Source organism: Lissotriton helveticus, chromosome 5_1 (assembly GCF_964261635.1).
Source record: "Lissotriton helveticus chromosome 5_1, aLisHel1.1, whole genome shotgun sequence".
Lineage (NCBI taxonomy): Eukaryota > Metazoa > Chordata > Amphibia > Caudata > Salamandridae > Lissotriton > Lissotriton helveticus.
The window spans coordinates 855,733,876-855,805,964 of record NC_136065.1 but is presented as its reverse complement, the minus strand read 5'-3'; positions in this window follow the sequence as shown (position 1 = coordinate 855,805,964).

Genomic DNA, 72,089 nt, shown 5'->3' with positions numbered 1-72,089 from the left:
AAAAACTACAGCAGAACCAGAGGCAGCTACAGGTCCCACTTCTTTACCAAGTGTGGGCGCAGCCACCATCTAATGCACCACAAGCCTGCCCTGAGTAGTCTCTGCTGCTGTACTCAAACACTTTCTAGCGGTTTGCTCTTGAAGCAAAGTTGCTGCCTGACGAAGTTTCCTCTAGAAGGAAAGTTGCTGCGTAACATATTTTTCACCAATAAACATCAAGCAATAAAAAGCGAGATGGCTCCCAGCCTTATTTGTAATTAGCGACCTCTGCACTTGACGAAAATCTGTTAATATACTTAGTAGTTTTATGGGAAATTGAATGTCCTGCTATTGCCAACTTGGTGTGAAGTTCAGAGGCACTTAGGCGTAGCGACATGCTGACACCTCTCACTAAGACAAACAGATATGGCTCTAAAGTGATTTTTAAATGTCATAAAATTATGACCAATGTTACTGCCCTCAAGTTCTTAAAAAAGTCAATCTGTAACTAGTTTTCTAGATACTACCGTGCAGAAGCCTCAAGCTCCTTTCACATGGTTATTCAACTTATGTCATTTGTGATCAGTCTAACTGGTACAGTGTGCTTAAGAATATACCATATGCAACTAAGGGCCTCGTCTACAAGAAAATGACAGCGCGGCACTGCAAGCCATTCAGCTGCGCCATGCTGCGTCATTTTCAAAGCACAGGGAACAACAATACGACGCATTCCTTTGCTTCCCCTGCGCTTGCACACAATTGGCTTCTAAGCAGCAGTGCAGGCAACCGTGCGTCATATTGCAAGGGTACCTGCATTGTGGGGATGATTATTCTTGTGAATGATTGAACACCTTCCTGCACAAAAACAATAATTATTGGCATTTTCCTCTTTCTATGCATGCTGCAAATTGCAGCACGCATAGAATGAGAAGAAAAAGAAGAGAAATAAAAGTATTTTTCCTCGTTGTGCCATTCCTATGTCTCCCCTGGAGAGGCATAGGATTCTGACGCATTTCCAGTTTTACAAAACCTTGTAAATCTAGGAAGGAGTTAAGTTCCATGGATGTTGCATGGGAACACCCACAGCAACACCCATGGAAGGCCCCTTTCATACCGAGCAATGCGTGTAAGCGGCCCATATTTACCCGGCCATGAAAACTCACGCAGGGAAACTTTACGTGGCCATGTAAATATGGGCACCCATTATGCTGCATCAAAAAAATGACGCCCCGGCAGGCAATGGGCTTGTAAATAAGCCCCCTAATTGTTTTAGTATTTCCTTTGAGAGACTCCACCCAAAGTAAAGTGCTATTTTAAAGCATGACAAGTTTCGAACAATATTAATTGGTTCCTGGGATTAGAATTGCACAGTTGCAAACAAACTTTCCCAAACAATCCTTGAGGGAGAGTCCCCAGTCTCATTTGCAAGGTGTTCTGAGAATCATTATTCTTTGTTGCCAATGGTACTGATTCCATGTTCTTAAAAAGGGCCATTGTTAACTGTACCTCAATCCCACTCTTGAAGATTGTTACATTCTATCAGGTTTTAACCAATGTTAAAGTAAGCATGCTCTTAAAAATGAATCATTTGCAACAGCACTTCCCCTATATTTTGAGGAAGAGAACCTCAGTCTAGTTCAAAACACTTTATTTCGGCCACCTGGGCCATAAGAGTACAATTCATCACACTGACAACATATGTCTAAAATAGTATAAATACATCCAATAGTACCTTAAAACATATAAAAATGTTAACTATATATAATTATACGAAGGTACTAATAAAAATGAAACATATAATTGAAAATGAAATGTTAAAAGGATTTCCCCAATACCTGCCAGATGGGGGACACCGAAATATAAGGCATCGAAGGAGAGAGCGACCTAGGACTTTTTTGCGTAACACCCACATTGCACCCAAAGATGTTGGAATAGAGATAACCATTGGAATGGAAGGGTCTGGTCTAAAGATACAGAGGGCATCCTGGTAGTTCCCTGTACCTAATGACCTACAAATTGGTGCCAACCAATTGTGCCGGGGGATAAGTAGCATGGGCAATCAAATATAACATATGCTACACTTTTCTTCTGGTAGTCGCATCTAGGACAAGTGGTACCTCATTCGCCCTTTAATCCTGATGTAAAGAAGGTGAGAATTCGCTTTAACTAGATTTCCATCTATTGGGAAGTACTGCAAATTACCATGTTTAGTTGTAATATTCATTTTATTAAAATTGCGTTGCAATATTTATGGTAGCCCTGCATGCTAGTAGGTACCATAGACTTTCAAATGTCGCTCAGCATTTCATTTGCTTTGCCAATGTTGCTCATCATCACCATGATTGGGCCCCCTTCATTACTTTGAAAAAATAGACATTGGTAACTATTTTTGATCTCTTCCAAGATAATTTTTGTACAGAAAAGTGGGAGGTTTACTCGACAAAGGCTGTAGCTGCTAATACATCAGTGAGCAAAGGCTAAAACATTATCACAGTAAATTATCACCAATGATTCAAAATGGACCATTATATGTAATTGCTGGGTGCAATTTGTCTATTTTCATATAAATGTTGAGAAAATATTTAACGTTTCAATGTTTTGTTTTCTTGTCAAGGAGGCAGGGAATTTTCTTTCTTGGAATGTGTTTCTCGTGTTTATCTACATGCAGAACATTTCAGGGGAATCCAAAACCAGTTAAAAGAATTCACAGGGAAGATTCTTGACATAGAATGGTGGTGTGAAAAATATAGCCCAGAAAAATGCAAGTTTTTCTATTTAAATAAATACTAATGAGTACGGTAGTATTTAAATTGCCAGCAGGTAGACAGTCTAAAAATTGATATTGGTCCTTTCTAGTGGTTTAGTATTATGAGCAGCCGCGGGCCGTGGAGGGAGTTATGGTGGGGCAGGGAGGCGGGGAGGGGGAGGGGCAGGGTGGAGAGGGCTAAAAACCGGCATATGGATAATTACAGGTAAGTAAACAATTTAATTAATAAAACGAATTTCGTAGCGTGCACTGCAATGCAGGTCGCGCTATGAAATTCGTTTTATTAATTAAATTGTTTACTTACCTGTAATTATCCATATGCCGGTTTTTAGCCCACTCCACCCTGCCCCTCCCCCTCCCCGCCTCCCTGCCCCACTGTAACTCCCTCCACGGCCCCAGCTGATTATGAGGAATTAGGTGCCATGTCCAGGCTTCCGTCCTGACCATGGCACCGAATCTGCCTTTGTCTCTGTTCTGGATGACGTTCATTTTGGGGCAGAGGGGGTCACTTCATGGCTCTTGTATTACTGGATCTGTCTGCGGCCTTCAGCATGGTCTCACACAAAATTCTCAATAGAGTGGCAGAGGTTGGTGTTAGAGGCACAGCACTTAGGTGGTACATGACCTACCTGGTGAACAAAAACCGAGCAATACATTGACCTCTTTTTTGCTCTGAGTTCAGATCGATGAATACATTAATATCTCAGGGCTTCTCGTTGCGCCCCATCTAAAACTGCTAGTTCAACTGCTTTGCTATCAAGGGGTCAATCTGATGAATTATGCTTGGCGGATCAATTTGTTCTAGGGCCGTTTGAGGTTTTTCATACTTGCATGAATGCTGTAACCAGCTGGTTCAGTCAGAACTCCCACAAATTTCATAAAAATAAGACTCAGGTACTTTGCTGCCCTACCAGCATCATTTCCTGGCCAGTTCTAGAGGACTTTTGTGCATCATTTAATGCCTTTCAGGACACCATCCCCTCATATGTAACTTAGGCCAGGAACTTAGGGTTACATTTTGATGAGGCTCTCACTCTCTCTGGTCAAGTTACAAAATTATCATTTACCTGCTTCTTTCTACTGAACTTCTACAGAAAATTCTTACACCCCGCCAAGACACTTGCGTCCCTTGACATCCAGGCCACCATTTTGAGCAGGCTGCACTACGTCAATGTCCTCTTCTGGGTGCATCAGACTATCTAGTCCAAAGGCTACAGGGAATTCAATCTGCGTGACTAGACGTGCTTTGTCCTGGCCAGGCAAACGTCTGTCTCTAAGGCTTTTGACTCTTTACACTGTTGTGAGAAGTTGGCCTGGTAGGGGATGTTTCCAATTCTGGAACCACCTACTACCTGACCAAACAATCCCTTATGGTGTCTGGTTGTAAGTCAACCTTATTAGACAAGCTATCCTAGGGGTAGCATGGACTAAGCAGCCTAAAGGCTTAACTTAAGAGGTCGTGTTAAGCTAGCTGTTTTACCACATACAATCCTGTAGTACCAAATGAAAGGACACCACACAAGTATATATTATAAAAATATATGTATTTATTACTAAAAACAATCCCCAGTATTCTTTATGAATAAAGGGGCACAAGCGTTAAATCAAAAGCACTGTTTAAACATACAAGTTGCACTATTATGGATGAGGGCGGGTGGCCATTCAAACCATATACTAAACAAGTGGTATAAGAGAGGCCACTCGAACAGTGGTTAGGCCTAGGGCCTAGGGAATCGCTGGGAGCAGTCAGGACAAGCAATGCTGAAGTCGGGAATGGCCCTCGGGATTCGGGAGATGTGCGGGAAGCGCACGCATGCACCAATGTTAACCAATGGTGCGTAAAAGTCATAGAGTTAAAGTTTAAGGACACTTCCGCTGGACCTAGAGGAACAAAACTTAACACACAGACCCTAGAGATGTGCACCAGTGTGGGAACACCGGCGGAGCAAAGTTACCTCACCCACAGGAAGTGGGTGCACAGGGTCGAAGTGGCGTCGGGTTTTGACACGCAGGCTCTTGGTGCTTGAAGCTGAAAGGGCTGCAGGCGGGTTAAAGATGAAGTGTCCGGTGGAGTCCAAGGGTGGACTCAAGTTGTAGAGTACCTGAAAGCAGAGGGGACAGAGTCTGGGTCACTCAGCAGTGACCAGGGTGGAACCAGGACGGAACCAGGCAATGTCGGGCGCAATCAGGTGGTCGTCGAGGAGCTTCTCTCCGCTGTCACGTGGGCTCTGGGGCATCTGCGACGTCCAGGAGCAGGTCACGATCTGTCCCACGCAGGCTCTCACCGTCGGTGCAGTCGGCTTCAAGTTTGGAGCAAACAAGCCTTGGCAAGAGCAATCCACGCGGGATCGGAAGATTGCTTCTCACTCGGACCAGGAAGGTCAGAGTCGGGGCTCCTTTTCAGGGGAGCTGGTGTGGATCTGGAGCAACCAGATTCACAAGTCTTCTTAGTTAGTTCGTCGGCACAGGGACCACTAGCCAGCTGGCAAGTGACCGGGCCAACGCGTTGAGCCAAATAGAGCCAAAGGGCCCCACGCAGCACTCGTCGAGTGTGGAGGGCTGAACTTCGGCTCAGGAGCAGCTCAGGGTGGGGGCTTCTCAAACCCTGGTGCACAGCTTCGAGGGTCACTCGTGGGCTGCACGGTCAGTGTCTCGTGGTCAATTCAAGATGGCGTGCCCCACGCTTCCGGTCGCCTCCACGGGTCTCAGCTCTGCAGGGACTGCGGATCGGGCTGTTGGAAGGCAGGCAAGCTTGATCTCGTCGATCTCAGTTGCTCGAGTTCCGGCGGGAACTGCAACTAAGTAGACGTCGAGGGCTGGATGGTGCCTGCTGCTGCAGGGTGGTCACTCCTTGACCACAAGGGAGATTCTTCGGGCTTCCACGTTTAGATGGAGGTCCAAGGGTCCAGAGTTTCGTTTCTAATGTTTCTTCCAGGAAATCTGATGTGCATTGGCACTGCTCCCACTCTTATTCCAATCTGGGGGGCGTGATTACCTGCTAGGTCCCCCCCTATGGGTGGGACCCAGGAAGGGGGTGGATACACCCCTTTCCTTTGATCCAGGCTGCCCTGGCACGAGGGCTGGAGTGCCCCAGAACCGGTTTGGCCGGATTATGCAAGGGGCAGCCTTGTGCGCCCCAGGCAGTGTCTGGTTTCTTTCAGACCTCCCTGCTACAATCCACTATCTCCTGTCTGGAGGGTGGTGACACCCTCCTGTGACAGGAAACCCTTTGTCCAGGACCCCTTTGGCTGAGTTTCGGTCAGCTGCAGGGGTCCAGACATTTGTCTGTGGCAGAGGCATCCATTTTGTGGATCTAAGGCCCTTTTTGAAATTAACCGCATTTAAGCAAAGTAACATATCTTACCCCTCTAGAGGGGTGGAATGCTATCCCCGTCGCCAGAACTGGCGAGGGGATAGTATTCCAAATCGTATGACACCTTACACGACATGTTTTGATAAAGCCAAACCAAAGTTGCTATATAACCGCGAGGATTATAAGGCACTTAAGAGTATATGGTATGGCATTATCCTGAAACAGCTTAGGGGGTTGTTCCCGACAGCTGCAGACAGGCTCAGCTCATGCTAGAGCTCATTCTCACATGAAACCACGCACTCTGCCTCCAGGATTGATGAGGCCTTCCATAGGAGTGGCTCACAGGTTAATATGTGTCCAGATATAGGTTTAGATATAGGTATACTATATCTAAGCAAGGGGTGATTACACCACCTTACCCCAGCTGAGTGATCAGCCAGTTGTGTCAATTTAAGAACCAGCCAGGGGTGGCAAAAGATATGCTGCAGCCCCTGGTAGGCCTTGGAGGCCCCTATGCCCTGGGCACCTATAGTGCATTATACAGGGGCTGACAAGGAGTCCATTTCCAATTGTGGTATGTACCTAGGGTACATGGAATCCATTTTACAGAGAGAGCAGATGGCCTGGGGCCCTGATTAGCAGGGAACCAGGTCAACTAAGTCAAAAAACCAGCTAAACACAGGCAAAAAATCTGGGGTAACCATAGTCAGGTAGCCACCTTCCTACATAACCCCCCCCCCAAACGAAAGGAGATAAGGCTATCCTTGGCCAGGTAAGCCTATATTGCCTGAGTGGCCATATAAGGAAGTACCTGCACTAGCATGGGTACCCCCTGTCTCATGGTCCACTAAGCAGTCCCTCACCCTTTGGGTATTAGAGGGTCTCCACCATAGGGAATCACTACCTTGGGTGTGTTTATGCAAAGTTAAAGGCTGGTTTGGATATGGAGTATTGAAGTGAGGCTCTACTAAGTTAGGGCTTGGCTTCCTCCAATTATCTTCCACCATGTGTGCCTTTCTTTCTTTAACTGAGTTGCACTGTGCTCTCAGGGTCAACCTCTGGCTACCTAAAGCTGGAGGCTGGGTCCCTCTGTTTGGCTTGCTGGAGGGACAGTTCAGGTTTGGGCCCTTTGGGTCCCAGGTTTGGCTGTGCCCAACAGAATCCACCTGTGGGAGGTCCCTAACTGTTTTTAAGGGGGCTCCCTCAGGAGTTTTTAAAGTTTTCACCTTACTAGGGCTACTAGTTTTGGTGCACCTAATCTTTTGATGGGGGTGCTTTATTTGACAGGGGGCCCTCTGGGTCTCACTGTCCTTCTTGTCCTCTGCAGCCCTGGGCTGGCTAAGGCAAGGGAGAGAGGGGCAGGTTACCTGCTCCAGACTGGGTTCCACCTGAGAAGGGTCCACCGCCATCAGAGGCTCTGTCAGGCCAGGCCTAACAACCTCTGGGGCAGTTTCTTCATCAGGGGTAAGATCAGTTCCCTGAGGAGGCTGATCCTGTCCTAAAGTCTGGTGAGGGGGAGATTTCTCTTCCTCCTCCATGCTCTCAGTTTGTGTGGAGTTATCCATCATTTCAGGTTTCACAACACACATATCAGTTTGAGTTTGGGCTGTGGCCATCACAGCCCCACCAACCTTTTCAGGAGGAGACTCAGTTTGGGTTTCTGCTGTTATCATAACAGCTTTGCTATTCTGTTCAGGAAGAGCTTTTGCTAAAGATGGGGCAGAGAGTTTCTCAGCCCTACCAACCTTTTCAGGAAGGACATCTTGCATTGGGGCTGTAGCCATTACAGCCCCACTAACCTTTCCATTGGAATTTACCATTCTAGAATGGGTTTCCTGTTCAACCTCAGCCCAGGCTGAGATCTCCAAATCATTACCAAGTAGGCAGTCTACAGGCAAGTTTGGTGACACTGCCACTCTCTTTGGGCCAATGACACCTCCCCAGCTGAGACTTACTACTGCCATGGGATGATTTGTTTGGATTCCATCAATGTTTGTAACCTGGTATGTGGCACCAGGTAAAAGTTGCTTAGAGGGGACTAGGCCATCAGCCACCATGGTGATGCTAGCCCCTGTGTCTCTAAAAGCTTCAACTTTCAAACCATTGATGATGGGTTCTTGTCTATACTTGCTCAAAGTATTTGGGCAAGCAGAGAAGTTGGCAAACCCCATGCCAGTCTCATAAACAAGATCATTGGGTGATGGGGACCTGGATAGGCCAGGGTCCACCTGAGCTCCAACAGTAAACCCACCCAGATTCCTGGGTGTGCTTCCACTTCCTGGGGGAGTACTGCTGACAGTAACAGGAGGTGTTGAAGCTGGCTTTGGAGGTATATTTTCTTTATTGTTATTCTTGGGACAACAGTTGTCTGTTTTGTAATGCCCAACCTGTTTACAGGCATAACAATAAGGTTTTTTCTCTGTTGAAGAAGTGTCTTGGGACCCACCCCCATTCTTGGAGTTTTGGGGCCCTGGGGAAGTCTTTTCTTTATTTTTATCCCCACCCTTATCTTGAGGCTTGGTAGACTCCTTCTTCTGGTTACTGTCCTGATTCTTAGGCCTAATCCTGGTTCTGACCCACTTGTCTGCCTTCTTTCCCAATTCTTGGGGAGAGGTCAGATCAGAGTCCACCAGGTGCTGGTGTAAGAGCTGGTTCTGACAATTACTTAGGATCTGCTCCCTCATAATCAAATTATACAATCCTGTGAAGTCATGTACTTTGCTGCCATGTAGCCAACCCTCCAGAGCCTTAGTTGCACAATCAACAAAATCAGTCCAGTCCTGAGTCTGTGTCTTCTGGGTGTCTCTGAACTTCAACCTGTACTGTTCAGTGGTTAAGCCAAACCCATCTATCAGAACACTCTTCAGGACTTTGTAATTGTTTGCATCCTCATGTCTGACAGTGAGGAGCTTATCTCTCCCTTTCTCTGAAAAGGAGTACCATAAGATTGCTGCCCACTGTTCCTCAGGAACCTGCTGTACCATGCAGGCTCTCTCAAGAGCAGTTATCCACTTGTGGATGTCATCCCCTTCCTTGTAGGGGGGCACAATCTTTGTCAGGTTTCTACTATCATAGGACCTGGGTTTCTCTTTAGGAATATTGCTGCCACCAGTGGCATCTAAGCCACACAATTTTTGCTCTCTTGCCAAGGTAAGTCTAGCTTGAGCCAAGGTAAGTTTAGCTTGAGCCAGGGCTACCTCCTCCCTCTCTATCTGGAGTCTGACAGCCCTCATTCTGGCCCTATGCTCAGTCTTTTGAGAGGCAGTCATACCTCTCTCAGATTCTCTGGAGGCACTAGAAATATGAGAGTCCCCTGAGGGAGATCTCACTCTTCTGTTGCCTGGGAGAATAAGACTGTGGGATCTGGGGAGGTGCTGGCCCTCTCCATTTCCCAGTAGGTTTAAATTGGCCTGGCTAAGCCTGGCAAATCCAACCTGGCTACCCTCCTGACCCTGGTCTTCTGTGTCCTCAATCTCTGAGTCCTCATCCACCTCTTCTCCTTCTTCCTCCTGAGGGGTACCAGTTACAGCTGGGTTCTCTCCATCTCCTGACCTTAGGGGGATTCCTTTCGCCCTTTCTAAGTCATCCTGTTCTAGAATGGCTATCAGGATTGGACAGGTGGGGCTTCTGCCCCTTTTTAACCCTCTTGATTTGCACAAGGCAACCAAGTCCTTTCGGGTTAGCTTGTCATAGCTGGAAGTTGCCTGGGTAAGGTCAACTGTCACAGGAGTAGACCCTGAGGCTTTTCCTGTGTCAGACATGACTCTAGTGTGGTGTAAGTGATGCACCTACCTACACTAAGTGTTTTCCTACTGTACCTTACTAGTGAGTTGTAGTCAGGGTGTGCTAATCCCTTCAACCTACAACTACTAAGTTCAGTAGAACTTAATATGCTAAGCTTTTGATTTTATATGTACCTAGAGGTACTTGATGTGATCTTTCAATTTGATACAAAGATTGCAATGGTAAAACAACAGCAAGCTCAAATCCGCACCGCTGCTCACCAATGTGAGAAGTTGGCCTGGTAGGGGATGTTTCCAATTCTGGAACCACCTACTACCTGACCAAACAATCCCTTATGGTGTCTGGTTGTAAGTCAACCTTATTAGACAAGCTATCCTAGGGGTAGCATGGACTAAGCAGCCTAAAGGCTTAACTTAAGAGGTCGTGTTAAGCGAGCTGTTTTACCACATACAATCCTGTAGTACCAAATGAAAGGACACCACACAAGTATATATTATAAAAATATATGTATTTATTACTAAAAACAATCCCCAGTATTCTTTATGAATAAAGGGGCACAAGCGTTAAATCAAAAGCACTGTTTAAACATACAAGTTGCACAATTATGGATGAGGGCGGGTGGCCATTCAAACCATATACTAAACAAGTGGTATAAGAGAGGCCACTCGAACAGTGGTTAGGCCTAGGGCCTAGGGAATCGCTGGGAGCAGTCAGGACAAGCAATGCTGAAGTCGGGAATGGCCCTCGGGATTCGGGAGATGTGCGGGAAGCGCACGCATGCACCAATGTTAACCAATGGTGCGTAAAAGTCATAGAGTTAAAGTTTAAGGACACTTCCGCTGGACCTAGAGGAACAAAACTTAACACACAGACCCTAGAGATGTGCACCAGTGTGGGAACACCGGCGGAGCAAAGTTACCTCACCCACAGGAAGTGGGTGCACAGGGTCGAAGTGGCGTCGGGTTTTGACACGCAGGCTCTTGGTGCTTGAAGCTGAAAGGGCTGCAGGCGGGTTAAAGATGAAGTGTCCGGTGGAGTCCAAGGGTGGACTCAAGTTGTAGAGTACCTGAAAGCAGAGGGGACAGAGTCTGGGTCACTCAGCAGTGACCAGGGTGGAACCAGGACGGAACCAGGCAATGTCGGGCGCAATCAGGTGGTCGTCGAGGAGCTTCTCTCCGCTGTCACGTGGGCTCTGGGGCATCTGCGACGTCCAGGAGCAGGTCACGATCTGTCCCACGCAGGCTCTCACCGTCGGTGCAGTCGGCTTCAAGTTTGGAGCAAACAAGCCTTGGCAAGAGCAATCCACGCGGGATCGGAAGATTGCTTCTCACTCGGACCAGGAAGGTCAGAGTCGGGGCTCCTTTTCAGGGGAGCTGGTGTGGATCTGGAGCAACCAGATTCACGAGTCTTCTTAGTTAGTTCGTCGGCACAGGGACCACTAGCCAGCTGGCAAGTGACCGGGCCAACGCGTTGAGCCAAATAGAGCCAAAGGGCCCCACGCAGCACTCGTCGAGTGTGGAGGGCTGAACTTCGGCTCAGTAGCAGCTCAGGGTGAGGGCTTCTCAAACCCCGGTGCACAGCTTCGAGGGTCACTCGTGGGCTGCACGGTCAGCGTCTCGTGGTCAATTCAAGATGGCGTGCCCCACGCTTCCGGTCGCCTCCACGGGTCTCAGCTCTGCAGGGACTGTGGATCGGGCTGTTGGAAGGCAGGCAAGCTTGATCTCGTTGATCTCAGTCGCTCGAGTTCCGGCGGGAACTGCAACTAAGTAGACGTCGAGGGCTGGATGGTGCCTGCTGCTGCAGGGTGGTCACTCCTTGACCACAAGGGAGATTCTTCGGGCTTCCACGTTTAGATGGAGGTCCAAGGGTCCAGAGTTTCGTTTCTAATGTTTCTTCCAGGAAATCTGATGTGCATTGGCACTGCTCCCACTCTTATTCCAATCTGGGGGGCGTGATTACCTGCTAGGTCCCCCCCTATGGGTGGGACCCAGGAAGGGGGTGGATACACCCCTTTCCTTTGATCCAGGCCGCCCTGGCACGAGGGCTGGAGTGCCCCAGAACCGGTTTGGCCGGATTATGCAAGGGGCAGCCTTGTGCGCCCCAGGCAGTGTCTGGTTTCTTTCAGACCTCCCTGCTACAATCCACTATCTCCTGTCTGGAGGGTGGTGACACCCTCCTGTGACAGGAAACCCTTTGTCCAGGACCCCTTTGGCTGAGTTTCGGTCAGCTGCAGGGGTCCAGACATTTGTCTGTGGCAGAGGCATCCATTTTGTGGATCTAAGGCCCTTTTTGAAATTAACCGCATTTAAGCAAAGTAACATGTCTTACCCCTCTAGAGGGGTGGAATGCTATCCCCGTCGCCAGAACTGGCGAGGGGATAGTATTCCAAATCGTATGACACCTTACACGACATGTTTTGATAAAGCCAAACCAAAGTTGCTATATAACCGCGAGGATTATAAGGCACTTAAGAGTATATGGTATGGCATTATCCTGAAACAGCTTAGGGGGTTGTTCCCGACAGCTGCAGACAGGCTCAGCTCATGCTAGAGCTCCATCTCACATGAAACCACGCACTCTGCCTCCAGGATTGATGAGGCCTTCCATAGGAGTGGCTCACAGGTTAATATGTGTCCAGATATAGGTTTAGATATAGGTATACTATATCTAAGCAAGGGGTGATTACACCACCTTACCCCAGCTGAGTGATCAGCCAGTTGTGTCAATTTAAGAACCAGCCAGGGGTGGCAAAAGATATGCTGCAGCCCCTGGTAGGCCTTGGTGGCCCCTATGCCCTGGGCACCTATAGTGCATTATACAGGGGCTGACAAGGAGTCCATTTCCAATTGTGGTTTGTACCTAGGGTACATGGAATCCATTTTACAGAGAGAGCAGATGGCCTGGGGCCCTGATTAGCAGGGAACCAGGTCAACTAAGTCAAAAAACCAGCTAAACACAGGCAAAAAATCTGGGGTAACCATAGTCAGGTAGCCACCTTCCTACAACTGTCTTCAGGTTCCTAAAATCATTTCATTTACATCTCTTTTCCTGGTCCTGAAGGCTACCCACAAAACTGGTCCACTTTACCGCCAATACGAATTTCAGAGGTATGTATCTAGTCCACTGTTAAATTTGGTAACTTCTAATTTACTCTGCCAACCAATAGTGTGAAGGGTGAGAGCCAGAGGCCAAGACTTCTGGATTCAAGCTCTTCATCTCTGGAATCGTCTTCCCTGTGACTCTGCTCTTATAATGATCATTTGCAATTCGGTAAAGCCTTGAAGACCTGACTTTATGCTCATAAATTCCGCTTAGTTTAAGCCCTTTACACCACTCTGAGATCTCCCACCATTACCAGGACACCTCTGCAGGCATCAGCTGCACTCTCCAAATGCAAACAATTATAATAATAATAATAACAACAATAATAATAATAATGAGAAATACGCTGCTTAGTGACAGAGCATTTTTTTTACTTTACTTTCATTAATGGTGGCATAAGGTCTGGTGTGCCTTCTTCTGCTTTTTGCTGACTGAAATGAAATACATTAGAACTTACTTTTGATTTACTGTAATTCTGCAACATCCTGCTAAATTAAAAATACTGTGCAATGGCAAAATACACTTTTCCTTTACTCGCAGAGAAGAGAAAGAACTGATTCCCCACCAGTCACTGGTCCAGCCAGCCCATCGACTTCAGAGGGCAAACATTTCATACATTTGCAGTTTAAGGATACTTCAAGCAAGTGGCCTTCAGATAAAAGAAGACTGGGATTATTTTGAGATTAAAGCTAAAAGAGTGTCTATCAACCTGAGATATAAGGACATTGCTGAAGAAAATCCCAACGATCCATTTATCAAAATATTCCCAAAGCCTTAAGCAACCCTGGTGTGTTAAAGCAATTAGTTGAAGAAGTGGTATATCCTTGGGATTAACCTGGTCAGGGATTAATGAGAAGAGAGCTAACCCCAATCTTGAGAAATAATATCAGCTCAAATGCACTCAATTGTGATCTGAATCTCACGAATGGATGACGTCACATTGCATACATTCCCAACACAGTAGTTTACATCGTGTTCGTTACAACGTAAGTCGTTACAACTTGCGCTAGAGGCGCTGGAGTTAGGAATAGTATGATTTACTATTCCAACTCCACTGTGTGGAACAGTAGGGAAGGTGTTGGAATAGTAAATCATACTATTCCTTAGTGTAGAGCGCCATCCACCGCAAGTCGTTGTCACGACTTAGTTGTAATGACCGCGTTGTAAAGCTATCACAGTGTAACGACCGGGTTGTAAAGGTCGTTCTCCGAATCTCACATAAGTGCTAAATGTGACCTGTTTGATAAGTGTACGATATATTCCAGGCTATGCTAAGGCTGCTAATTAGTTGAGAACTTCTTATGAGGAAGGATCACGTCAATTGTGCCTTGACTTTGAAAGGTATTTTGCTGTTGCAAAGTTTGTGAATTGTAAAATCACGGAGTTTGCAAATGCAAAATACTTTTTCCGATTCATAAAAACATTTTACACGTCAGAAATATCTGTAAACCATCAGATGTGGACTTCTAAATAGTGGTGGTATCTGATTCACAAAGGGGAATCTGTCCGCTTGTGGGTACAGCCTGTGAAGGTAGGAGTGATGGGGCAGTGGGGCCAAGTTGGGGGGGTGAGGGGGGTAATTCAATAGACGACCACGAGGGGAAGTTAAATAAGCATTTTCCCCCGTCGCCTTCCGTCGAAATTCCCCTTCCGCCCCCCCCCCCCCCCCCACACACACACACACACACACACCTGGGCTCACCGCTCTAACCTGCACGGGCCGCTGCTGTCCACATGGGACATGTTACCCTTTGGGAATCCTGACAGTGGCCTCGGAAGGGGAGAAGGCGGAGTGGGGGGTCAGACAGTTGTCCAGGGGACCTCTCGCTGCTGTCCTTACTGTCTTCCTAAATGGTAGACTGTTTTGTTTTAAAAGTGGCACAGGGCCCTTTAATGGACACAGGCTTTTTTCATTTTTGTACTTTTAAAAGTGTATCATTTGATAATGCAGGGACGGAGGGAAGGGCTTGCAGGCCCAAATCCTTGCATTTACAGTTAATCAAAGGAAGTGGCAAACTGTGACGTGCCTAATTAATACTGACCAGACACACGTTGTATTGTGACCCGCGCACCCCCACACCCTCTGAATGTACAATTTGCGGCGCGACCTGTTACTACATGGGTCGCACCGCAAAGTGCAGTCTCATTTTTAAAATAGTTGTGTGTGTGCAAGTTGAAAATTTTTGGTCTGTGAAATGGAATGGTACATAAGGATCACCCCATGCTGTGTTTGCAGCTGTGTCTTTTGTTTAACCAAACAATTGGTGATGTCCACGGTGCATTGCGAAGCACCCGTGGTGAAAATGGGCCCCCTCAGGCATGTCACTCCGCAGCACCCTCCTCAGAAAAACTTTGGTCCCTGGCACTCGTTTATTTTTTAATAAATAGTGCACTGCACAAGGGGGCACTCATGGAAGAATGCTGGGGCTAGTTGGCATTTTGGAGATAATTCTGTCATAACAACTGTAGTAAAATGCAGGAGCTGCCATACATGGTTTAATTCGTGGCTTTAGAAAGTACAGCCATGGTTATTGAGGGGGGCAGGCAAAAATCACAAAATGCTGTCCCTGACAAATAGATCACCCAAGGTATGTTTCTGGATTGAATAAATAGCGAAATTGCAGAACAGGCTTATGTATGGAATTCTTGCCATAAGCCAAGGGGACATCCATATCCTCTGTTGGTTACCCTTGACAAAGTGCTGGCCTTGTTACTATTGGGATACATTTTTAACTATGGGGTTGCCTAATGCACATTTGGGGTCAGTCCTTTAGTATGTCAGACTTCATTGTGTTGGCACATCATGAAAGTGTTTGATTATTTAATGAGTGTCGTTGGAACAAATTTATGTGACAAGTGTGCTTTAAAGTGTACGAGGTATACTTTTTTGACATCATATAATTTCAACTTTTTTTAGGGATAAATCCCACCCAAACCCGCCAAGACGAAGTCTGATTCTGTTACTTGCAGGTATTAAGGGTAACGATTGTATCCCACCAATTTCAGTATCACCAGCCCCTACGCACTTCATCACCACTGTGGTCATCAGATCGCGCTACTGGTAAGGATGGCAAACACGGGGGCAGATCTACAAGAAAGTGACGCATCTGTAGAGATATATCACTTTCCCTGCGCCACCCTGAGGAACTCTTGCGCCACCATGGATGCACCGTATTATCAATACAGCACATTATGGCGCAAGGATTGACAGATGTGTCAGAAATTCTGACGGATCTGTTGGTGCAAAAGTCACACATTGCTGGAGTCGTGTTGCAAGCACGACGGAATGCCAGCAATGCATGGGGAGGCCTATCCTCATTTTGCTGGGTCACTCCTTATGCCTGATCCAAGCAGGCTTAAGGTTTTGACGCAGTGATGTCCTAGAAGTGGTGCAGTGAAATCTTGTAGATTTCACTGCGCCACTTCTACAAGGCTTTTTTGCGTGGGAAAGCCCATCCTGCATACATTATACCTGTCACAGATATAATGTGATGCAGTGCTTTACAACGTGACTTATCTCCCTAGATGAATCACATTGTAAATGGGCTGCATTATTACACCGCCGCTGCGTCACAAAAAGTGACACAACCGTGGCGCAAAAATGAAGCAAGGGGCTGGTAAATCTGCCCGACGTGAGGATCAGATGTAAGATTCTATGGCAAATCTCAATATCTGTATTAAAAGAGCTGGGAATACGAAAGTGAAAGATAGGAACATAACGGAGGAGAAATAAGAAAGGAGGGGAAATTAAACTAGGAAAGAATGGAAGTGAGAAATACAGAATAAGAAAAAGCAAGGAAAGCAAAGAGAGGCAAATCAATGGTTAGAGAGTGAAGATGCCCATGAGAGATAGTCACAGGGAAAGGAGGCTGCGAAAGGAGAAGGGAAAAATCGAGTGGAGGGGAATAATCTGGGACCAGCGGGAGGGGAAGTTAAAAGTGGATGGGGCGATGGAGAGAGAAAGGACGACATTTTAAACCACAGTAGGAGTGACAGAGTTCATGTAAGACAGAGAAAAGAGAAAGCCAGAGAAAATGAGAAAAAGAGAGAGGGGGAGAGCCAGGCTTAGAGGGTGGAGACGAAAATAGAGCTGGGGAGGGAATGTACTGCGGGCAGTAGGTGTGGGATTTAAAGTCGGCTGCAGAGAGCGAAAGAGAAAGAAAGTGTCAGTGTGTGTGTGTGAGAGAGAGATGAGCGGCAGGACCCAGGGAGTCGCTTGAATTGCTGAATTGTGCACCCTTTTCTCGCTTTCACACCTTGATTCCAGACACCATGCGACTCCGACCTTGCGACTGTGAACTTTGTCCCTATCTCTCCCAAGCAGCTGGTAATCCTTCCTCGTCCTGATAATGTGCACCCTGGCCAGTGTTTTATTCCCAAGATTTCCATTGATTTTGCCATAAAGTGTTATGAATTCCCCTTGTGCAAAAAATAACATTGATCCTTTGCCTCTTAATTTGTTCAAAGCCGGCAAGGGGCTTAATGACTTTTTCTCAAGATTTACGCTGAAGACCTTTAAAGTGGTTTCTGCCTCTCCAATGCAGCTTTGCCATTTTTATACCTTTTCTGCTTTTTTTCTGATCATGTTCATGTGAGGCTAGAAGGGCAATTAAATAGCTTAATCTCAGCAGCAGGCTGTGGAGGGAGGAAGACACTGCTAGGTCACAAAGAGAGAACAACATGGACGTCAGTGAGGAGACAGAAGTCCTCATTTAGATCTACTAGGTTGACGCGCAGTTCTCCAGCCGCGTCCAGTGCACGTATGAGCGGTGGAGCCGGGTGGGGTTCAGGGAGTGCAGGGGCGGCCTTAGGCATGTGCAAGCTGTGCACCTGCACAGGGCCACCAAACCCCAGGGGCCACCACACCAATATATATCCTTAATATAATACTCCTTTAAGGATGGATACATATTTGCGTTGCGGCCCGTGGCAGGAATTTGGCAGCCTCCGGCTCTGTTGCACTTCCAAATACCCTGATCCCCCCCCACCCTCTTCACTGGCCTCAGCTCCTGCGTTCCTCCTGGTTCATGATTGGCTTCTTTTTTTTCCCTACCCACTGCTGGCCCGCTGGGGCTCCACCGCACCCAGACCCCCTCTTCGGGGGGCCCCCTACCTACGCTCCCTGCCCAGGGCCGCCATGAGCCTAAAGCCGCCCCTGGGCGGTGGGTTTCAAAAGACGACGAAGAGGGAACATGAGCTATTTATCTAATGTTCCCTCATGGTCATCTGTCGAGTCCCCCTCAACCCGGCCCCACAATCCCACCGCTCTTACCTGCACGAGCCACTCCTGTGGTTCACCTAGTCTAACCAGCTTTCTAAGAGCAGTTTCCAGTGACAGAGCCAGTGCCACAGCCAGCTCTGATGTTGGAACAGTGGCTCTAGTCGTCAGGCTGACAGAGCGTTGGAATACCAAGCCTTTTTAGGAGTTTCACAGTGCCATGCCCACCTTTTCTTCCTGTCCTATAAAAGCATTCCTTGAGAAGTTACCATTACCTCCCGTCCCTCCCTTGCCTTCCTTCTTAACAAATGAGGCTTCTCCCATCTTAAAATAAAAGCGCTATCCACCCCCTCCTCGTGTTCTTTTTTTATCTCCAAGGAGACTTACCTTCCAGTCCTTTCCCTCCATGACGGAACCTCCAGGGCTTCACCTTTTGGATCTCTGGCATGAGCGGAGCTCCTGGGGATGGTCTACCAGCTTGACGGCATTTCCTTTTTCCTTCGGCGTGGCAGGGAAAGAGCACCGTGAGCGAACGCCGTGACGAAGTCCAGCAGTCAATTGTGGGAGGAATTCGTCGGGGTCGTGATTGGTGATTGTGCTTTGCTCTGCTGGCATCCACTGATTGGTTGGTATGGGGATTTGTTCTGATGCTTAAGGAGCCCCAGTTTGGTCTTCTGTATTCACAATTTAAACATGAAAGGAAAGAGAGTGAATAGATGGAAGCATGTCCTATCTACTACATCTACGGAGGAAGAAGTTCTTCTCCCCCACAGGAGGGCTCCTGACACTCGGCGTCCAGAAGGGGGGAGTGTGCTTCTCATGTCAAGGAATAAGGTACAAGACATGAGTGAGGCAACAGTGGTGAGAACCCTCCAGGCTCATACTAGGAAACCTGTTAATGTGGCCAAGCCCAAGTCTGTTTTGCTCGACATTGATTCTTCAGCTTCGGATTTAGAGGCTCCATCATCTTTTTCAGGGGGAAGCATATCTCCCAAGAAGAAATGTAGTATATTGTGGCAATGTGCGAGAGAAATTGAAGCTGCCATCCTTTCAAGCAGCAAAGGAAGGGTCGCCCTTTATCCCCAAAATGTTAAACCCTCTAGGTATGCCATGCCCTTTCAAGGTCCTGTTAGGGATATTGTAATGAGGGAATGGAAAGATGCAGATAAGATTCAGGCTCCTTGATTTCTGCAGAAGTTGTACCTTTTGGAGGGGGTGGATGCTCTTCCTCATACCGTTCACCTGGACTCTATTCTGGCTACCCTAATTGGTAAGACTGCCACTAATCCTGAGGACTGTACTCCCACTGATGCTACGGATAGAAAGGTGTACTTGGGTATTTTTAAGAGGGCATTTGCAGTTGAGAATTTGGCTTTGAAAGCTAGTCTTTTCTCAGCGTATTCTTATTAATCCCTGCTTCAGGATGTTGTTAAGCTGGCTGTGGCCATTCAGGAAGGTTTGGAGTGTTCTGTTCTGTTGGCAGCTATGGAACAGCAGGCAAAGATGCTTGCAGACACTTCTTCAGACATTATACGCTCTTCAGCCATGTCCACATGGGCTTAAATTGCGGCCAGGAGATCTCTATGGCTGAGACAGTGGAAGGCAGATCCTGGGGAGATGGCCTCCTTGATGAAGATTTAGTTTGAGGGTCAGGCACTCTTTGGGGAACAGCTGCCTGCCTTGATCTTGAAGGTAGTTAAGGAAAGAAAGCATGCCTTGCCCTATAAGGTGGTTCGTTCGGCAAGAAGGGATGAAATAAATCTTCCAAGTCATCTTCGAAACATGAGGCCCCCCACTCTTCCTTCAATGTCCCATCTGAGAACGGGGCCTCAAAGAAGGACGCTTGACAATCACAGTACTCATGGGCAGTAGCGGCCTGTGGAGGGAGTGCCGTGGGGCTGTGGGGCGGGGAAGTAAACTCCGACTCAAGGCCGACCGGAGTAATGTAAAGAAATAAATAAATAAAACGAACGTCATTGTGCGCGCTGAAATGCCAAATGGGTTTCAGTACGCGCGATGAAATTCGTTTTAATTATTTATTTCTTTACATTACTCCGGTCGACTGTGAGCCGGAGTTCACTACCCCTTATCCTGCCCCTCCCCGCCACATCACGGCACTCTCTCCACGGGCCGCTACGGCTCATGGGGCTCTGCCATTGAGAGGCAGGTTCTGCCATTTTTTTCGGTGTGGAGTCAAAATGTGTCTGATCTATGGTTTTCCTAGACTTTGTGGGCAGTGGCTACGCAATCTAGTTGAAGCGTGTTCCCCTAGATACTGATGTCCTTATGATGCCAGTTCTGGTGGTGGAGGAGAAGAGACTGGCTCTTCTAGATGGAATCAGGGACTTGATGTCAAAAAGGGCCATCTTGTGGGTGATGGTTGCAGAACGAGAAAAAGGGGCCTATTCCATCCTGTTTTTGGTTCAGAAGGTGTCAAAGGCATTTCAGCGGGTCCTGGATCTGAAATGGGTCAGTTCGTGGATAAGAGCCATTCATTTTCGAATGTTAACAATTCAGACTATTATTCCTCTGGTAGGTCCAGGAGATTCTTTTGTCCTCTTTGGATCTCTGGGATGTCTATCTACACATCCCTAGCACAGTTCCCTCTCAGTGGTTTCTGCGCTTTGCGATGGGGGATAATAATTTCAAATTTTGCTACTTCCCTTTGGGTTCAAGTCATCAACCGGAGTTTTTACAAAGGTTCTGGTTCTTCTGATAGCTGTCCTTCACTCAGAAGGGGTTTTTGTTCATCAATATTTAGATGATCTGTTGATACAGTCCCCAAAAGAGTCTCAATTGGTGGTTCATGCGGAGAGGGTTTTGCAGGTCCTACAGGAGCATAGATTTTTGATAAATTTGGAAAAACCTTTAATGGTTCCGTCCCTGGACATGGTGTTCATCAGACACCTTTTCAAACCCACAGGAATCTAGTGACTCTGTCTAAAAGGAGGTTGGTCAGCTTGCAGGCTCAGGTTCCGTCTTTGTTGGCTCAAGAAGCGCCAAAGGCAGTGGATTGGTTGCAGGTGCAGGGTCACTTGGCATCGACTGTATTTCTGGTTCCTTGAGCCAGGTTACACCTGCAGAAACTGGTCAACTGGATTCTCTTTCTTTGGTCTCCAAGGGTGCGCGATCTTCAGGTCCATACCCAGATGTCAGCACAGCTCCATGGGGATCTGATGTGGTGGTTGGAGTGGGATCATCTAGAGAATGGGATCACTCTTTCTCCTCCAGCTCTGGTGGTGGTGACAATGGACGCCAGCCTGTAGTGTGGGGGGGGGGCTTGGCTGCAGTCAGAGGAAACTTGCCAGGGGTTCTGATCTCTACAGGACTCTCAGAGGTTTTCAGACTGGAGGGATTAACTACTGTTCTGCTGACTCTTGTTCATTTGCAGCTGGTCCTGAAAGGGAAGTTAGTGCTGGTTCGGACTGACAATCTGGTTGCGAAGTCTGATGTCAACAGGCGGTACAAGGTACAAGTAATTGATCTTGACTACACAGGACAAGAATATGTTCTGCCTCTCACTGCTCTTTACAGTTGAGGGGAGGAGAATATCAGGGCAGATCTTTTAAGCAGGGATATTCCATCCTCAAAGGATTTCTCCCTGCACCTGGGCCGGTTCAATATGATTGCTCTGAAGTGGGGTTGTCCTGAGTTGGATCTGATTACTTCTCCAGAAACTGCCAAGGTGCAGAAGTTTAGTTCAAGGTGGAGGTGTCCTCAGGTTAGGGCCATGGACAGGTTGACTTGTCTTTGTCCTCGGGTTCTGATACATGCTTTTCCACTTTTTCAGTTGACCATCAAATTTCTGCTGGGGGTCTGGAAAGAAAGGGCTCAAGTTATTTTGATTGCTCTATGGTGGCCCAAGCAAATTGGTTACCTCTCCTGGAGTTGTTGAGGGGCAGTCAGGAATGGACTCTTCTGGTGGTCCAGTCTCCTCTATTCTTTCTATCTCTTCCCCCCCTGGATCACTGAGGAAGTTGCACTTGAAGGCATGGAGGCTGAACGGTCAGGGTAAGCTGGCTAGGGGGTTCCTGAGAAGTTTGCAGTGACTTTACAGGAATCTAGGAGGTTGTCTTCTCTGCATTCTTTTGCCAGCCATTGGAAGGCCTTTTTAGTCTGGTGTATGATGAAGCAGGTGGATCCCACTTTAGCCAATCTTTTTCTGATTATGTAGTTTTGGCAGGATAAAGCTACCGTGGGTCTGTCATTAGCTACTCTGAGGGTTCAGTGGGCAGCTATTCAGGAATTTTGGGGCTCATGGGGAAATCCAAAAGATGAGGAAGAGCTGATATCCAGTCATGGCCGGCATGGTTCGGTGGTGGGTGAGGGGTCGCGCGGGGAAGGGGGGTCATGTGGGGAGGTTGCGCGGGGAGGTTCATTTAATAATAGTAATAATACAAAAAAATAAACTTACCTTTCCGCCAGCCGGGTCCCGCATATTCTCTGCTTCTGCTCTCCTGCTCTCCAAGAAACAAGCAGGCAGGCTCCCTCCCCTAAGCTAATCACAATGCTGCAAGCAGCGGTGTGATTGGTTGGGACGCCGCCCAGCCAGGGGCTTTTGGGGAGGCCATGTCCTCCATGCAGACTACATTGCAGCCTGCTTGAGAAGGGCAGAGGGCACATGACTGGCTTGGGCGGCCCCAGGGGGCGACCAAACATTCGTTGCACACTCAGGAGTGGGCACACCACTCCTCCCCTGCTCAAAGAGCAGCCAGTACCACCCACCCACCTCGCAACCAAACATAAAATAGTAATTCTTTCAGTAATTACCATTTTATGTTTCTGCTTTAAACACTGCTAGAAACCAGTGGGACGACTCTCCTCGCCCTAGTGGAGGAGCCACCCCTGCTAATATGTAGGTTTGTCCAAGGGCTGTTGAACTTGTTTCTCAGAGCGGTGCGTTATTTGGAATCTTCAGTTGGTGTTAGAGGTCTTGACAGGTCCTCCATTTGAGCCCCTTTATCAGGTTGATCTGAAACGTTTGACATTTAAGGCTTGTTTTCTGGTGGCCATTACTTTTGCTAGGCATTTAGGGGAGTTGGGGCTTTTTCTTGTAAGCATCCTTTCTGTAAGGTGTACCAGGATAGGATTGTTCTGGCTCCAGTGCCATAATGTGTGCCTTAGGTCAATTCTGCCTTTCACGTTAGTGAGGAGGTGATTTTGACTGAATTTTGTCCGGCGCCTTCATCAGACGAGGAATGCAAATTGCATTGTTTGGACGCGAGGTTATTCTATGGCACATGAATGGTATAAAGTCATTTTGAAAGGGATGCATTATTTGTGAATTTTGGTCCTGCAAAGAAAGGGGAGAAGCCATCGATGTCTACTTTGAATAGATGGATACATTCTCTGGTCATGTTGGCATATGAGGTGAAGAGTGTGGTTCCTCTGCTGCGTATTTAGGGACGTTCTACATGCAATATGTCTGCAGCAGTCGTTGAGTTGCAGGGGACCTCAGTGGTGCAGATTTGTAGGACTGTGACATGGGCTACTCCATCCACTTTTGTTTATCTCTATGGGATTGCTGAGTTGGAACGGTTTGAAAAAACTTTGGGTATGAAGGAATAAAGATGTTACTGTACATGAGCTGCACACTTTTTTTTAAGTTGGGTGCTTTTACAACTCAGCTGTCCATTTCTATTTACTTGCTATGTCTCATTTGTTAAAAAGGAAGGTGAGGGAGGGGCGGGATGTAAATCGTTCAGTACTTACCAATAATGGCATTACTCCTAGTCCTACTCTCTCTCATTCCTTCAAGGTCCCACCCGCCCTCCCAGTATGGAACAGCTGAGTGTCTGGTTTGTTTTGTTTACATACACGATGAGAAGAGGGCGGAAGGTGCTTTTATTTTAAGAGGGGAGGGGTCTATTGGAGGCAAGAAAGCCTAATTTGTTAAGAAGTAAGAGGATGGAGTTGGATTAGGAGTAATGCCATTATATGTAATTAATGGACACACTATCCCATACATGATGGGAAAAAATTCCCAGCGCTCTAGAACATCTGCTTTTCATTTAAAAAGCAAACCACCACTATGGGGCTGTACCTTTGGAAAATAAATAGATGCCTACCAGTATGGCCAGAATGTAGACTGGCCAGCATTGTGAGTTTTCACTGATACTACCAGCTTAGTGGAACTACTTGGTCCAGCGAAACCATTATTATTACTACAGTGTAATGGTCACACTTTCAGTAGGGCTATCTAAATTATGCAGCAAAAAATTCAAATTCAAATGAAATGGCACACATGCATGTGTAAATTAACTATTACGCTTTATAATAAATCTACTACTTTTGGCTATCCACTATTTTTAAGTGAAAATTTACTACGAAATGTAGACTTACCTATCCTCACCACATATCAAGGGGTGGAGCCTATTTTGCAACTGTGAAGATACCACAGCCAAAAAGGATCTAAAACAGTAGTAAATGCACTCCAAGACCTGGAGTAAGTCCAGGAACACACATGGCCAACAACTGATAGTGGAATGCTCACCCATAGAAAATTGAGGCAGGAACTTAAAATATAACCCCATAGCATATGATAGTATGAAACATGAACTTTAAAAAATAATTATTTTTTTATTCATTATGTGAAAAATAATAATTGTTATTTCATGACAACATATTTTAATAACTTTAAACATTTAAAAAATAATAACATTAATTAAAATTTGATTTGATTTTATAATTTGTAAAGTGCATCGCATGCCCGATGGAGCCTTGGCGCAGCCAGTATGGTAAGTGCATAGGTAAGTAGCTCGCCAGCTACTAGACATGACTAAACAGCTAGGTCTTTAATGCTTTCCTAAAGCCTCTTCGGGAAGTGGCAGTTTTTAACTCCAGAAACAGACGATTCCAATGTTGGGCATCACGTACTACAAAACTTCTGATGCCCCAGGTGGCCAATTTGGAGGTGGGAATTACCAAGCGAAGAATATACTGTCAAGCTGATAACATCTAAGTCTGTCCCTGAGATAGTTGGGTCCAAGGCCATGGAGTGCTTTATAGGCCATGTATTGACCATTGAAGGCAATATGTCGTTTACTGGTAACCAGTGCAGTCTGTTGATAGCTTGTGAGGCCGAGCCATCTCTCTGACCCTTCATCAGCATAGAGACTACTGAATTTAGCAAAATTTGCAATTTATTGATAGATATTTTTAGCACTTTATGGTATAAACCATTCCAATAATCTACTCTGGAATGAACTAATGACAGTCTTTCACATATCAAATGGTAGGGGACACATTTTGCCAAACTTGAAACCGGCGCTGCTGCTAATTACAAGGAGAAAGGCTCTTCAACCCACGCCTCGCGGTACCCGCTTCGCGGGTCCTGCTTCGGTCTCTATTTGCCTGACGTTCCTGATTCCCCTGCATCAGCTGTTCCTGTGGGGTTTGTCTGAGGCTGCAGGGCTGCGAGCGCGAACCGGGACTCGCCTTCCCAGGAGTCCCGGTGTCAGTGGCCGAGTCACCTGGCCCCGCTCTCCCTGACCGCCCCGCCCCACCTCCACCAATTGAAAAGGGGCAAGGACTCTTTGCTACGTGGGACACATTTTGCCAAACTTGAAACCGGCGCTGCTGCTAATTACAAGGAGCAAGGCTCTTCAACCCACGCCTCGCGGTACCCGCTTCGCGTGTCCCGCTTCGGTCTCTATTTGCCTGACGTTCCTGATTCCCCTGCATCAGCTGTTCCTGTGGGGTTTGTCTGAGGCTGCAGGGCTGCGAGCGCGAACCGGGACTCGCCTTCCCAGGAGTCCCGGTGTCAGTGGCCGAGTCACCTGGCCCCGCTCTCCCTGACCGCCCCGCCCCACCTCCACCACTACGGCCCAATGGCCTCTGGCCTATAAATACTAGAGTCCTACGCTGCGCGGGAGCGCCCGGGGCTAAGCCCGGGCAAAGGGCGGGCCCTCTGTGGCCCTCAGAGGCCTGAAGAGACTGGACTGTGCATATCCCTTTGATTGTTTATATACTAAGGCGTAAGTTGTTTCTGAGCTCATTGTGTGTATTCTATATTTGTTGATCACCTAATACTAATGTCACTCTCACACCCAAGTGCAGGAATAGATATGTCTGATAAGCCTGGGGGGACATCTAGCGGCACCTTGGATAAGTATTTCATCAAACCAACGGGGGATGATCCTAAGGAAATTACTTTGGCAGAGCGACGAGCAGAACGCCGTCGCTCTGTTGAAAGCATGAAAATTAGGCTAGTATCACAGTCACCTGCATCCATTGCTTCCACGGCTAGAGGGAGCCCAAATAGCAATGAAAGCCTGCTACTAATGGATGACTTGCCTTTAGTATTTAGAGACCGCATTCCAACTCCTAGTACTCCTACCAACTCAGACTTAATTGTCCTTTCTCCAATACACCCTCCAAGTAAGCTTGTAATAACAAAGGCCCAGATTACCCCCGCACCCCCACTCTGCACTCAACAACGGAATAAGGTAAAAACCAAAATTCCATTATCCAGAAACTATGGCCCACCTCCGACAAAAAAAAGACGGAAAAGGGGGGAACTCTTGCAACCAAAACTAAGTCACTCAGATTTTGGTAAAAAGCCAAAATTACTTCTGGGTGTGACAAGGCTGCAACAGGTTCTCTACAGTCCCTAAATACAATATCTAAGCCTGAGGGGGACCTGCCTATCTCTAATTCCCCAGACATCACCATGTCCCATACAGCTCAACCCCCTGTAACTTTAGAAAGTATAGAAAACCTAATTAAAAATTATTCTTCAGTGATTCTGGGGAGACTGGACAAGGTTGAAGAACGTCTTGGGAATTTGGAAAAGGAATTAGGCAAGAGGGGTGTTTCCACTCCACCACCCCAAAACACGGCTATCCAAACCATTTTACTGCCTGCCCAACCTAGCACCCTCGTCCCTAGTTCTGTTTCATCTAAGGCCCCAACTATAACAAAAACTGCTGATAACAAAGGTGGGAGATCCCAGCCAACCCTGCCAAAGCTACAATCTGTCCCGATTTTGGCCACTACAACGCCTAAACCTTCAATTGGGACAGGAGGAACCTTGTCGAAAAAACCACCACAGGAAACGGTGGGTTATAGACACAAAGAGGGAAGACCTCATAGGGTCCCTCCACCAGAACTACCCCCGGAAGCAGTTCCCTTTGTAGTTGTTTTAACAGGGGTCCCAGTGCTAGAGGAAAATAAGCGGGAAGGCTATGCCCAATTAAAAAACAAGATCATCCATTGGCTCAGGCTCAATCGTCCACTCCCAAGCGGTGTAGATGGAGACATTATAAACGTTTGTCGAGCACACTGGTTGGGTGGAAAATACAAGGATCTCACGGACGATGTGGTGGTGGTGAATTTTAGGGACCCCAATGCAGTTCACTTTATAATAAATTGGCAGGCAGGTAATAATTCTAATATTGTTCCCAGACCCTTAACATACTTTTACCCCAGACCAGCGGCAATACTGCCTCAGTACCATCCACCTCCACCCACGCAAACACAAGCTTACCCTCCAACTATTCATGATGGAAGGACGAACCCTTACCCAATGTACCCCCTGCTGGCTCCAGACCCTTATGGCTGGAACCAAGTCCCAAAAAGGACAACCGTTTCCTATAATAGGAGAATGGATCACTTACACCCATTCACACCCTTGGAGATTACTAATAGATATGATATCTTCAATGGAATTGATGAGTGTGATTGACGCTTTATGAACATTGGGATCTACGGAGGAGGCTCCTGTTCCACCAGAGTCGACAGTACACAGGCTGAAACAGAAGGGACGGTGAGCACAGGGGCCAATTGTATAACATCAGCAACACACACCAACTTGGCTGCATCAGTGGTTATACCAGCCATGACTCAGTGCTATAGTACCCTGCTATTAGACGGTCATAATGTTGACCCCCAATCCCCTACAAGTGTATCAAGGGATGGTTGCCTTGAAAGCAATCCAAAAGCAGTATATTGTTTGGGGGAGGTGGACGACCCGTGCTCCATGGGAAATATCCAAGGCATGGATGCTGGGGCCGTTTCAGGCTGTTTGAATGTTTTGCAGATACTTATACCAAATGTCTCTCTGGCAGATGTAATTGTTGGGGAGGAGGTTGGAATGGGACATGATGCACCAGGGGTTGTGGGAGAGGCAATGCTGAGACGGCGATCTATGTTTGAGGAGTGCTCCATGCCAGGGCAACACATGATCGTGGCCAATGAGCAAGAGCCCTTAAGGTTGATCTCCTGGAACATAGCCGGTGTCTCAAAACATCTGAGGGATCCAGAATGGGCAGGATTCATTGATGCCAATGATTATTGCTTGCTACAAGAAACTTGGGCAGTGGTAACTCCACATAGAATAGGGTATAAAACATTCAGAATAGGAGCCATTCCATCCAGGAGTGGAAGGCCGTCGGGGGGTCTTTTAACTTGGGTTAAAGTTGATTTAAAGGTCCAAATTGAGTTGGTAGATGCTAATTCCCCCGATATACTAGTTCTTAAGATAACTCCTTGTGAAGGGAAAACATTATACATAATAAATGTCTACAATAGACCTTCACCCTTATCAAAAGTTTCGCTAACTCTAGCCCAATTAGACACTTTCTTAAAAGGGCTAGACAGAAAAGTTGAACATATCATTTTAGCGGGTGATCTAAACTGCAATTATGAACCAGTAATGGGCCTCAGTGATATCTTCGAAGATGAGGATATTGTAAATAAAATTCCCGCATTAGAGAACGCCAAATTAATTAAATGTTCAACTTTGGCTGTTCAGATAACGAACATATGCGCGGCCCATTCCCTTAGGGCTTGTAATGGACGCTTTTCGTCCGATATTCTGAAAAAACCAACTTTCAGTAGAAATAATTGCAGGAGTAACCTCGACTTTATTATAGTATCTATTTCCATTTGGCCCTACATCCAAGATTTTGAGGTTAAAGACAGAACAGAAAGTGACCACTTTCCATTGAGTTTATCAATTGAACCATCATTGCAGGGCAACGCGGGCACTGTGTCAGCAGATAATGTTGGTAATATAGAAATACACGTCAGCAACAATAGACGAGCCCTCAAATGGCCACTTATTTTGGACCATGGCGAGATTTTGGCACAGATATACACACTTCTTGCAGGGGCCTTAGAATCACTTGTAGAATCATTCGTAGGTTCTACAAACACAGAGGGGAACCCCACCCATTTTATTTCCATGCACAAAAACTTTTTTATCGAATTAAAAATGCTTGTGACTAAAATGCCCAAGAAAGCCCAACAAAAAACACAGAATCTATCCCATAGTAAACCATGGTACGATGGAAACTGTAGGGAATCTAAAAAAGTTCTTATCTCTGCTATAAAATTAAATATTCTACCTGAGATAAAATATGCTAGGAATAATTACAAGCAAGTACAAAAGGCCTCCAAAAAAGCCTGGGAAGAAGAACTATGGGCCGACATGCTGTTGGCAGTTAAAAATAAAGATAATATAGGCTTTTGGAGGTTGGTTGCCAACAGGAACCATGTAGGGAGAGTGGCTAAAGACGTCCATCTGGACGAATCAACTTGGGTTAGCCACTTCACTAACCTATATAAAAAATATGAGGGCACGGGAACAGATGTGAATGCCCCATGTCTCGAATACCCCACGGAGCCCATGGGCTTTACAATAGCCGAAACAGAATCGGCAATTAAACTAGTAAAACCGGGCAAAGCACCAGGCTTGGACAAGATCCCTGGTGACTTGTACAAACATGACATAATTACCTATGCACCGTATATAAATTACTTGTGCAATGCTCTATCCCTCTGCTTAGAATTCCCGGAAAGTTGGCGCGGGGCGGAAATCGTTTTAATCCATAAGAAAGGGGATCGCAAAAATCCCTCTAATTATCGGCCAATTCGCTTGCTGGACATCCTGCAGAAAATTTATTCACGCCATATTTTAACTCGTGTTATTGACTGGATGGATGAGAATACAATCTTAACGAAATTCCAAGCTGGGTTTCGTAGTAAAGTAAGCACAATTGATCAGATATTCAGATTCTGTTGTCTATATTGGAAATATGTTCATATCAAAAAGGGTCACTTATACGTTGCCTTCGTTGATTTGAGAGCAGCGTTTGGTCTAGTGCCTCACAATCTCCTATGGAAAACACTGTATGATATGGGATTGCCAAACAACCTTTTGGTACAAATTAAAGAATTACACGAAAGGAACTTCGCGAAGATCAGATGGGGCCCAAACGGGGAATTAACCCGAAATATCCCTATCGAGCGCGGAGTCCGCCAAGGTTGCGTTTTGGCCCCCACCCTTTTTTCACTATTCGTGAACGATATTCCAAAATTTCTTGAAGGATGTACAAATGACTCACCTAAACTAAATGGCGAAAGGGTGACATCACTATTGTTTGCCGACGACACTATTTTGATATCCCAAACAAAAAGAGGTCTTCAAGCCCTACTGAATTCTTTCAGCAGTTATTGCAGGAAGAAAGGCTTGGAGATAAATGGGAACAAGACCAAGTGTATGTCCCTTAACCCACAAAAAACAGCTAAAGGATGCTTAACCTTGGAAGGAACCAAATTAGAATCGGTTTCGCACTTCATGTACTTGGGTGTTACTTTGGACTCAAAATTTACCTGGAAAGCCCAAAGGGAAAAAAGTAAGCTAGTATTTACTCAGAATGCTAAGCCAATCCTTGCTAAACAAAGTTTGAGCACCAGCAAAGCGGTCTCCCCAGTAATCGAACTATTTAAATTTAAGGTCCAACCATCAGCGCTATACGGCGCAGAAATCTGGGGGCCTGGGTCGAGAGACTCCTTTCGTCTCCTAGACAATAATTTTATGAGGAGCCTGGTTAGAGTCCCAAGAGGCACTCCAATAATACCTCTTGAACTGGACTTGAATATCAAAAGAACCGACCATTACACCATAATCCGCCCGCTGATGTTATGGGTCAGACTATGGAGAGTGCCCGAACTACAGGATTACAGGGATGGGTTAAAAGAAATCATGGAATATGGTAACTCCTTAACTATCCCATGGGTAAAACATGTTAAGACTTGGCTTACTGATATAGGTCTAATCCACTTCTGGGAAAATCCGGAATCTTTACCGGCCAACGCAAAATTAATCTTAAAAAGGGCATTCTGGAATTGTATGGTGACCAGGGCAACAAATACTTCGGTAGCTGGATCTTTGGTAACCAAATTCTTGAGTTTCAAGGATGAGCCCCTCTTCGAGACTTTTCTCGACGAGATTGAACCACCCTTAGCCAAGACCCTATTCTTAAAATTTAGGTACGGTAACCTGCTAATCAAAAGCATAACAGCAACATGGTCGGGGAGGTTAACAGATCCTCCCTTGGAAGTTGATGATTTATGTACCATGTGCGAATGCAAAAATCCTGAAACCGAGGCCCACATGCTTTTTATTTGTCCTGCCTACATGACAGCCAGGAAAAAATGGATTAAACCACTATGCTTACTGTTAGGGCTAAATTCATGCAACCAGGCATTAAGAATAATAAAAACAAACTCTAACCAAGTAATAATATTTAGTGTTAGCCGTTTCTTACACTCAATATTCTTCATAAGGAAAAAGAAGGGACAACAGTTATAAATGATTAATGTATATTTCCATAAATGAACTATAGACAACAATTTCATATAGAGCGATAATTGTAAACATTTTAAAGTATGTGTTTATTGTTTAATGAAAAATGTTTTATTACTGTAATGTTTTTGTGCTTGATTCTTTTATGGCATTGTTTGCCGAAATAAAGATTTATACAAATGGTAGGAATTGGGCAATTTTCTTCACAATGCGCAGGGTGAAGAAGGATGCAGGCATAACTTTGTTAACTTGCTCTTTGAATGACAATTTTTCAACTACCAGAGCACCAGGATTTTTTGCCTTTTTGGCCAACGTCGGAAGTGTGCCTAGTACATCAGGCGAACAGCAGGGGACTAGAAAGTAGGAATATGTCCAAACAGGATGACTTTTGTCTTAGATGAATTTAGCTTTAAACAGTGTTTGTCCATCCACAGGCTTACTGCACTCATTCAGCTCTTAGAGATGTTGTTCATGTTGAGTCCCTTGTTGGATAACAAAGCCACAATATGGGTGTCATCGACATAAGATGCAAGCGACAGCCCAAATGATTTCATTAAGGCTGTCAAGGGGGTAATTTAAACATGGAACAATGTGGGGCTCAATGAAGAGCCCGGTCGCACCCCACATGGCAACGTATTTTATTTATTTTATTTTATGTGCTTTTATAGCGCCTGAATAAATCCCCGAAGGGGTATCTCCGCGCTTGTTCTAGATATGGAGATTTGTCCCGTAAAGCGTAAAGGGTTCAGATGTTAAGTCTTTGCAGGAAACCGATGGAATGCGATCTGTAAGAAATTATCACAATAAGTTGAGAGCCATACTCTGAATCCCCAGGCTCTGTAGCGGATCAATCAAACGCTGTAGAGAGATCAAGCAGGATACTGTCCACTTAAGCCATTGTCTCCTCCGTGGCCACAATAAGTGCGGACCTCATACTGTGGTCACTATGGAAGCTAAACTGATTGTTGTCAAGCAAATCACTGTTTTTCAGAAAGACAGCCAACGGAGAATTAAACCTATACATAGCTTTTTGCAACTTTAATTCATAATAAATAAGTAAAACATTTTACATAAGGTGGGCTTTTTAAATAAATGTTTAAAAAGTAATTTTAATAAATAAATTAAAGCATTAGTGTAAAGTCTACTCATAACTATTCACATGTAGGCAGAGTTTTTCACCACTAGGGTTGAGATCTCTCTAAGATAAAGTAGAGGGAAAATGTACAAAGTATATTAAGCTTAAAAAAATGCAAAAAATATGTTTATGTGAACTTAAAAAACAACGGCACTATTGACTTAATTTTTAAATAAATATTTCATGAACTTAAAAATGTTAAATTAAATTACAATATATTTTAAAATAGCCTCTTTTAAGTAAAAAAAAATCTTTTGTTATGTATTACGCATTACAAATCATTATGTTTAGAATATATTTAAATATATTTTTATATTTTAAATGTACAAGTATTTTAAAGAAATCACATCAACAAGGTTTATTAAAATATGTGGTCATTAAATAGTAATTATTATTTTGATATATTTGAAATATTACGTTAAATGTATATATATTTTTAAAAGTTTAAATAGATTAATTTATTTCAAGATTATTTTCTACAGGTTTCTATTTTAAGACCTTGCCTCTGTTATTTTCTAAAGGAGGGTGGCAATGTGTGGCACTGAACTTACTTAAGGTCTCAGCTGGATTACACTTACTACTGTTTTGGGCCATTTTTGGCTGTAGTAAATCTAGGAGTGCGGTTTGTGAATTACAATGGTCTTACTCTTTTGTGTGTAGATGTCTGTCAGTTCCTAAACCTCCTTAGCCTTTCCTAAACCTCTTCCATTTAATAGTGAGTATTCTCCATTTTCCAGCCATTGCCCTGGTCCTGCCAATATTTACTTTTAAGGGATTTATGACTTTACAACGCATGCCTTTACCACACAAGCCTTTAGCACCCGCCCTTTACCACACAATGCCTTTACCACGCATTGCCTTTACCACGCAAGTCTTTAGCATGCATATGCCTTTACCATGCATGCCTTTACAATGAAAATGTAAGTATACATCAGGTAAGCAAAACCCCTTTTTATATATACGCAGGGCCTTTGGTGGGGGTTGGCTTGCGTATGGCAACTAAGTAATACTTTATGTTAAAAAATCCACAGAAATTCACTGAAAAAATCAAGAGCTAAAGTAAAGTTAATGTTAAGTGAGAATTTTGGTGGCAGCATAACTTTTTTAATGTACAAAACTACTGAAATTCACCAGTTACAGTTATCTCAGTGTAACGTTTTTCCTACAAGAATGGGACCCAGTGCATATAAGGTTCCTTTATATACATTTTATTGTGCACTTTAACAACTTTCTTCTAAATGTTCTTTTCTTTTACTGTCTCCTTTTCCATAGGTGCTTTCTGGGTAGACCACTCGAGGAGTCTTCCTGCCCACCGTCGTCCCTCGGGCAAAAGAAAAGCTCAGGTAAGTGTTTTATTTTAGAGACTTATTTCTTCTTTATTTAAGCAAGGGAGGCATTGAGGGATAAACCAAAAAATAATTATCACACCCGATTTCACCCGTGTCAAGGCGTGAAGTGAAGAGAGGGAGAGCAGCAATGAGTAATAAATAAAAGAAAGAACTAAGAAAGGAATACTCTTCTATATTTCTCCCTTGTTCATTTTGTTCTTTCACACTCCTCCCTCTCCAAGCCCTCAATTATTGGCTGAGTTATTTCCTTTTAAATAACCCCTTAAGTGCTCATGCACCTGGGAGAGCCACATCCCTCCGGGGCCGTGGCAGGAGGCTTCTCATGCATTCTCTTGTGCTGAGTCTCTGGTTTCTTCAGGTATCTCGACCCTGGCCGGAATCGCTCCACCTTCACCGCTGCAGTTGCTGCGGTCTCTGAGCTCCGTTGGGTCTCTGGTTTCTGGCGTTGACTCCTCTTTGAGTTCCCAGTCCTGCAAGTGGTCTTCCGTCAACTTTGCTTCTTGGTTTGTTTTCTTTCAACTCGCCCCCTAGCATATGTAGACGGCCCGCATGTATGGTTTGACCCCTGACGTCAGCATTCTCAGTTCCTCGTGGATGCAGCTTAAAGGGACCGACTCTTAGAAAATCCTCCTCGGTCTATAGCTAATGGTATGTAACTGTTACCACGCAACTTTTAGCACGAAATACTTTTACAACGAAACTATTACCACGCAGGACCCTTTACCACGAATACCTTTACAACGCATTACACTACAACGCAGATACTATTACAACGCATACCGTTACAACGTAAGTATAGGTAAGTTTATCTTTTTTTTAAACATTTATTAGGGGTATTGGGTTTGGGTTTTGGGGTACAGGGGTATTTTTAGGCTTCAGGGATGGGTTTGGGTTTTGGGGTACAGGGGTATTTTTAGGTTTCAGGGTTGGGTTTGGGTTTTGGGGTACAGGGGTATTTTTAGGTTTCAGGGATGGGTTTAGGTTTTGGGGTACAAGGGTATTTTTAGGTTTCAGGGTTGGGTTTGGGTTTTGGGGTACAGGGGTATTTTTAGGTTTCAGGGATGGGTTTGGGTTTTGGGGTACAGGGGTATTTTTAGGTTTCAGGGTTGGGTTTGGGTTTTGGGGTACAGGGGTATTTTTAGGTTTCAGGGTTGGGTTTGGGTTTTGGGGTACAGGGGTATTTTTAACATATATATTTACAAATTAATAAATAAAAATTAATATAATTAATTAAAATATTTAATATTAAAATAATAAATTATTTATTTAAAAAAATATTAATAATAATTACATTATTTTACCATATTATATACTTACCTATACTTACGTTGTAATGGTATGCGTTGTAATAGTACCTGCGTTGTAGTGTATTGCGTTGTAAAGGTATTCGTGGTAAAGGGTCCTGCGTTGTAAAAATTGCGTGGTAATGGTCTGCGTGCTAAAAGTATGCGTGGTATCAACATATATCCATAGCTAATGGGTGTTACGGCGCATAACGGATAGGGGCTGTGAATAAAGGAGGGGCGATATGGATGAGGGAAACAGGTCTTCTCTCTCATCATCTCCCACTCCCTCGATTGGGTCAGGTACTTCCTGACACGCAGGAAACCATAACTCATTCCTTAAGGTAACTATTACTCAGGCCCTTGCAATACACTGCTATTCACACTCCAAATTACATCACTCATGACTTCTTCTTTGAAAGCATTGATGATATCACTGCAACGTTTGCAATGAAATTATTGATGAGAAAACTATGCATGGCGGGGGAGCTAGTTATAGCTACCTTAGGGTATGAGTTATAGTTGCTTGAGATAACTATAATTCGTGAATTTCAGTGGTCTAGTACACATAAAACCTTATGTTGTCACTGCAATTCTCACCTAACTATAACTTTACATTAACCTTTTATTTTTTCAGTGAAAGAAATATACACACACACACACTGTTTATATATATAGCTATATATATATATATATATATCCGAGAAAATCCTCAAACCTCCACAGCGCACGGCGTGGGGAGAGAAGGAGACAGACCCCACGGCTTCAGGCAAGATGTTGCATTTATTGGTAACCTTTCTGGCAATCTATATATATATATATATATCCAAGCAAGACTCCTCCAGCAGAAGAAGAAGAAACCACAAGTGGGGACGTTCTGGAAGCCTTTATTCGGAACACAAAACCACGGCAAATGCATTTCGGCATATTTTCAAGCCTTCCTCAGTGCCTAGAAGTGTTCACAAGGTGCGCGATGCAACTCACGGTGTAAAATACCCAGCTGCACCCTGTGTGTGAGTGATAGCTCCGCCCCCTTGATGATGTAGATTGTGGCAAATGGAATATTGCCTACAAGTCCCAGAATGCCATCTTCAGGTAAGAAAATATCCGGGAGGGAGGGGGACGGCATCACATAGTTCACCACCCTAAAAGTTAATGTGCCTCCCAAAATAGATGCTTCCTTGGGTCCCCAATACCGCATCAACCTCCAATCCTCCGGGCCAAGTGGAGGCAGGGGCATCGGGAAAATTTTCCACATAGCCCGCCGCCCAGTTTCTCCCGAGATCGGTGGTGGGTTGTGGTGAAAATCCAGTACCCTGGAGCACAGCAGTCCGTCGAGACAGAAGCCAACAACACCACAGCCACTTTGTAATGCGGGGGTCTCTGAGCGTGGATGTTGGCGTCCACGCGAAAATATCCAAGCAAGACTCCTCCAGCAGAAGAAGAAGAAACCACAAGTGGGGACGTTCTGGAAGCCTTTATTCGGAACACAAAACCACGGCAAATGCATTTCGGCATATTTTCAAGCCTTCCTCAGTGCCTAGAAGTGTTCACAAGGTGCGCGATGCAACTCACGGTGTAAAATACCCAGCTGCACCCTGTGTGTGAGTGATAGCTCCGCCCCCTTGATGATGTAGATTGTGGCAAATGGAATATCGCCTACAAGTCCCAGAATGCCATCTTCAGGTAAGAAAATGTCCGGGAGGGAGGGGGACGGCATCACATAGTTCACCACCCTAAAAGTTAATGTGCCTCCCAAAATAGATGCTTCCTTGGGTCCCCAATACCGCATCAACCTCCAATCCTCCGGGCCAAGTGGAGGCAGGGGCATCGGGAAAATTTTCCACATAGCCCGCCGCCCAGTTTCTCCCGAGATCGGTGGTGGGTTGTGGTGAAAATCCAGTACCCTGGAGCACAGCAGTCCGTCGAGACAGAAGCCAACAACACCACAGCCACTTTGTAATGCGGGGGTCTCTGAGCGTGGATGTTGGCGTCCACGCGAAAATATCCAAGCAAGACTCCTCCAGCAGAAGAAGAAGAAACCACAAGTGGGGACGTTCTGGAAGCCTTTATTCGGAACACAAAACCACGGCAAATGCATTTCGGCATATTTTCAAGCCTTCCTCAGTGCCTAGAAGTGTTCACAAGGTGCGCGATGCAACTCACGGTGTAAAATACCCAGCTGCACCCTGTGTGTGAGTGATAGCTCAGCCCCCTTGATGATGTAGATTGTGGCAAATGGAATATCGCCTACAAGTCCCAGAATGCCATCTTCAGGTAAGAAAATGTCCGGGAGGGAGGGGGACGGCATCACATAGTTCACCACCCTAAAAGTTAATGTGCCTCCCAAAATAGATGCTTCCTTGGGTCCCCAATACCGCATCAACCTCCAATCCTCCGGGCCAAGTGGAGGCAGGGGCATCGGGAAAATTTTCCACATAGCCCGCCGCCCAGTTTCTCCCGAGATCGGTGGTGGGTTGTGGTGAAAATCCAGTACCCTGGAGCACAGCAGTCCGTCGAGACAGAAGCCAACAACACCACAGCCACTTTGTAATGCGGGGGTCTCTGAGCGTGGATGTTGGCGTCCACGCGAAAATATCCAAGCAAGACTCCTCCAGCAGAAGAAGAAGAAACCACAAGTGGGGACGTTCTGGAAGCCTTTATTCGGAACACAAAACCACGGCAAATGCATTTCGGCATATTTTCAAGCCTTCCTCAGTGCCTAGAAGTGTTCACAAGGTGCGCGATGCAACTCACGGTGTAAAATACCCAGCTGCACCCTGTGTGTGAGTGATAGCTCCGCCCCCTTGATGATGTAGATTGTGGCAAATGGAATATCGCCTACAAGTCCCAGAATGCCATCTTCAGGTAAGAAAATGTCCGGGAGGGAGGGGGACGGCATCACATAGTTCACCACCCTAAAAGTTAATGTGCCTCCCAAAATAGATGCTTCCTTGGGTCCCCAATACCGCATCAACCTCCAATCCTCCGGGCAAAGTGGAGGCAGGGGCATCGGGAAAATTTTCCACATAGCCCGCCGCCCAGTTTCTCCCGAGATCGGTGGTGGGTTGTGGTGAAAATCCAGTACCCTGGAGCACAGCAGTCCGTCGAGACAGAAGCCAACAACACCACAGCCACTTTGTAATGCGGGGGTCTCTGAGCGTGGATGTTGGCGTCCACGCGAAAATATCCAAGCAAGACTCCTCCAGCAGAAGAAGAAGAAACCACAAGTGGGGACGTTCTGGAAGCCTTTATTCGGAACACAAAACCACGGCAAATGCATTTCGGCATATTTTCAAGCCTTCCTCAGTGCCTAGAAGTGTTCACAAGGTGCGCGATGCAACTCACGGTGTAAAATACCCAGCTGCACCCTGTGTGTGAGTGATAGCTCCGCCCCCTTGATGATGTAGATTGTGGCAAATGGAATATCGCCTACAAGTCCCAGAATGCCATCTTCAGGTAAGAAAATGTCCGGGAGGGAGGGGGACGGCATCACATAGTTCACCACCCTAAAAGTTAATGTGCCTCCCAAAATTGATGCTTCCTTGGGTCCCCAATACCGCATCAACCTCCAATCCTCCGGGCCAAGTTGAGGCAGGGGCATCGGGATATATATATATATATATATAGATTCGCTGAAAAAAACATAGATTTCAGGCCTGATATAGTTAGGAATTAGCATTTAAAAAACCTTTGAAATTCACTGAAAAAACCATAGGTTTCAGGCCTGATATAGTTAGGAATTATCATTTAAAAAAACCTTAGAAATTCACTGAAAAAACCATAGGTTTTAGGGGTGTTATAGTTAGCTGGACATTTCACTCGTACAAAACCATTGAAATTCCTGCGATATAGTTAGTTGTACTCACTATATCTCGCGCACCCGCTATCCACTGCTGATGATGTCACATATTACATCATTCATGACATGGTCAGTGACATCACTGATGACATCTTAAATGACATCACTGATGTCACTGATGCCGAGCGGCCCCCCTCCAACATTTTTGAGAGTGGCGGTCCCCGGAGCTGGGGGGCCTGATAGCCCCCCACCCATTTGTTTAAAGCTCCGGGGGGTGGCGGTCCACGGGGCTGCAGGAGGGCCCCGTGAGCCACCTGCATATATTTCATTCTTACCCCAGGGGTAGTTGTCCCTGGGGCTGGGGGGGCCTGAGAGCCCCCCACTCATTCTTTTTAAAGCCCCGGGGGGTGGCAGTCCCCGGGGCTGAGGGGGGCCCGTGAGCCCCCGCATACATTTAATTCTTGCACCAGGGGGTGGCGGTCCCCGGGCTGGGGGCCTGAGAGCCCCCCTCCCATTTGAAAATAGCCCCAGGGGTGGCAGTCCCCTGGGCTGCGAGGGGGCCCTGTGAGCCCTCCACATATATTAAATTAGAGCCCCGGGGGTGGCAGTCCCCGGGGCAGTGTGGGGGGGGATTGGGACCCCCCACAATATTTTTTCAATAATGCCCCCGGGATTTGGCCCCCGGGGGCAAATTTACATATTTTCTGCGGGAGACCTTGTTTCTTTTTTTTTAATATCGCTAGGATTCGCGGACCCCCTGAGCAGACCTTGGGGGTCAGGGTGTGTCTACCCTGCCCCCTATTCGCGTTTTGCGGCATTTGTTTTTGTTTTCTTGTGCCTTGGTTCTACCGAGGCACAAGATGGCTGCCAACACTTCCTGATTTTGACAGTTGTCAGCCAATGAGCATTCAGCTCGTGCACGGCAGGGTTCTTGTAGGCTGCGTGTAGGGTTCGCGGATACTACCCCGGATCCTCCGTGCCCATAGATATATAAATTACTTTAACCGTGATTTTCTCAAAAACTACTGAACAGATTGACACCAGATATGCGAAAGGCACAAGTCAGAACTGAGGACTGACACATTTGGTGTAATTCTGTTCAGCCGTTCGGGCTGTAGCCATGGCTAAAGGTCCTATGGGAAATTGCATGGGGAAAACACGTTTTGGGACCCCCCTTTTTTCTCAGGCCCTGCTTGACCAATCACCCCCAAATTTCAAGGGAAGGAGCGGAACTGAGCTGGCCAAAAGTTTGGAATATTTCACGCAGATTCCTCGCCAAAGTTATTGTCAATAGAATGTTGCGGATTTCCTATGAATAATAGGTCCTAACTATATCTACCTACTGGCTACCGCCAGTAGGTAATATAGATATATACATATATATTGGTGACTGTCTCTCTCTCTCTCATATATATATATATATATACCATCTTGCCAAGTAAAGGGGCCAAAGCTGGGAACTGAGCCCAACTGTACGGCAGCAGCGACCTTAAACTACTAAAGGAAAGTGTCCTTGTGAGAGCAAAAGCCTGTAATAGCTTTTAATTTCTGTTCGGCACAACGAGCCCACTACGGGTAAATTGACGAATCTCCTTGGGACTACAATACCCAGCATGCAAATGTGTAATGTGACGCACTAGACGATAACAATAAAAATGCGTGCATTAAGGAGCCATCGTGAAACGCCGACACAAAGAAGCAAGCCCCTGATGAGAGGCGGACGGCCTCGAAACGCGTAGGGCGAATAACATCGAGCACCACAGAGGAATGAGGAAGCTGCAGTGTGCCTTCTGAAAAGCTTGGGCCATTGAATAAAACTATTTTACAGGGCTGTCCGGCCGTGCAGAGGAGCACCATCTTGCCAAGTAAAGGGGCCAAAGCTGGGAACTGAGCCCAACTGTACGGCAGCAGCGACCTTAAACTACTAAAGGAAAGTGTCCTTGTGAGAGCAAAAGCCTGTAATAGCTTTTAATTTCTGTTCGGCACAACGAGCCCACTACGGGTAATTTGACGAATCTCCTTGGGACTACAATACCCAGCATGCAAATGTGTAATGTGACGCACTAGACGATAACAATAAAAATGCATGCATTAAGGAGCCATCGTGAAACGCCGACATAAAGAAGCAAGCCCCTGATGAGAGGCGGACGGCCTCGAAACGCGTAGGGCGAATAACATCGAGCACCACAGAGGAATGAGGAAGCTGCAGTGTACCTTCTGAAAAGCTTGGGCCATTGAATAAAACTATTTTACACGGCTGTCCGGCCGTGCAGAGGAGCACCATCTTGCCAAGTAAAGGGGCCAAAGCTGGGAACTGAGCCCAACTGTACGGCAGCAGCGACCTTAAACTACTAAAGGAAAGTGTCCTTGTGAGAGCAAAAGCCTGTAATAGCTTTTAATTTCTGTTCGGCACAACGAGCCCACTACGGGTAATTTGACGAATCTCCTTGGGACTACAATACCCAGCATGCAAATGTGTAATGTGACGCACTAGACGATAACAATAAAAATGCGTGCATTAAGGAGCCATCGTGAAACGCCGACATAAAGAAGCAAGCCCCTGATGAGAGGCGGACGGCCTCGAAACGCGTAGGGCGAATAACATCGAGCACCACAGAGGAATGAGGAAGCTGCAGTGTGCCTTCTGAAAAGCTTGGGCCATTGAATAAAACTATTTTACACGGCTGTCCGGCCGTGCAGAGGAGCACCATCTTGCCAAGTAAAGGGGCCAAAGCTGGGAACTGAGCCCAACTGTACGGCAGCAGCGACCTTAAACTACTAAAGGAAAGTGTCCTTGTGAGAGCAAAAGCCTGTAATAGCTTTTAAATTCTGTTCGGCACAACGAGCCCACTACGGGTAATTTGACGAATCTCCTTGGGACTACAATACCCAGCATGCAAATGTGTAATGTGACGCACTAGACGATAACAATAAAAATGCGTGCATTAAGGAGCCATCGTGAAACGCCGACATAAAGAAGCAAGCCCCTGATGAGAGGCGGACGGCCTCGAAACGCGTAGGGCGAATAACATCGAGCACCACAGAGGAATGAGGAAGCTGCAGTGTGCCTTCTGAAAAGCTTGGGCCATTGAATAAAACTATTTTACACGGCTGTCCGGCCGTGAAGAGGAGCACCATCTTGCCAAGTAAAGGGGCCAAAGCTGGGAACTGAGCCCAACTGTACGGCAGCAGCGACCTTAAACTACTAAAGGAAAGTGTCCTTGTGAGAGCAAAAGCCTGTAATAGCTTTTAATTTCTGTTCGGCACAACGAGCCCACTACGAGTAATTTGACGAATCTCCTTGGGACTACAATACCCAGCATGCAAATGTGTAATGTGACGCACTAGACGATAACAATAAAAATGCGTGCATTAAGGAGCCATCGTGAAACGCCGACATAAAGAAGCAAGCCCCTGATGAGAGGCGGACGGCCTCGAAACGCGTAGGGCGAATAACATCGAGCACCACAGAGGAATGAGGAAGCTGCAGTGTGCCTTCTCAAAAGCTTGGGCCATTGAATAAAACTATTTTACACGGCTGTCCGGCCGTGCAGAGGAGCACCATCTTGCCAAGTAAAGGGGCCAAAGCTGGGAACTGAGCCCAACTGTACGGCAGCAGCGACCTTAAACTACTAAAGGAAAGTGTCCTTGTGAGAGCAAAAGCCTGTAATAGCTTTTAATTTCTGTTCGGCACAACGAGCCCACTACGGGTAATTTGACGAATCTCCTTGGGACTACAATACCCAGCATGCAAATGTGTAATGTGACGCACTAGGCGATAACAATAAAAATGCGTGCATTAAGGAGCCATCGTGAAACGCCGACATAAAGAAGCAAGCCCCTGATGAGAGGCGGACGGCCTCGAAACGCGTAGGGCGAATAACATCGAGCACCACAGAGGAATGAGGAAGCTGCAGTGTGCCTTCTCAAAAGCTTGGGCCATTGAATAAAACTATTTTACACGGCTGTCCGGCCGTGCAGAGGAGCACCATCTTGCCAAGTAAAGGGGCCAAAGCTGGGAACTGAGCCCAACTGTACGGCAGCAGCGACCTTAAACTACTAAAGGAAAGTGTCCTTGTGAGAGCAAAAGCCTGTAATAGCTTTTAATTTCTGTTCGGCACAGCGAGCCCACTACGGGTAATTTGACGAATCTCCTTGGGACTACAATACCCAGCATGCAAATGTGTAATGTGACGCACTAGACGATAACAATAAAAATGCGTGCATTAAGGAGCCATCGTGAAACGCCGACATAAAGAAGCAAGCCCCTGATGAGAGGCGGACGGCCTCGAAACGCGTAGGGCGAATAACATCGAGCACCACAGAGGAATGAGGAAGCTGCAATGTGCCTTCTGAAAAGCTTGGGCCATTGAATAAAACTATTTTACAGGGCTGTCCGGCCGTGCAGAGGAGCACCATCTTGCCAAGTAAAGGGGCCAAAGCTGGGAACTGAGCCCAACTGTACGGCAGCAGCGACCTTAAACTACTAAAGGAAAGTGTCCTTGTGAGAGCAAAAGCCTGTAATAGCTTTTAATTTCTGTTCGGCACAACGAGCCCACTACGGGTAATTTGACGAATCTCCTTGGGACTACAATACCCAGCATGCAAATGTGTAATGTGACGCACTAGACGATAACAATAAAAATGCGTGCATTAAGGAGCCATCGTGAAACGCCGACATAAAGAAGCAAGCCCCTGATGAGAGGCGGACGGCCTCGAAACGCGTAGGGCGAATAACATCGAGCACCACAGAGGAATGAGGAAGCTGCAGTGTGCCTTCTGAAAAGCTTGGGCCATTGAATAAAAATATATATATATGAGAGAGAGAGAGAGGGAGAGAGAGTGAATGAATGTAATGTAATGTGTATACTTGTAAAGCGCACTGTTGCCAGTCGGCGTCCTGGCGCTGTATACCGATGGGGAACCCGTCCTGGCTTTCCCTGTGGGATGGTCCCTGCTGGGAATCCCCAAGTTGGAGCCAGGCATCCCTGGCATTGATGGGGCCGATGTTGAGATTAGGCAAGCTAATGCCCAGAGTTGCTGAGTGGGACCCCTGTTTAGAGTAGGCACCGAGGCGAGAATTATCGAGTCCGCTGACCCTGGTCCACGACCCTGCCGCGTCCGAAATCGAACCCTGGTCCCGGGCCGACTTCTGCTTCCGGGTCTGCCGCCTCTAACCAGTGAGCCACACCACTCCACTTAGGACCTAGCACCAGCTGGAGGGAAGAAACATTGGCAGGGAGATAGGAAAGCTCAAATAGGTAAAAAACATTTGTGTAAGCATTATAGTCCACATCACAATGTCTCTCTCGACTCAATCCATCTACATTTTATTAGTTACCTACTGCTCACAAACTTCCTATGCTCTCGAAATCTTATTTCATTATTGCCCACATACACTGGCTGCATATAATGCAAGTTGATGTTATACTTTAGTTATGCTACATAATTAGTTGGGACATGGAACAATATTTATTTCACTAACGAAAATGCTTATTGAAAACAGCTAGTTCAGTAGTGCAGTAAGCAGTGTTCAGATGTATAAACTTCTTCATGGCCCAGGTATTCCCAGACTCCAGCTCCGTCCCACTTTGTCATTCCCACTGGATCAACAGGATTCTGATTCTCTGGGAATCTCGAGCTTGGGCCACACAACCTCTCCACCAACCTTTGCTCTATCCTAACTTGGTTGACAAAACACCACTCCTACTTTTCAGCTAGTCACACCTTTGACAAAAATATTTCCCATCATGCCTCACTTGACTTTGACTCGTCTATATCTCAGAGCTTGGCAGACCACCACCTCATCTACTCATCCTGTACAACTACCCCTGCAAACTCCACCCTAACCAAGCATGTTCCCCTCTTTGCCTGAACTATTACACCACAACATCAAGATCATACTGCAACTAAGCACCAGATGTAGAACTAACTGCCAGGTCTCTTCACAGTGCTGAGTTTGTGTAGATTCTCTGTGCAAACAGGCCATAGATAATGGTTTTAGCATTCATGCTTCATCAATATTCATGGCGCATAATTAATCCTGTGAATCTTTGTGAGGAGTTTAGAATATGTAGATGGAAGATGGTTAGGGACAGTAAACCTGCAATGCTGCATTCAGCTTTGCAATGTGCCAGTACATAGTGAAAGAGACACCGGACAAGCATGCAGAGGAATGCAGGGTCACTGTGCGCTCCTTTATAATGCCTGCAGCTGTCACTCACTGTGGAAGCTGCGCCTCAAATACCAGCTTCTATTTTGCTTTGATTACTCACTGACAAGGCCAGTAGGTAATCATTAAATGCTTTGCAGCATAATCACAAAGCATCGACGATGCGGTGAGCGCAAGGTAAGTGGTTTTCTTTCTTTTTTATTATATTTTCCCTCGTCATTGTTTGTCGACCCCCCCGCCCAACCCCCCTACCACCCTTACCCGCACAGGCCACTCCTGATATCTTTGTGAGTCAATGGGAAAAGGTAGTATCTCTTTGAAGATCCATTTAACTTGAGCATTCCAGTGAGTCACAATGCCTGACTTGTGAATGGAATACGAATTTTGGGGGTCATTGCGAAGACAGATGGACTTCAGTCCGTCCATTGTCATATCATATTTCGGACAGCCGGCCTACAAGGAGGCTGTCCCACAGGGCAAATTCTGATGCAACCACCACCGTGATGGCTGCATTGCCCATGATTTGTATTGCAGCGGGTGCTGCACTCTGCAGCACCCGCCGCAAGACAAAACAGACACCCCCGCAGGACAAAACAGACACCCCACACATATCCCTGCACTAAGTGGCAGGAACCAGACCACCTGTCGGGCCCATGGTGGTCAGAGTTTATGACTGCCACCCATCCAGAAGCCATTATAATATCGCGGATAGAGATCCCTGTTCCGATGGTGGAGAAACCGCCACCGACAGCCTGTCAGTGGTGGTATCCACGCCACATAATCAGGACATTTGATTTGCATTGGACTTTGCCATTTTGAGCAGCAAATTCTTTGTGAGAGAAAGGCCTTTTAGTGCCTTAGAAAAAAGCCAAGAACAACCACCGGTCTCTTTCCAAATAATACATTCAAATTGGTTGACGATGTTTCATGTTTTTACCTTTTTGTCACTTTGTATGTCTGTGAAGTACATATTCAATATATATTGTTTAGTACTGTAGGTCCTTGGCATTGAGGTGTTATCTGCAGAGAGCCTCATGCCTAAATCTACATGAAATGTTAACACTGGTTACCATAAAAAAAAACTTTTTCTTGCACATAAGGAGTTGTTAGTTGTCCAATGTAAATAAACTGGAGGGCTGATACAGTCTCTCAAGGTCAAGACTAAAAAAACCCTGCCACCTTTTCTCTGAGTATTGAAGTCAGAGACACTCGGCCAGTGTGCCCCCGCGACACGGGGACACACTGGCCGAGTGTAACCATGCGCTTTATAAATCTGCTTATTATTATTATTGATAGCTAGAGCTCTTTGATATTTACAACTCGATATTTTGTCCAAATACTGAACTTCTTCAACGGGACAGACTTAAACTGAAAACTGTGCTGTGCTGTGCTTTGTTGTTCTGTTAGGAACTAATGCACATCATTGTATAACTCTTTCCTCCAAGGGCTATGAATCTGCTTAACAAAGAAATTTAGAAATTTGCTGAAACTTGTCTTAAGCCAGAAAGGGTAGTATAAATCCCGTATTAAGTAAACAAAGTATGCTCATTTTTTTTCTTGAAAATGGCATGAAATTACAAAAAGTGGGCAGAATTTGCAGAATTTCAGTCAGCGGAATTTTGCTAAGTTACATAGAATCTCAGCGAGATTCCACACAGTTCAGCGAGTGGGTGGCATTTGACACGCTTCTCCACTCACGCTGATTAGTACTGCCTGGAGCTTGTTCCATGCTGTAAAATCAGAGAGAACAGCACCATGTGGGGCCCCAGAGGGCTCTGCTACTTTCATCTGCTCAAGTAGATTTTCTACTCGAATGGCAGCTTTCTCAACGGAAACGATTTTGACCTGTTGCGATCCCCCCACACATTGAAAAATCTCACTGGGAGGCGTACTAGAGCCTGGGAATCACACTAGGGGAGACAAATCCTTGCTCGTGCTCACCAACTTAACATTGGTGAGCTAAGCACGAGAAAAAACTCTTCCACACAGTGGTTGGCAGAGCTTTGCCGGAACCCAGCATTCCAGTAGAATGAGGACTGCAAACTCTGCTGATGGAGAGGAGTAATTCGCCCACCCCTAGAAAGTACGCTTTTAGGAACATTTTGTCGAGATATAGAATGGTCTTTCCTTTAAAGACACATAATGCAAAAAAATATTATCTCGAGATACCGGTAGGACATTGACTCAATCTGAAAATGTCTCTTCACAAGATATTTTCTGTGCACATACATCTTTGTGATGCAAGCAATTACACAAAATTATGCATTGTGAAATTCTTAGAAATTTCCTGAATTTCATTAGCATAATTTAAATGTTGTCCTTGCCTGAAGACAGTCCAACATTAAACTACGGTAAACACATAGTAGATAAGGTTGTTTTTATAGCATCAGTTTACAAAGATTGTTTTCATTTTAGGATTGAAAAGAGACTCCATTCTCTTTGTTAGGAGGTGTCTCATTAACAAGCTACCCTTGTATCCAACATACTCTGTCTCAAAGAGTGGCAATACTATACTCAAACCGGCAACACTTCTCTGTAGTCTGCCATCCATTGATGTGCTCCATAGCTACAGTCAGCACCATGACAATTATCATTATGTGACCAGTGAGAATAAAATATTCTCAAGGGCAATTCCATAAACTTATTCCATAGACTGTAACTAGATTCTGCCTTTTCTAGGGTTTATACATCAAATTATTTTTGAGTCTATATAAGTGTGATGTTTTGAATCATTAAAAACTACTTACACTAGAAGCAGGGCCAATGCTCAAGATGTCAGATGAGAGCTGAATCTGACCTCCACCCACACCTGCCATGTCGGTCAGCATACGACTCACAACTAACACCTATTGGGGAGCGCTGCTGTGCAGTCGCTGCCTGTCTCTAAGCAGGCAGACTGCAGCCTGTGTAGAGGGTGAAGAGCAGCGGGCGTGACCAATTGTGATCGGCCTACCCAGAGGGCATGGTGCTGGAGGGACTTAGGCCTGATCCCTGAGTGGGTGGGTCGAGGTGGGCACCCTATAGTCCAAATATGATTGGGAAATCATCTCTGGGTAGTGCCTGACGCGGACCGGGACCTAACGCATCAATACAACTTAGCTGGGCCTGCAGTTCATGAGTCCAACACCACTTGGAGTGCAGCATGGTTTTGGACCCAACAACGGACCTCCTTGTGCAATGAAAAACATTTGTCCTTCCTGCTGACTGCTCCCCTACCCATCTGGGGGACCATGATATTCTGCCCAAGAGTGGCCACATGGATGTTCTGGCAGTGGGTACTGAGGAGGTAATTGGCTAGAACCATGATTAACAATTGTAGGTTCTCACAATTAACTGGTCCGCTTGAACACAGTTGGTAGTGAACATTCACCAGCTTTAGGAGTTGCTTTCCAAAAATAGTCTCTGCTTCCCTTAATGCAACTTATTAGTGGCCCAGTTTACATTGACTGCTCCTACTCTCAGTATGGGGTCCAAAAGGAAGTGTGCCTTTGCCACAGCTGCTCGTGCCTGCCCACAATCCCAAGAGGCTTCCTGAGATTGCAACTTGCAAGGCAGGTTGGTGTAGTTTTTTGGCTATATTGAATTCCCTTGCCATGCTGAATAAGTCATTGTCCTCAATAACTTGAGGCTGGTCATCTGATCTCACTCATTAACCTGTTGCTACTGTGAAATTTCCCTAGTTCAAATCTGGAAATACCCATCACAATATTCTATCCATTATATGATGGGGATCTCCCCAACCCACATAGGGAAAACTAGCGTGAATAAAAAGACCCGGCTAGCAGATAGCATGATTCAGAAAAGGGGGTGGTGATGAACAGAGTGCCTGAATTATGCAGACCACTCTTACCCAGTCCAAAGATCAGGGCTTGATCCATCACCGTTTTTTAGCTCACTGCACCATCCCAGCTCAGAACTTGGCTATATGCAAATTAGTCTGTTCCTGTCCCAGTGCATGATGGGAACAGGGCAAACCAAACTACCAAGCCAATTCTTGTACTGGGAAGGAAACAAGCTTCCGGGGACCGGTTTCTGCCATTTCAGGCGTCGTCGGCCCGGCTTGCTTGAATCCTGATGGTGCAATGAGCAAGGGACTCGCATCTGAGTATACCCTTCCACGCTTATGGTGGACAAAATGATTCAGAAAAGGGGGTGGTGATGAACAGAGTGCCTGAATTAAGCAGACCACTCTTACCCAGTCCAAAGATCAGGGCTTGATCCATCACCGTTTTTTAGCTCACTGCACCATCCCAGCTCAGAACTTGGCTATATGCAAATTAGTCTGTTCCTGTCCCAGTGCATGATGGGAACAGGGCAAACCAAACTACCAAGCCAATTCTTGTACTGGGAAGGAAACAAGCTTCCGGGGACCGGTTTCTGCCATTTCAGGCGTCGTTGGCCCGGCTTGCTTGAATCCTGATGGTGCAATGAGCAAGGGACTCACATCTGAGTATACCCTTCCACGCTTATGGTGGACAAAATGATTCAGAAAAGGGGGTGGTGATGAACAGAGTGCCTGAATTAAGCAGACCACTCTTACCCAGTCCAAAGATCAGGGCTTGATCCATCACCGTTTTTTAGCTCACTGCACCATCCCAGCTCAGAACTTGGCTATATGCAAATTAGTCTGTTCCTGTCCCAGTGCATGATGGGAACAGGGCAAACCAAACTACCAAGCCAATTCTTGTACTGGGAAGGAAACAAGCTTCCGGGGACCGGTTTCTGCCATTTCAGGCGTCGTCGGCCCGGCTTGCTTGAATCCTGATGGTGCAATGAGCAAGGGACTCACATCTGAGTATACCCTTCCATGCTTATGGTGGACAAAATGATTCAGAAAAGGGGGTGGTGATGAACAGAGTGCCTGAATTAAGCAGACCACTCTTACCCAGTCCAAAGATCAGGGCTTGATCCATCACCGTTTTTTAGCTCACTGCACCATCCCAGCTCAAAACTTGGCTATATGCAAATTAGTCTCTTCCTGTCCCAGTGCATGATGGGAACAGGGCAAACCAAACTACCAAGCCAATTCTTGTACTGGGAAGGAAACAAGCTTCCGGGGACCGGTTTCTGCCATTTCAGGCGTCGTCGGCCCGGCTTGCTTGAATCCTGATGGTGCAATGAGCAAGGGACTCACAACTGAGTATACCCTTCCCCGGAAGCTTGTTTCCTTTCCAGTGAAGAATTGGCTTGGTAGTTTGGTCTGCCCTGTTCCCATGATGCACTGGGCCAGGGACAGACTAATTTGCATATAGCCAGGTTCTGAACTGGGATGGTGCAGTGAGCTAAAAAACGGTGATGGATCAAGCCCTGATCTGTTGACTGGGTAGGAGTGTTCTGATTAACTCAGATACTCTGTCCATCACCACCCCCTTTTTGAAATTATTTTGGCCACCATGAGTGTGGAAGGGTATGGTCAGACATGAGTCCCTTGCTCATTGCACCATCAGGATTCAAGCAAGCCGGGCCGAAGACAGCTGTAATGCCAGAAACCGGTCCCTGGAAGCTTGTTTCCTTTCCAGTGAAGAATTGGCTTGGTAGTTTGGTCTGCCCTGTTCCCATGATGCACTGGGCCAGGGACAGACTAATTTGCATATAGCCAGGTTCTGAACTGGGATGGTGCAGTGAGCTAAAAAACGGTGATGGATCAAGCCCTGATCTGTTGACTGGGTAGGAGTGTTCTGATTAACTCAGATACTCTGTCCATCACCACCCCCTTTTTGAAATTATTTTGGCCACCATGAGTGTGGAAGGGTATGCTCAGACATGAGTCCCTTGCTCATTGCACCATCAGGATTCAAGTAAGCCGGGCCAAAGACGGCTGTAATGCCAGAAACCGGTCCCCGGAAGCTTGTTTCCTTTCCAGTGAAGAATTGGCTTGGTAGTGTGGTCTGCCCTGTTCCCATGATGCACTGGGCCAGGGACAGAATAATTTGCATATAGCCAGGTTCTGAACTGGGATGGTGCAGTGAGCTAAAAAACGGTGATGGATCAAGCCCTGATCTGTTGACTGGGTAGGAGTGTTCTGATTAACTCAGATACTCTGTCCATCACCACCCCCTTTTTGAAATTAGCAGATAGCATGAAGCTCCAGGCTAAAGAATTAGATGATGCGTCAGGCCATCTTGCTGTGCTGGGGTCCCCCAGGTAACACTGTCCATAACTTGGACACATTTTATGAGATACAGACCAACTGCTGAACATTGGAAAGAAAATTGATGCAGAGGCCCTCACGCTTGGATTACACCAGGGAGATCAGTAGAAATTAAAAAAGAAAGTTCAACACAATCAGCGTGCTGTACTTGACCTTCTCCCTCAAACCTCATTGCTGAATAAGCAGGTTGCTGACCTCATGAAGAGACTCAGATTCCTCTAAGGGAGAATGGAGAATGCAGAGGGATATGCTCGACAAAGTAATTTGCACATACCGGGGATGCTGAAAAACACTGAAGGCCCCAATGCTACTCACCACATCAAATCATGGCCGGTTTCCCCACAGGGCCTTTCTCCCTGGTTCAAGATGGAATTATCTCATAAAATTCTGATGCAGCTCCATCTCAACTAAAGTTCCACAACTGAGATGTCATTCTACTGGTGGCCCAGAGAAAAGGATTCTACAAGTTGGATGGATGAAGCAACGTTTATAAATGTTCATGACTATCATCATCACAGTACAGCACTTCTGAACCTCCTTCTTTCAGGTCATGAAAAATTAAGAGCTATGGGGCTGAAATATGCACTTATGTTCCTAGGGAAACTTAAGATCATTGACTACCAGTAGGAGGGGGGGTGGGCACACACTGCCTCACACTCCAGTACTCAGGAACTTGGCAGCATTTCCAGCAACCTCAGATGATTTTCTTTGCTCTCCAATACTGCTTCTCTCTACTGATGAAGGGCTCAAGCCTGAAACACGTGTCGAGAGATATACAGAAATGTCTGCACCAACTTTGGTGAAAAACTCCAGCTAATTTTGAAGTAAGTTTGAACTGTGTACTGCATTTACCAGGATGCAAAGGGGCCAACTGTGCTGACACTGAGAGGCAGTTTGCTCCCAACCCCCATTCTGTCATTGACTACCAGTGTACGTATTTATTTACAAACCTGGAGGAGGCCTGGACTGGGGAAGAACAATTTAGTGCTTTTGGAAGCTATTTCACCTTGTCTCTCGCATGTAGGTGCCCAATTTCACTGCAAATCCAGGTTTACTGTCTTTAGTAAAGCATGTTTACAGGGGGAGAGGTGTGGCGCCGCGGCCAGGGCGACTGACGCTGGAATCTGGGGATCACGGTTCGATCCCCAGCTCCGGCGGCAGATTAGCCCAGCACCATGTGACTCTGGGCAATAGCTCGCTTAATCTTCCCGACGGCCCCCAGCGCCTAGAGACCCTTACGGGTGATTGTGCGCTTTACAAATGTGGACTTTACTTTATGTTTAGCGTCAAAATACTTGGGTGGATGCATGGAAACATCCATGCTTCTCCCATGCAACGTCTACCCGACACAGTGTAAAGCACTGCAAAGCAAGGCACTACGTTGTGTTACTTTTTTTATAAAAGCCACACAAAGCAATGCAAATCGGCCTCTGTATGGCTTTGTACATTTTGATTACCATTTTACGTAGTGACTGAGCCAAACAAACATTAGCAACAACAATAAGTTTTACATGTTTGAGAGCTATTGGTTTTGCCAATGTCTTTTAGCCATGTTGTACTGGAGCGTGGAGTAGAGTAGAGTGGAGTATAGTGGCATTATGTAGAGTGGTGTGGAATAGCGTAGAGTAGAGTGGCACTTAGTGGACTGAAGTAGATTGGCACAGAGTGGAATAGAGGGACTTGGAGTTACATATAGGGGTGTACAGTAGAGTGAAGTGGTGTACAGAGGAGTGGCAGAGAGCAGAGTTGTGTAGAGTGGAGTGGTATAGAGTGTTGTACAGTGGAGTGGAGTGGAGTGGAATAGAGTTGAGTGGCATAGGGTAGAGTGGAGTGGTGTAGAATAGAGTGGGGTGCACTGGCATAGAATATAGTGGCAAGGAGTAGAGTACAATGGTGCAGATTGGAGTGGGGTACTCTAAAGTTGCATAGAGTGAAGTCACATAGAGTGGAGCGGCATGGCTTATAGTAGTGTGGAGTGATGTAGAGGGGAGTAGAATGGCGTACAGTGGAGTGTATTAGAGTGGCATGGAGTGGCGTAGAGTTCAGTGGCATATAGTAGGGTGGCTTAGAGTTGAGGGGTGTCAAGGGAAGTGGGGTAGAGTAAAGTGGGCTAGAATAGAGTAGCATAGAGTAGAGGGGCGTAGAGTAAAGTGACATAGAGTAGAATGGTGCAGAGTAGTGTGGTGTAGAGTCGAGTGCATTGTGTAGAGTGGACTGGGGAAGAGCGGCATAGAGTAGCATAGAGTGTAGTGTCACAGTGGAGTGACATAGAGTTACGTGCAGTAGCATGGAATGGCATAGAGTGGAAAGGAGTGGCGTTGACCAGAGTGGACTGGTGTAGAGTGCAGTGGCACAGAATGCAGTGGCACAGATTAGAGTGGTGCACAGTAGAGTGCACTGATACAGAGTTCAGTGGTGCAGAGTGGTGCAGAGTAGATGGGTGTATAGTGCACTGGTTTAGAGTGCAGTGGAGTAGAATGGTGCAGAGTAGAGTAGAGTTTTGTAAAGTGCAGTGGCATAGAGTTGAGTGGTGTAGATTGTAGTGACATGGGTAGAGTGGCGCAAAATAGAGCAGATTGGCATAGAGTTAATTGCAGTGGTGTAGCATGCAGTGGTGTAAGGTAGAGTGCTACAGAGCAGAGTGGCATATAGTGCAGTGTGGTAGAGTGTCATGGGGTAGAGTGTTTCCTCGGCGTAGAGTAGAGTGGTGCAAATTAGAGTAGAATGGTGTAGAGTGCAGTAATGTATCGGTGCAGCGTAGAAAAGGGCGGCTTAGATGACAGTGGTGTAGAGTGCAGTGGCATAGAGCACTGTGGTGCAGAGTAAAGTGGTGTAGAGTTCAGTGGCAAAGGGTGCAGAGTATAGTGCAGTTCCATAGAGTGCAGTAGCGTAGGGTTTAGTAGCACATTGTAGTGTGGTGCAGAGTAGAGTACAGTGGTGTAGAATGTAGTGGCATAGAGTAAAATGATGCAGAGTAGAGTAAAGTGACATAGAGTGCAGTGGCATAGAGTGGTGCATAGTAGAAGGCAGTGGCAGAGAGTGGAGTGGCATAGTGTGCAGAAGCATAGAGTGCAGTGGTGTATTGTGGTGCGGAGTAGAGGACTATAGAGTGCAATGGCACAGACTAGATTGGTATAGAATGTTGTGGTCTAGAGTAGAGTGGTGCAGGGTAGAGTGCAGTGGCTTAAAGTGTACTGGCTTAGAGTGCAGTCACATAGAGTGGTGTGGAGTAGAGTACAGTGGCATAGAGTGCAGTGGCATAGAGTACAGTGTTGTAGAGTGCATTGAAATAGAGTAGAGTGGTATAGAGTAGAGTAGAGTAGAGTGGTGTGAAGGGCAGTAGCATAGAGAGCAGTGGCATAGAGGACAGTGCTGCAGAGTAGATTAGAGTGGTGTAGAGCGCAGTGGCATAGAGTTCAGTGGTTCACAGTAGAGTGCAGTGTCGCACAGTGGTACAGAGTAGAATGCATTTGCGTAGAGTGCATTGATACATAGTGCAGTGGCACAGAATAGAGTGCATTGGAGTAGAGTGAAGTGGTGTAGAGTGCAATAGTCTAGAGTAGAGCGGTTCAGAGTAGAGTGGTGTAGAGTGCAGTGGTGTAGAGTAGTGTGGTGCAGAATAGAGTATAGTGATATAGAGTGCAGTAGCATAGAGTGCAGTGGCCTAGAGTAGAGTGGTGTGGCGTAAAGTTCAGTGCAGTAACGTAGAGTGGTGCAGAGTAGAGAGTCATAGAGTGCACTGGCATAAAGGACAGTGTCACATAGTGGTGCACAGTAGAGTGGCGTACATTGTAGTGGTGTAAAGTAAAATGGCCTAGAGTATAGAGTGGTGCAGAATAGAGTGCAGTGGTGTAGAGTGGAGTGGTGCACAGGAGAATGTCATAGACTACATTGGCATAAAGTGCAGTAGTGTGGAGTGGTGCAGAGAGGAGTGTCGTAGAGTCCAGTAGCACAGAGTGCATAGACTTGACAAGAGTGGTGCAAGTAGAGTGCAGTAATGTATAGTGCAGTGGTGTAGAGTACAGTGGTGCTGAGTAGAGTGGAATACAGTGCAGTGGCCTAGAGTAGAGTGGTGCAGAGCAGAGTGCAGTGGCATAAAGTGCAGCGGCTTTGAGTGGTGCAGAGTAGAGTGCCATAGAGTGCAGTGACATAGAATGCAGTGGCCTAGACTAGAGTGGTGCATAGTAGAGAGCAGTGGTGTGGAGTGTTGTGGCATAGAGTAGAGTTGTGCTGAGTAGAGTGGTGCAGAGTAGAGTGTCTTGAAGTGCAGTGGCATAAAGCGCAGGGCGGGAATGTGCTCCATGAAATATTATGAAAGTCCATTATTTGTAGGATTTACTACTGTTACAGATTTTGTCAAAAATAAACGATTGTTAAGCATAACCCTTACCTCTTTTTATCTGACATCCAACATTTTACATCTGACATTTGTGATGGTGTTTCATATAACTGTTTTAAACGTTTAAAATCAATCAATATTTGTTTCATTTGAAAAAGTACATTAGTCTCCATTTTATTGACTCCAAAATGTTCAGTTTATTTGTTTTTTAAATTTTCAATAAAAAGTAAATTTGTTTTAGGCATTTGTATATATTTATGTTTCACTTTGTTCTCCAGATTTCTTGGCAAGTGTTTTGCATATATTATGACATGCTTTAACCTTATAGTATCTTTACCACACTAACATGCTGCTAATCCAACATTATACCAGTCAACTGGCCCAGGCAGGCCTTTTATCCATTGGGCATTTTCCATGTGGGCTGGAGCCCATTAATGCCTTTTTTTCAGACGGGGGTGGGGGTGCCCCAGAGGCTACAAACAGTTCCCCCAGCTCCCCGAGATTAACTGCGGCAGGGACGCAAGGCTTGAAGATAGTAAAAAAGAGAGAGAGGAAGAGGAAGGTAAGTGAGAAAGCACTCGAGAGGGACAAGAGAGAGAGAGAAGCAGTGGAGGTTGGTGACATGAAAATGGTAGGGTGAGTGAAGTGAATATTTTGACAGGCACTTTGCGAATCTACCATTGCCTTTAGGCTCAATGCCAACGCTCTCATTCATGGCTTGTTAAGTGCTTCATTTATAACGGTCGACGACTCAGAGCTCAGAAGTTGAGGCTGAAGGCAGTGCGAGTTTCTCACAGTGTGTTAGTCAAAAATGAAAACACAGAGTTCAAAGCATGCACTATACACCGAAGGTAATGGAGTGCTTTACATGAGCACCAATTATATTACACAGCTTCACTTTCATTTTTCATGGGCACTGGGGAGATTAAGTGGTTTGGCCAGAATCACAGAATGATGAGCCTGCGCAGAGACTTGAGCCTACTTCCCTAGCTACAAAGTTGGCAGCACTGGCCATTTCGCCACACCTCTGACCTATAAAGGAACACCCTACACAGGAAAACATGCTGGAAATATCTAAAAGCCAGGAAAACAATTTTAAGCAAGAGGAAATACAAGGCATACAATAGAGCAACGAAATCACAGACACGCCATGGATTGCAGTAATGCTTTTTGATAATGAAAAATGAAACGTTTACTTACCCATTAGCAGCAGCACGTCCTTGATGTGCTTCAGTCTGTGGCTTCGAGTGCGAGGTCCACTCCCACAGCCAACTTCCTTAACCAATACAGATGTTCCTCTCATGCTGTTAATAATGTTAAGCATCATGAGAGAAGTGCCAGGATTAGTTGAAGCAGGCTGACTCAACACTCCATCAGGCAGTGGGGGAGGGTGCCTGCTCTCTACCCAGCTGTCTAAGGCAACTGGGGTTGGATAGGTTTGAAGTGCAAATGTCAGGCTGACCATTGCATGATAGCGGGCCAAACCAACATGCGCACTTCAAAATGAAGTGGCGACCACTCCTCCCTGACAAGCTGTAGCAATGACCTACACGGACGCGGAGCTGCACAATGCCACCTGCCGACGCGCAGGGCTGAAAACATTGCAGATCCAGTCCGACGCCTGGGGGTAATTCTAAGGTAAGAAATCTATCACTAACTAATGTGTATTACAGATATATCGTTACCGAAGGTAAGTACCTTGTTCTTCTGTTTCATGCTTTCTTTTTTTTTTTTTTTTTTAAGTTCAAGTTTATTGAAACCAAACAGAAGGTACAAAAGTGAAAATGCATTCAAGAAAGAGCAATATACAAGAGAAAATAGAATAAAACAATGCAAAAAATAAGAAAGCGGATTCAATAAACAACTCACTCTCGTTCATGAAAAAAGAAGGAGAGAGAGAGAAAAAAATGTAAGAAAAAAAATATATATATAGAAAATAAAAGGGAGACAATAAGAGTAAAATGGAGTAGAATAACATGTGCACAAATTACATTGGATGCGAAAAATAATGTAATCATATATTACAGTTGGGAGAAGAAAACTGCAAAATGATAGGCAAAAAGACAACGGTAAATCTTCAAGGGGGTTTACGAACTTCATCAGGGGTATTGATGGTGACATTATTAATAGAATGTTTCATGCTTTCTAATGTCGCAGCAGGGGAACAATGCTCCTCTGTCCTTATGGACGAACCACTGCTGGAAAGAAGACAAGTAGAGAGAGAATGAGTGGATGGAAAGAAAGAGCTGAAGGGCCTGTGCCGCTTTGAACATTTTACCCAGGGTTGCTTTGGTTCCCCAGTTCAGCCTTGGCAGTCACACCAACAGGCAGGCTTTTGGACTTAATTTAAATCTTACCAGATCTTTTCATACCTTATTCTCGTGAGCAGATAATTACTGTGGCCACTGAGCACCCTTAATGAAAGAAAGTTCAGTGTCCCTAGCAATCGGCACTCAAGATACGAAAGCTGCAACAGAAAGTAGGCCTTGCCAAGCATCCTAATGTGACTGTGCAGCCAAGATGTAACAATGCGTGGGAGAGTCTTGGCATGGTAGAACACATTAGTCATTTTTGCAATAAGGCAGGAATGTCCAGCCAGCGTTGTTTAGTAACACAAAAATAATAATTTCTTAAATGTATAAAATACATTTACAGAATAAACATTAAACAAATACAATACCAAACATGATGTTAGATGTAATCAGATAATCCCACAATGAAATCAGAAGGCCTCGCTCAAAATAGTCATGTCATGCAGAAACTGTTAATCCGAAATCAAAATGGTCATCGATCTCATATGAAATACCATAATCACGATGGGGCATTGAAACAGTGACCCCTGGCTAAACATTCTTTGCAATGTTCGCGAAGCTCAAAAGCAATCAAAAACCAGAATACAAAAAATTCATGCAAATTGTACCTAATCTGAAACATCTGATTGTGCAACATCTGTCACCCCCTTTCATAGTAAATGCAGGAATGGTGGACCTGGACAGACATAGAGATAGGAGGGAGGAAAAGTACTGTAGATGGTGTAGAGAGGTTAAGTTGAGTTTGGCTTTCGAGGGCTGAGGTGTGAGATGTGGGATATTCAATGAGTTCTCGGGATGGTAGAGCTACAAGGAATAGCAATGGAGTACCAGAGAGTGATCTGGGGGAGCTGAGATCCATTGGTCATTTTGGAATCGCCTCCTACTTTTATGCATATTATACGAGGTGATTTTAATGACCATGGCTGTCCATGGTTAATGTAACACCAGCTTTCATGGATGACTTAAAAAGTGGCCCAAGAAATTATTCTATTAATCACCCATTGAGCAGATTCCTGCATTGATATGCTGATAAAATGAAATATTAAAATAACAACTAATATTATAAGTTTACTATCGATCAGAACAAAAGAAACAAAATTAACAGGAAGGTCCAAGGGGCTTATTTACAAGGCCCTTGCACCACTTTGGCGTCATTTTTAACATTGGAAAAGTGACGCAAAAGTGGCGCATGGGGCTTGTAAATCTGCCCCCAAGTACTTTGAAAACTACAAATCTGGCAGTGAAATCTGTCTTTTTATAAGACCTGGTGAAACTGACTGCCATAGTGGAAGAAAACATGATGTTCGGTATTCTTTTGTAACCGTGGGCCAGAAGTACTAATATTAGGAATTGCGATTTCCAAATTGGGATTCTTACCAAATCACAATCTGGAAATCGCAATTCCTAATGTACCAAAGAATGATATATTTAAAATAGAGATTCCTGGTGGTTTCACAAATTGGCAAGGGGGGCAGAAAGCACACGAGGCACCGTGGATTTATTCTGCAAATAAAAATAGAGGAGTGGAGGCTGCCCAGAATGGGCATGGCTTTGCGCCCAACTCTAACTAAAGGGTAAACCTTCTTTCTGTCCCCTCATAGGGCAGATGGAGGCAATTGTCCCCGATCTGACATTTCAGGGAGGCACAGAGCCCACTTGGTACCAGGGATATATTTTTTAAATAAAAATAGAGGGGAGTGTGCTGCCCAGAACAGCCATGCCCCATCCCCTACTAAAAGGGGAAACAGTCTTTCTGACCTCCCGATGGACAGATGGTGCCAATTACCTCCGTTCTGCCCCCCAAGGGGCACAAAGCCCACTAGGCACCAGGATTTTAAAATAAATAAATATAGAGGATTGGGGGCTCCCCAGAATTGGCATGGCCATGTCCACCCCTATTAAAAGGGGAAATAGTATTTCTGCCCCCCGGGGGTCAGATGTGGGCACTTACCCTAATCTTAATTTAAAGTATTTCCCTAAGTCTGCCAATAAAAATGGTACCTCATTTGTTTGGGTGGGCCAAGAGACCTTGACACCGAAGTCCCTAAAGTGCTACGTGATGTGATCAGCAATAGGGATAGCTGCGGGTTTTGGAGCCATGCTCTGCCGCCACCTATGGAAAACTTCCATCCACAGCCATTTTTGAAATTAAGACAACCATGGGATTCCAGGGCCGTGTGCCTTGTGTAAATCCCATGAGGTTTTCTTACCCACAATACTCTGAAAACCTGAAACTTTGCCTGAAATCACACAATTTCCTTACATTTCTGTGATGGAAACTTACAGAATTCACAGAAATATATTCTTTTAGTCAAAGTTTGAGGATTGCAAGGGATCCTGGGATAAACAACACAATAAGAGCCCACAAGTCATCCCATCCTGGGTTCCCATTTGGTGTCAAGTTTTAAAAAATGTACAAGTTTGCTAGGTTTCCCTAGGCGCCCGCTGAGCTGGGCTCAAAATCCACAATTACCTACCTTGTAAAAAAACAGGTCAGTTTAAGTGGAAAAATGTGATGTGTGATGTGTCCATGTTGCATTTTGTGACATTTTCTGTCACAGGCATTAGGCCTACCACCACAAATGAGGTACCATTTTTATTGGAACACTTAGGAAAATGCAGGGTGGAAGGAATTTTGTGACTCTCTGCAGATTCCAGAACTTTCCACCACAGAAATGTGAGGAAAATGTGTGTTTTTAGTCAAAGTTTGAGGTTTGCAAGGGATTCTGGGAAGAACAACCTGGTGAGAGCCATGTAAGTCACCCCTTTCTGGATTCCCCTAGTTGTCTAGTTAGAAAAATGTACAGGTTTGCTAGGTTTCCCTAGGTGCCGGCTGAGCTATTGCCCAAAATCCACAGCTACCCACTTCTCAAAAAACGTTTCAGTTTTGAAAGGAAAAATTGTATGTATCCATATTGTGTTTTGGGCTGTTTCCTGTTGTGGGCACTAGAGCTACCCAGGCAAGTGAGGTATCATTTTCATTGAAGAACTTCGCGAAATGCTGGGTGGAAGGAAGTTTGTGGGTACCTGCAGATTTCAGACATTTTCATCACAGAGGAAAATGTGTTTCTTTAGTCAAAGTTTGAGGTTTGCATGGGATTCTGGGAAAAACAACCTTATCAGAGGCACACAAGTCACCCTACCCTGGATTTCCCTATGGATCTTTATTTAAAAATGTACAGGTTTGCTAGGTTTCCCTAGGCGCCGACTGAGATAGGGCCCAAAATCCACAGATACCCACTTACAAAACAAAGGTCAGTTTTGAAGGGAAAAAATTTGATGCATCCATGTTGAGTTTTGTGCCATTTCCTGTCGCAGACACAAGGCCTAACTGAGCAAGTGAGGTACCATTTTTATCAGAAGACATGTGGGAGCATAGAATCGTAGGGTATTTGTTAGTATGGATTGTATTGTGCTGCATTTGTACCTTCCAAATGTCAGCCAGTGTGTAAGAGAGAAGACATTTTGAAAATAAAATACCCTTTAAATCATATGCTCCTACAGGTACCCACAAATTCAGAGATGTACAAATAACCACTGCTCTTAAACTCCATGTCTTGTGTCCTTTTCAGAAATACATAGCTTACATTGATACCAAACATAATGGTATATTGCTTTAGTAAATCGGCCATCGTGACAAAAAGTTACAGATGAAAACGTTGTCACAAATGACTGTTTTTTCTTACTCATTTTCAATATTTCTTTACTTCAGCATTTAGTTTCTTTGGAAGAACCTTGAGGGATCTAAACATATTACCCCTTGCTGAATTTGGAATGTGGAATCTCAGAAATATATAGCGTTCCTGGATCACCGATGGGTTTAAAACTGGTTTCCACCACAAACTGATCGTAGGTTGAAACCACAAAAATAGGAAAAAGTAGCTACTCCTTTGAAAAATCCCAAAACTCTGGTAAAATAAATAGGTTTTTGATTCAGCTCTGCATGTTCCTGCAAGTTGGGAAGATGGTGACTTTCAGCAAAGCATTTGTTGATGCCATTTGTATGAAAAAAGCCAGACATATTTTATCCAGAGCACATTTTTCTTATTTTTCCAAAACTCAAATTATAGCTATATTTGGCTACTTTCTCAGCCCCTCCATTGGAATCTGCAAACCCTGGGCACATTTAGGATCATCAGGATGTTGAAAAAGAAAAACACAAATCGGCCATGGATTCCTTAAGTGGTCAAAAACCTATGGAGGCTTAAGCACAAACTATCCCAAATAGCCAAAGAAGAGCTCAGCCCCGGGGGAGGTGGTGGGAGGGGGACTAGCAGCTAAGAGGTTAATACATAACAATGTGAATCTGTATTTGGAAGGGACACCCTAAATACGCTCTTCCAAATACCGAATCGCAAATCCAAATCCCAATTCGATAGCAAGTTACTGATTCTCTAGTTGACTTTTGTTCATAAAAAACATTTTTGCACTTCCTAACAGTACAATCCTGTGAATCGGGCCATTTGCGACATCAAAGAAGTATCGTACATGTGGCCCCATGATTTTTATTTTCAAAAATATGTGTAGTAGTTATTCATAAAACATTGGGGCATATTCTCAAGGACTTATCGCCGAGTTAACGGCACTTTATCACAGCCAAAGTGGTGATAAATCTATTGTCCCATTCTCAAGCTGGTGTTAACGACCCATATCACCAGTTTACCTGCGACAGCAGCCACAAAAAACATCACCACAGATGACCCCCGCAACTATCGCTAATGAGATGCAGAGTAGGCGTTCCCGTGCAAAAAGCCCTAACAACACCACTCCGCAACATTCTCAACGACCAGCTAGATAGGCGATAAGATCCCAAAACATGTGATAAGGCGCGTTAGCAGTAGGAAACTAACACCTGCTCTGACCTGGTGTAAAGTTGGATGACAGCCTGCACCACAAAAGGGAGCCCAGCCCAGAGCCACACCTGAAGGGCAACAGATGCCATGGAGCCAATGATCATGCAGCTCGGAGCCCCAACAGGGCCACAACACCAACGCCAATACCCCCAGGACCCTCCTCCCCGGGCATCCCCCCCGGTAAAAGACATGCCACATCAACTACACAAAACATGGACAAAATAATCAGCCTGATGTTGCACAATCACACCTGGTGACATGCATGTGTAGTCACAAAATTGAGCATCACAAATTCACCTTCGAATTAACAATCAAATATTGATTCAAAGAAACACAGAACAGAAATGAAGACACATGGCGGCTCTCCTCGGGACAATCTGTAGGTCACAGCCTGCAAGACAAAAATCCAGATGAGAAGGTGTGTCTTGGGCTCATCAAAGGACAGGGAGGGAGTGAAGGAGAGAGAGAGAGATATAGAGAGAGAGAAAGAGAGGGAGAGAAAGACAGACAGAGAGGGGGAGCGAGAGAAAGACGTTCAGAGAGGGGGAGAGAGTGAAAGATGAATATAGAGAGGAGAGAGAGAAAGATGGACAGAGAGGGGAGGCGGGAGTAAGACAGACAGAGAGGGGGAGAGAGGAAAAGATGGACAGAGAGGGGGAGAGAGAGAGAAAGTCGGACAGAGAGGCGGAGAGAGACACAGATAACAGAAGAGATGGCCAGGGAGAGAGAGTGCTGACACTGCGCACCCAGTCCTCACTGCTCACCTGCTGACACAGGTGTGTCTCCAACCACTTGCTGGTATGTAGTGCAGTTCACCAGGTCCCACATCTGAAACAGATTCGTCATCTGAAACAGAGTCCAGATCCATAAATGGCAAAGTACATACAATTGCACACAACATCATCACCTGCCCACCCTTGCGCACCCAGGCAGATGCACCCCAGCCCCTCCCGCAGCCCAGCGGTGCATACCTGCCCCTGCACACCCAGGCAGATGCACCCCAGCCCCTCCTGCCACCCAACGGTGCATGCCCCCGCTGCGCACCCAGGCCTCATTGCTCACATTCCACCATTGGTGTGTCGCAATGAGGGCCCACCACATGCCGTTGCAAGACCCAAGCCTGAGGCCCGCAGCCATGGCACCCTCCACATCATGCAGCCCCACTCCGCAGGCCACCAGGTCTCACATTTGATTCTGGGTCTTGATTTTGCAATGGCAGAGGACATACCAGTGCACCCGGCATCATCGCAGGCTGCACACCCGTTCAGCCCTTGAGGTGCCACTAACTCTGTGATCAAGGAGGCAACGCCGCATGGCGGTAGGCTCGCGCTGCCCGCTGGCTCCGGCCTATACTGTGGTCCAGCAGGGCACACATATCCTGAGCAGTCCGGACCGCCGGGACGGGGCATCATAGCAGGTTGCACACCCGCTCAGCACTTAAGGTGCCCCTACCTCAGTGCACTGAAAGTCACCCCCCGTGGTGGTGTGCCTGTGCCGGCTGCAGTGTATCCAGTGCCACCAAATCTGTGCCCCGCAAGTCATGGACCCTACATGATTGGGTAACGTGGTGCGGACACCATAATTTAACCTCCGGGCCGGGGGAATGTGATGTTGCAGGGTCCTGGGCCCTCAGGCCCACATGAACACCACACGGACAAACCCAGAGAGAGGTTGGAAATGGCACGAGCACATGCGCCCTGCCCTTTTTATTGGCAGGGTCGCATGTCCTGTGGCTCGTGTGCTGGATGGGTGTGGTGTGAGTGTATACCAGCTGTGAGGGAGTGGCTGTGGCATGCTGACAACTAGACCAGTGATCAGCAAATTACTACAGGGTAGACTTGGGACATGTAGCGTTGCAGTCCCCCCCTGTGAGCGTAAGCGGAGTGTGCTGGCCTGGCATTTGCCAGTCTAGTGTAAGGGTTTAACAAATACCCGAGGCTTTGGACGTGGTTCCGTATGGGGCTGGACAAGGAAGTAACTAATGCGTGTGTCCCTGCTGTTGTGTTTGCGAGACCCGGACCGCATTCGGCAATGTGTCACCCTGTGACCCAAGTCCAACGACATGAGCCACATGGACATAAGTGGAATTCTCTGACCCTACATTCATCCATAATTCCACACTTGAAAGGCCATAGACATGACACATCTGTGTGATTAGGAATGTTTAATGCACATTCAGTGAAGTGTTGCATCTGGAGCAGTACAGGACCGTGCAAACCCCACATGACGATGTTGGCCTGTGGAGGGCCAGCCAGATTCCTTCAGAGAATGACAAGTCCAAAGGAAGGGGACGAGCTCAGTCCACAGTCTGATTGCTGTGTCATTGTTGATCAAACAGAATATGGCAGTCCATGTTGAGGTCCAAGGTGAGTGTCACAGAGTGCATCAGGGGACAGTGGAAGGTGATGATGCAGAGGACAGAACCAAGCAGAAACAGGCCATATGGCAGAGAAGAATGCTACAGTTTTCTTCGTACCAGTAAGGTGATTTAATCCACATCTTCGTCCTCTGCTGTTTCATGTGCCTCATATTTGGGTGGTGCTGGCCTTTCGCCAGCAATGAGTGGCAGTGACACCTCAGGGGCTGGAAGTGGAATGTCTGCCGCATTGTGTGGCACTGACAATTCAGGATGTGGAGATGTGGATGTAGTGGTAGCAGAAGCATGCATCAGCGCCAGGCCTTGTGGCAGCAATGCCATGAGGATGGTTCTGAGGTCAATGAGCAACCCAGCTACCACTCGCTGGTGTGCAGCTATGGCAGTCGCTCTTTCCACATTCGCCTGCTCTATGGTCTCCATTAACCTCCACATTTTCCCAACTCCTGTGTGACATCGCTATAGCCACTCTGACTGGACAGTTGTTCGATTCTTCGAGTCAGGGCTCCAGCGATGTCAGCCATGGTCCATTGGAGACCATGGAGCGGACTGTGGGTGTTAGTTAGGGTCTGTGAGTGGTCCCTGATGGGACTTAGACACCCACGTATGGCATCTAGTTTGGCTGCCATGTGGTCAAAGCCCACCCACACCTGTTTAGCCAGCAGCTCCTGGCACCCCAATACACGGTGTTTGAAGCCCATGTGTTCTTCGTGGGAGTCCTGGGAGGCAGCTGTGGTGGTGGGTGCTGTCTGCTGTGTGGTCTATGCAGGGGGTGGGGCCTCCTCGTAGCTCCGTGGATGCTCAGCTCCTGGAAGTGGGCAGTGTAGGCTCTCCACAAGCTGTTGGAGGGCATGGGAGTTGAAGCTGTGGTGGTCCTCTTCGTCATCAGAGAAGAGAGGGTCAGGCTGCTCTGCAGGACGTGTTGATTCTCCTCTGCAATGTGAAGGGGAGTGGCAGTTTAACAATGTGTCCCCATGTATGTTGTCGCATTGTACATGTTTGCATACAGACTGCATGACTGTGTACATTTTGGCTGTTTGGGAGGAGCTGCCTATTTGATGGGGGACAGTGGACATTTCAACAACAGACGTGTGTGTCTTTGTACTTGTACATTATGAACTCACATTTCCCTGCAATGCCAAATGTGATTGGCCAGTGTCTACACCCAAGCGGCACCAGTTGTGTCCTGTGTTCTGTTGTGGACGTGTTGCGATTTGTACCACATTGTTGTCAGTGTTGATGTGCTCTGCATGTTATGTGTGTGTGCTGCATTTTGGGGGAGTAGCCCCTGCAGTTCTGATTATGCTGCCCCTTATCCCTTTCTTGTGGTGTGCCTTTGACTTCTGTGGTTGTACAGTGCTGAGATGTTGCATACTTGGGTACATTGGTCTCTTGGTGGGAGTTGGTGGTCTGGGGCATGGTTTGTCCGCAGATGTGCTATACTTAATTGTGCATGTGTGCCATTGTGCCCATCTCCCTCCTGTTCCCCAAGTCCCTGGTCATTACTCACCCTGGTGCTGTTGTGTCCGGTCATGCTGAGCAGTGTCCGGTCCCCCAACTCCTGCCACCGTCTCCCCTCTGATGACTGTGGACACCCTTTTCTCCATATCGTCCAGCTCCTCCTGTGGCGCAGGACTCCCACATCCAGTCTGCATTGCTGCCTTCTGGTTGTTGTCGAGTTTCAGCTTGGTTTTGCACTTGACATCATTCCAGCGCCGCTTGACGCCTTGTCCTCTACAGCACTCCCACTGCATTCACCTTGTCCATGATGGACTGCCATAGTCCATTTTTGGTTGCCAATGACATAGTGGAGGTGACGAACAGTTGTTGATGGTGTTCTACCACCTCCGTTTTCAGGATCCTGTTTTCCTGCAGACTGAACTGCGTCTTCCTACTCTTCTTCTCCTTGCCTTTCCCTGACCCCGAGATCCCAGGCTGGTCTTCATGGGGGCTTGTGGGGTTCTAGTTCTCCTCCATACTTGATCTGGCAACATCCATTGTGCTTTGCTATTGTTTGGCATTGTTTGTCTGCTTTTTTCTATTTTTATAGTGATTTTTCCCGCCAGATGTGTGTGAATTGCAAGCCTGTTGCTGGTTTACGCTGATTTTTGTATCGCGATTGGCCTCATCGCAACATGTTTTGCGTTCGTGTTTCACATTTTTGCATCGTGGCGGTGATTTTAACGCGGTCATTTGATGCGTTATGTGGGGACTATCGCATGGTACCACTGTGTTGTGAATACTTAGTTAACACGGCGTAATTTTCCCGCAATAGACTGCGATGTTGAGAGTTGCGTTAAGTTACTTTTGCGATGGTTATCACATGTTCTTAAGAATATACCCCATTGAGTAGTTTCTATGTCCTTACAATTCCCATGCAGGCTAACTACTGCAAAATTAAATTTCTGCATGCAGTGGTTTGCTACACCATCAATTTATGGTACAGATTATTGATTCCATCATGACAGCTTGATATTACATATGACTTTTAGAAGCCCATGTAAAATAATTTTACATTTCATGTCCAAAGGTTTAGAAATTATACATGTGGCTTTGAGAATAATGTTTTTATTTGTTTTCAGATTTGCATTTCTATGAATGTGATAGTTAGCTGATCATGAAAAAACACAGTATATATATGCAAAAATGTTTTTTTTCTTCAGGTGTACCTGTCTAGAATATTACTTTTCTCTTACTTATCTGTTTCAGTAGAAGTAATTGCTTTGCTTTAATTAACTAATTACACCCACATTAAGTATGCATTCAATTATTTTTACAATGTATTGTTATCTTTCTCTATGGATAGTCATATTAGTTTCAAAAACAGGGTGTTACATCTATTAAATTATAAATATTATTTACACAAATGCAACTAAAGCTCATTAGTCTTCTAGTATCCTGTCAGACTTTACATGTGGAACTTTCTAAATTACTAATAAATACTCTTCTTCATTTACCCAGCTTTTAAAATATGGAGACTAAAGGCTTGAATTATAAATTAACAGATATATTTGCCATCGTAGTCATGAAGGAGTGTCATGTCCACCAAACCCCCCTATTACCTACCTAATTAAGTATGTGTCAGGTGGCCTTTAGTGTTCCGATGTCGGAGCCCTGCTGACTCTGATGTCGGAAAAGTTACTGCAGTGGTCAGAGAGAGTGGAGCTGTCAGAGTAAGGGCACCAGGCCTCTAGTCCCATAAAGAGCAGGTTTAGTGACTTTTTCTTCGATCGGTCATAGGTAGAAAAAAAGAATGCCCCCAACACCCTGGGAGAAAACTTTCGTATTTCAGAAACAATCTCCTGCTTTGGGAGTTTGTTTATGAAAAATAAAAAAGTGATGCGCGGCTATCAGGATCTAGGCATGGCATGGCCAAACTTTTTGTCCCATCACTGGACCTGTCATGGAGGCACATATATAATTGAGAGGCTGGTGGTGATCTTTTAATTTGGCGTTGAGAGTCTGGCTGGGGTGTAAGAGGAGATGACCTCCACCACTGTTATGAATGGACAGCCACCAGCCAGGGTTTAAATGTAACCCCTAAGGCCCTGATTACGAGTTTTTGACAGAGCGGTGGTGTGGCTGTGCAACCGCTGTGCCACCACTCCACCAAAGCTTGTGACGCCTGCCCGTTGGATTACGACTTTTTAGTAGTGCCTCTTTTAAAGGTGGCAGTGCCATTAAATAAGGCACCGCAATGGGACTGCATTACAAGGTTCCTGTACAGCATGGACTCGAAAGTCCATGCAGTGTAGGAACATATGTACATGCACATAAGTGGGCCCATGTTATGACTCCCTGTGTGCATCCACATTTGTTTGAGGCACAGGGGGGCCTTGTATGGCCCTCTTTGTTTCCTCTCTGCCAGGGTTTTCATGGTGCTGGAACAACCATGAAAAGCTTGGCTGATAGGAAACTCGTAATATGCTTGGCGGTACCATGGCAGTCCCGCAATGGATATTGGGTCCTCTGACCGCTGCTCCTATGTGAGGGAATGGCGGTTCCCTGACAGAGCAGGAGGTCCCATGGTGGTCTGACTGCCAAAGTCGTAATTGGGCGGTCGGACCACCGGTGAAGCAGTGGCTGGGTCCTCCACCACTGCACCACCACGAGTCTGGCGGTCAGACTGCCGGACCCGTAATAGGACCCTAAGTGTCCATCCACTTTCATGGTCTATATTAATATTTAATTGAAGTTACAACTAACAAAATATACACATTTTTAAAGGACATCTCTATGTAAAAGTCAGCACAGTTCCACAGAGACAAACACCCACCTAGTTGTAGTCCCAGCAATATTTAATATATTTATTGGAAGCAGCAGAACAAGATTACTACTGGGATTAAACATTACAAAGTTAATTACAATCATGCATAGACTCTGCAGTTACATAGTTATTAATGCAATTAACAACAAAGGAAATAAATGCCTGGGGTAGAACTTTACAGCTGAAGAAAAATATATAGCACTGGGAAAATATATTTTAATTTCAGGTAATTGCCTGAGGTGTTTAGTCACAGAAGTTGCTTTAGATTTTTCACTTTTTAAATCCCAGCCCAGAGCGATTCATATTTTGCAAGGTAAATTTCATTAGTAGACAATATTTTACGATTTCTGGAGGTAATGAAATGACTGCTGGTGGAAATGTATATACCAACAGTAATTTTACCTGCAATGTATCCCTTTTAATATATATAATTATTTTACTACAAAGGGATAGTTTCAGCTTATACAATGTGTAATATTATCACCACTCTGTAGCAAGACTTCAGTCTCATTGCCTCCATTACATCTTTATTTCTCAAAGTCCAGGATATATTTAATTCTTTGCAAATTGGAACACTAACATTTGTGAAGAACTGGGCAAAGTGCAAGGGCATGATGGTGTGTATGGTTTTGATGGAATAGAAAACACGAACTTGAAGTTAATGGTGAAAATTGAAAACCTTACTCTAGAATGTAACACAACTATTCTTAGCAAAATATCATGCACATTGCGAGTTTGCAAATATCATATTTTTGTAATAAAGGCCATAAAACACAAAGAATGTATACACATCATTATAATTACTTTTGACATTGCATTACATTTTTTGGTTTTTGGTCATTTTACTGGTATGGTTGGTTGAGTTTCTTTCACCTGCTAAACCACGATTTTTCAGAATGTGAACAATACCAAGCAGAACACCAACAACTTATGCTTTTTAGATTACTTTTTTAGGTTTGACATTTGCCAAGAACTTTTGTTTTTAGTAAATTTATATATACTCTTTTGGCAGGGGGCGTTCAGTGAACCCTTTTCATCCATTGATCTGCTATAGTGTTATTCCCATTTTTATTCTTACAGCCACAGCAGTGAGCATCGGGCACATGGCGAGCCCACTTCACCCATTGGTGTACCTGACTTTGAGTGATGCCATTCTGCTCTATTTCAATGTGCACAAACCACACAATAAATGATCACTATCAGTGGCAGTGATTACTGTTGCAATGTGTGCTTTTACATTATATATATATATATATATATATATATATATATATATATATATATATATATATATATATATATATATATATATATATATAAACGCACGTTTCTGTGTCCAATCTTATGGGTTCCAGAAAAAAGAAGGCAGGCACACTGGTATCCGGTTTCTCAATTTAATAACACCAAACCCCCCTCACCCCTTACAGACGCGTTTCGCCTTAGCAGGCTTCGTCAGTGTAACACAGTGCATGGTTAATGTTGCCATTTTTAAAGCCATTTGCCCCTTAACATTTGATAAACATAAAAGAAGGACATACATTCTACAGAATTGCAGTGGCCATCTTGTAATGTGCAAATAGCATTAATATCACAGGCTAAAAAGTGGCGAGTGTTGTGAAAGTGCTTAGTGCTGATTAAAAACATGGATTAACCATTATATGTACAAAAATTCATTTTGTTTATATACACAGCAACAATGACTTTTTTCAAGTATTGCATTTATAGCACTAGGGGATTCTATTTTTCTTTTTCTTTTTCTCCCATTATTTAAAGTGCAAGATGGTCGTTATTAAGCCCTGAATGGGCAATTTCAAGAACAGTGCAGACAGTTCTAGTAAGGACAGGTTGTCTTTTGTAAAAAAAGTATTTTTATGTATACAGATTAACAGGGCAAGTAGGTGTCTTTAACTGATGCTCATAGTACAGGGCTTAAAGATGGACCCAAAGTTCTTCATTATTGTTTAGCCCCCAAGGAGTCATGGTTTTAAGACTGATGATATACTTTGACTCCAGAACACGTAGGGATTTCTCCCTGTCCCCACCTCGTTCTGATTTGGGTACCTGATCCATGCAATAAAAACTAAGTTTTTCCCACTTGCTTTGATGGTGCTCAGCAAAGTGGCGGGCAACGGGATAGGATTTATCTTTATTTGTAATTGCCCGCATGTGCTCAAGGATTCTTAGTTTTGCTGGTTTTATTGTGCTGCCGATGTATCGCAGCTTGCAGGGACAGGTCAGGCAGTATACAGTATACTCTGAATTGCAATTGAGTAACTGTTTGATTTTGATGTTGGGTTTTCTTTCGCCTGTTCGATTAGGATGTTCCAGCACTTTGCCA